This window comes from Staurois parvus, unplaced genomic scaffold (genome assembly GCF_062004578.1).
Source record: "Staurois parvus isolate SC_StPar_1 unplaced genomic scaffold, SC_StPar_1.0 ptg000287l, whole genome shotgun sequence".
Lineage (NCBI taxonomy): Eukaryota > Metazoa > Chordata > Amphibia > Anura > Ranidae > Staurois > Staurois parvus.
The window spans coordinates 3,233,184-3,299,531 of NW_028318083.1; the positions used below are offsets into that span (position 1 = coordinate 3,233,184).

At 41.5% G+C, this 66,348-nt stretch overlaps 2 protein-coding genes across 2 annotated transcripts in view; both read left to right on the plus strand.

The window, feature by feature from the left end:
- The first annotated feature begins 4,049 nt into the window (after positions 1–4,049).
- PAK1IP1 (PAK1 interacting protein 1) lies at positions 4,050–38,606 on the plus strand. Its single transcript, XM_089682182.1, has 10 exons — positions 4,050–4,199; positions 9,804–9,966; positions 12,519–12,639; positions 15,654–15,728; positions 20,265–20,317; positions 20,395–20,540; positions 29,598–29,695; positions 29,822–29,921; positions 34,189–34,309; positions 38,384–38,606. The coding sequence occupies exons 1-10, from the start codon at positions 4,122–4,124 to the stop codon at positions 38,521–38,523; spliced, it is 1,095 nt and encodes a 364-aa protein (XP_089538308.1). The 5' UTR covers positions 4,050–4,121; the 3' UTR covers positions 38,524–38,606.
- Positions 38,607–56,257: 17,651 nt separating this feature from the next.
- The window catches only part of TMEM14C (transmembrane protein 14C), a 12,801-nt gene continuing 2,710 nt past the window's right edge, over positions 56,258–66,348 (plus strand). Inside the window, exons 1-5 of the mRNA XM_089682183.1 lie at positions 56,258–56,393; positions 60,717–60,776; positions 63,682–63,758; positions 64,816–64,917; positions 65,692–65,779. Coding sequence (XP_089538309.1) covers positions 63,683–63,758; positions 64,816–64,917; positions 65,692–65,779 — 266 coding nt within the window. The 5' untranslated portion in view covers positions 56,258–56,393; positions 60,717–60,776; position 63,682. The remainder of the gene's footprint in view (positions 56,394–60,716; positions 60,777–63,681; positions 63,759–64,815; positions 64,918–65,691; positions 65,780–66,348) is intronic.

Sequence of the window (66,348 nt, forward strand, 5' to 3'; positions counted from 1 at the left end):
TCAGCCTAATGATGGCTTGCTTCACTGATAGTGACAGCTCTTTGGATCTCATCTTGAGAGTTGACAGCAACAGATTCCAAATGCAAATAGCACACTTGAAATGAACTCTGGACCTTTTATCTGCTCATTGTATTTGGGATAATGAGGAAATAACACACACCAGGCCATGGAACAGCTGAGAAGCCAATTGTCCCATTACTTTTGGTCCCTTAACAAGTGGGAGGTACATATGCAAACTGTTGTAATTCCTACACCGTTCACCTGATTTGGATGTAAATACCCTCAAATTAAAGCTGACAGTCTGCAATTAAAGCACATCTTGTTTGTTTCATTTCAAATCCATTGTGGTGGTGTATAGAGCCAAAAATGTTAGAATTGTGTCGATGTCCCAATATTTATGGACCTGACTGTATTTGTATCCATTTCGGATACAGATGTTTTTATTTGGAAACAAATAGATACAATGTTGCAGCCGCTAAAAATGTCAAAGAACTGTCAAAGAAATAGTGGAGCTCTCTGCAGGGACACTTTTTGCTGGACTGGAATTCTTCTTCTTCATCCTCTTCTTCTTCTTCTTCATCCTCTTCTTCTTCTTCATCCGCTTCTTCTTCTTCTTCATCCGCTTCTTCTTCCCCTTCTTCTTTTTCATCCTCTTCTTCTTCCCCTTCTTCTTCTTCTTGTCTTCCTCTTGCAGGTCACTGCTCATGCGCAGATTTTTTATCGGTAAAAAGATCGGCCGATTTGCCCATCATTGCCGCAAAAATCGGCCGATTTTTTTCAAACTTTAAGGATAAAAAAAATCTGCCAAAATACCGAAAAACGGCAGACCTATTAACCCACTAACGATCCGAAAATCGGCCGATTTTATTTTCGGCCGAAAAATCGGTCGACTTTCGACCCATCTATGCCCTGCATTACATAGGGGTGCTTTTACAGGCTGAAAAAACAAAACCGCTGAATGCCTGTATAAGCAGCATTTTTTAAGCTCCATGTTCCTGAGCCCATATGGTGCATGTGTGTAAAGAGTACATTACGGCTGTAGTTGTGGCACCTGGGAGCCACAGCTACATTATATTGTTGCCCATATGCATGCATTAGAAAAGACGCTGTACATGGCTATACAAGTGTAAACATCAGCACTCACATTTATATGCATGAGTAATGTATACTTTGCTCCAACAGGGCAAACAAAATCCTTCCTGATCCCCTAAGGCAATTATAATTCCTGGATCAACACTCTCTGGTGTTATTACCTATATAGGAAATGTTAATAGCCAGTTATATTCTGTGCAAGTAGGAATGCATCTAGCACTAAAAAAAGGGCTGTCTAGAACTAGTTCCTGAGGTTGTCTATTCAACATTTTTACAGCTTTTACTGTGAAAAAGCCTTTCCCTATGTAGAGGTTAAATCGCCCCCTTAGCCTTTGCAATGACCTTAAAATGGAAAAGGTTGCACCACGTTCCAATCACAGCCGTCATGTGATGTCGACAAAGCCGCCATTCAGTTGAACGGCTCTGCCTGTCCTCACACAGAGCCTGCTAGTGAGGAGAAGCAGAGCCGATCTGTGAGTTAAAATCACCCTGTCATAGTACCAGTGATCCACATCTGTCACAGTGCCAGTGATCCACATGTGTGATCCACATCTGTCACAGTGCCAGTGATCCACATGTGTGATCCACATCTGTCAGTGCCAGTGATCCACATCTGTGATCCACATCTGTCACAGTGCCCGTGATCCACATCTGTCACAGTGCCCGTGATCCACATCTGTCACAGTGCCAGGGGGGTATTTGTACTGTCCTGGCTTGTTAGTGTCTCAAGAAATATGATAGGCCGGCAGTACATCAGGTTTGATCAGGTGTGTTCAATTTTCAATGATTGGTACCACAGCTTGTAGGCTCTAAAAGTTTCACACAGACCAAATAATACACACCAATTGTGATTATTTTTACCAAAGCAATGTAGCAGTATACATTTTGGCCCAAATTTATGAAGAAAACGTACTTATTAGCAAAATTGTATAACAGAAATGAAGAAAAATGCGGGTTTTTTTTTTTTTTTCGGTCTTTTTTAATTTACAGAGCAAAAAATAAAAAACTCAGTGCTAATTAAATATCACCAAAAGAAAACGTTATTTGTGTGAAAAAAGGACATAAATTTCATTTGGGTACAGTGTTGCATGGTTGAGTAATTATCATTCAAAGTGTGAGCGCTGAGAGCTGAAAATTGGACTGGGCAGAAAGGGGGTAAAAGGGCCCGATATTGAGGTGGTTAGCTGCTTTGGTGTTAAAGAAAACAACAACAGGTACACTAGATGGGCAACAATGAGATGACCCCCAAAACAGGAATGGTTTTACATGTGGAGTCAACTGACATTTTTTCCCTACTCATCTTTTCTGTTTTTCACTAGTTTTGCATTTGGCTAGGGTCAGTGTCACTACTGGTAGCATGAGGCGATACCTGGGCCCGACACAGGTTGCACAGGCAGTCCAACTCCTCCAGGATGTTACATCAATACATGTCATTGCCAGAAGGTCTCAAAAGCATGGAGATTCCAGGAGACAGGCAGTTACTCTAGGAGAGCTGGACAGGGCCTTAGAAGGTCCTTAACCCATCAGCAGGACCGTTATCTGCTCTTTTGTGCAAGGAGGAACAGGATGAGCACTGCCAGAGCCCTACAAAATGACCTCCAGCAGGCCACTGGTGTGAATGTCTCTGACCAAACAATCAGAAACAGACTTTATGAGGGTGGTCTGAGAGCTCAACATCCTCTAGTGGGTCCCGTGCTCACTGCCCAGCACCATAGAGCTCAATTGGCATTTGCCATTGAACAGGAGAATTGGCAGGTCCGCCACTGGTGCCCTGTGCTTTTCACAGATGAGAGCAGGTTCACCCTGAGCACATGTGACAGATGTGAAAGGGTCTTTATACTGCCTGTAACATCATTCAGCATGACAATTCTGGTGGTGGGTCAGTGATGGTCTGGGGAGGCATATCCATGGAGGGACACACAGACCTCTACAGGCTAGACAATGGCACCCTGACTGCTATTAGGTTTTGGGATGAAATCCTTGGACCCATTATCAGACCCTACACTGGGTAATTTCAGTGGAAGCGGGTACCTGCCAAAACTAGGTACCCACTCCCCCCCCCCCAAAAAAAAAACCAAAACCTCCAATAATGTTAGGGGGGAGGCTTCTTAAAAACAGATCTTCACGTTTAGGGTGAAGTTCCCCTTTAAGTCTTGGTTTACACTTGCATGTACCCCACGGGCTGGTTGCGGGTGCAGGGATTGCACCTGTCCGCACCCACAACCACCTGCAATCAAACTGCGCTGCTCTTAGGAGACACATGGAGCTACCATTTGTTCTGGGTGGCATCCCCAGGCATTTCAGCCCGCAGCATGTTTGTGGGAACTGCATGGTCAAAAAGACTGTGTGGTTTCCTTGCGGACACGTTTTAAAAAAAGGTGCATGCACCTTCTTCCCACGGGAAACGTTAGATCGGCAGCCCATTCAAGTGAAAAGGATGCCGTGTCTGAGCAAACATAGATTGCAAAGGCCGCAATACTGTGAACTAGGCATACGCATGGTGAGGAGTCAGGAGTGTGCTCTCCTCACATCTCATGCACTTTCCTGCACCCTGCTCTCTGTAACCCAGCAGTCCTGCCTGAGGCGTTTCTCCATGAACTAGGCACACAAGCATAGCATTGCACCCCTCTTCATACAATCTGGGAAAGCCCTGAACTAGTCATTCCACTCTGCCATGTGACTGTTTCTATGCATTCTACCTCCCGCCCTTCTCTTGAACATCTCTATTCCAGCATCTACCTATTGCTTGTATTCTGTGCCATTGCCCTCTACTGTACAAATATTAGGAATAGCTGTCCTCATGATGCCTGCGCAACTTGTACACACAGCTACAAAGTACGGATCCGTTCTTCACTAAACCTGTCAGAAGTAATACTAGAAAAAAATGAAAAACAGGGCAGCGAATAAAGAAAGGACTACAACGCGAAGCCGAGCTGGCATCTTCTAAGGTCTCCTAACCTGCTATTGGAAGACCCCGGAAGTGCCCGGGCAGCTGTGTTTTGTCTACACGTGTTTCCGGTGTAGTCAGCATGGAGGATCGGCTGGAGATAGTATGCGGGTGTTATGAGCAGATATTGTTCGGTTATCAAGTCCAGCCAGAAGCAGAGGTATGCGGAGTGCATGGACCGGGGCTGGTCCTCTATACTCGGCACACGAGTCACTCTGGCATTGCTGCTGACATAGGCAGTGGTCTGCTAGAGCCAGGTGTACTCAGGTCATTGGCTTGTAAGCGTTCTGTTACCATGTAGTAATGACTAAGAGCAGGCTGCCGTGTTGTTTCCTCACCCAGGGCTGTCTATAGTGTAGATCCAGGCATCCTTGGAAACCCTCTCTGATATCTAGTGATAGGATTGGAAGCTTGTTCAGACAGGACCCTCCTTCTCCAGTGTCAGCTATTCTAAACATTGCTTAAAGGGTATATTTAACACCTTCATGCCTAATTGGCTCCTGTCTAAATAGGCCCTAGTATGTGTATGGATGTGAGTTAGGGACCTTAGATTGTACACCTCTTGAGGGTTAGGGACTGATGTGAATGTACAATATATATGTAAAGCGCTGCTTAAATTGACGGCGCTATATAAGTACCTGAAATAAATAATGCCTAGGCACAATTTTGCAACATTGACGTGTTAGTTACATAGTTAGTTTGGCTGAAAAAAAACAAAAGTTCAACCATAGGAAAAAAAAACGTACATATCATCACAACTACTTTGTACATCCAGGTGGATTATATCTTGTTTTTTTGAGGACAAATTGGGTTTCATTTGGTGGTAAATGGTAATGGATATCTCCTGATTTTTTTTTTTTCTATATCAAAGGAAAACTGGGCCAAAATAGTAAAACGTATTTTTTTTATTTAGCTGTGTGTTTCTTGTTACTACCATAACCTACCACCAAAGAACAACCCAAAATACATTTTATAGCTCTTGACGATCGCAGCGATACCATATATGTGTATGTTATTTGTACCCGTAGTACAGCCCAGAAGCAATAGTGCACATTTTGTTTACCTAAAACACACTGATACCAATTTTTTAAAAATCTTGACCTTTGACCCTGACCTTGACCCAACCACTTACCCTGGCACTGAACTAGATCAAACCTTGATCTAGGTATTTTTTAATATTTACCTTTTTTCCTTTACAAAATTTTTTTCCCTCTATGCCAGGAGTTAGAGAGATACAATGTATCTCTCTCCTCCATTCATAGCGAGAAAAAAAAAACCAAGGGGGCCAGGCTGTACAGTGACTGATCACAGTGATAGCCAATCAGAGGCTATCACAGCAATCGTGACCCAGAATCGGGAGTCCCTTGTCCCGATCGTTAGAATGACACCCCGGTCTTTGCTGGGAGCGTGCTGTGCGGCAAGGGACCCAGGGCTCTCAGTGACACCCTGGTCTTTGTGCTGCTGGGAGTGCGCTGTGCGGCATGCTCCCGGCAGAAAGACAGGCACACAAATATGCGGCCTCATGGAAAAAAGCCCGGTTCTGTGAGGCCGCATATTTGTATTATGTCGGCATCAATGGGTTGAACATCATTAGAGGAGAACTATGGTCACAGCATACACTTTCATTTTATTAAATCAGCATTTTAATAGTACAAACAATTGCTTTTTTTATCCACTGCCCTCAAGAGGATTTACCCCCCCCCCCCCCCTTCCTGACCAGGCCATGTTTTGTGATACGGCTCTGCGTTAATTTAACCGACAATTACGCGTTTTTGCATTACTGCACCCAAATGAAATTTGTCCTTTTTTCCCCCCCCCCACAAATAGAGCTTTCTTACGGTGGTATTTGATCACCTCAGCGTTTATTTTTTACACTATAAACCAAAAAGACTGCTAATTTTGAAAAAAAAGTTTTACTTTTTGCTGTAAAACATATCCAGTAAAATCTTAATTTCTTCATAAATTTAGGCCAAAATGTATTCTGCTACATGTCTTTCTTAAAAAAAAAAATCCAAAAACATGTAAATTAATTGGTTTGCGTGAAAGTTATAGCGTCTACAAATAGCGGTTATATATACTGGAATTTTTATTTATTTTTGTATACTAGTAATGGCGGCGATCAGCGACTTATAGCGGGACTGTAGCGGGCATTCTGACAGCGGGAGGGAACTAACTGACATTGACATCCCTAGCCGCCAATGGTGGTGCAGGCAGGGCAGCGCACGGACCCCCACCCCCTACCCGGAACTGCAAATCATATATATATATATATATGTGACTTTAGGCAGCCCTGTAGCAGTAATTCTGCTATAGGGCGAGGGGAAAGAGGTTAATGCAACATAAGCTTACCTGAAAATCTCTAATTGTGTTGTAAGGGCTGCCTATCTCTTCCCACAACTTCCTGGATTCCCTGCATGCCTTGTAACGTATCCTATGCTATTTAGATTCAGTTTTTAACCTCTTGGCGCTGGCCGCACGGAGCTATCACACTTGAAGGGACCACAAGCCTGCATACTGAACACAGCCTGTCAGCTTGTTAGTGCACAGTGGGGTGTTCCTGCAATTAACATCTTCACCCAGAGGTCTCAATGCCCTCTCATGCTTAGTGTGCCTTCCTAAATTACAGCTGTAGAACGTCACCAGTGCCCATGTCATGGGGGTGTGAGCAGAAAGTTAAGGAGAGCTGCATAGTGCTGCCATTTTAAAGATAAAAAAAAGTGCTAAGGCTGGATTCCAGGTTTTATTCGTATTGCATACTTACATTGGTCCAGCTTGGCACAGATACAGTGGATATACAAATTGTACAAATCCCTGTTAAAATGTCAGGTTTCTGTGATGTAAAAAAAAAGAGACAAAGATAAATCATGTCAGACCGTTTTCCACCTTTAATGTAATCCATGAACTGTACAAACTGAAATCTTTTAGGTGGAGGGAAGTAAAAATAACAAACTAAAATAATATGGTTGCATAAGTGTGCACACCCTTGAACTAATACTTTGTTGAAGCACCTTTTGATTTGATTCCAGCACTCAGTCTTTTTGGGTATGAGTCTATCAGCATGGCACATCTTGACTTGGCAATATTTGCCCACTCTCCCTTCCAAAAACACTCCAAATCTGTCAGATTGCCAGGGCATCTCCTGTGCACAGTTCTCTTCAGAGCACCCCACAGATTTTCAATCGGATTCAGTTCTGGGCTCTGGCTGGGCCATTGCAAAACTTTAATCTTCTGATAAAGCCATTCCTTTGATTTGGATGTATGCTTTGGGTCGTTGTCATGATGAAAAATGACGTTCCTCTTCATGTTCAGCTTCCTAGCAGAAGCCTGAAGGCTTTTGTGACAATATTGACTGGTATTTGGAACTGTTCATAATTCCCTCTACCTTGAGTAAGGCCCCAGTTCCAGCTGCGGTAAAAAGCCCCAAAGCATGATGCTGCCACCACCATGCTTCGTTGTGGATATGTTGTTCTTTGTGATGTGCAATGTTGTTTTTGCTCTAAACATATCTTTTGAAACTATGGTAAAAAAACCTTGGTTTCATCAGGCCATAACACATTTTCCCACATGCTTTTGGGAGACTTCAGATGTGTTTTTGCAAAATTTAGCCAGGCTTGGAGGTTTTTCTTCATAAGAAAAGGCTTCCGTCTTGCCACTGTACCCCATAGCCCAGCCTCTTGGCAGCCTTCCAAAACAGTTTTCTTCTGGTCTTTTCATCAATTTTGGAGGGACATCCAGTTCTTGGTAATGTCACTGTTGCGCCATATTTTCTCCACTTGATGATGACTGTCTTCACTGTGTTCCATGGTATATCTAATGCCTTGGAAATTCTTTTGTACCCTTTTCCTGACCGATACCTTTTAACAAAGAGATCCCTCTAATATTTTGAAAGCTCCCTGTGAACCATGGCTTTTGCTGTAGGATGTGACTAAGAAAATGTCAGGAAAGACCTACTAGAACATCTGGACTTTATTTGGGGTTCACCAGAGGCACTTTAAATGATGGCAGGTGTGTACTGACTCCTGTTTAACATGATTTTGAATGTGATTGCTTAATTCTGACCATCCCCAGTTATAAGAGGGTGAGCACACTTATGCAACCACGTTATTTTGTTCTTTTTATGTTTACTTCCCCCTAAAAGGTTTCAATTTATTTTTCAATTTCACATTAACCACTTGCCCTCCAGTGGATTTACCCCACTTCCTGACCAGGCCATTTTTCACTATACGGCGCTGCGTTACTTTAACTGACAATTGCACGGCCATGTAACTGCACCCAAATTAAATTTGTCCTTTTTTTCCCAAAAATGGAGCTTTCTTTCGATGGTATTTGATCTCCTGTTTTTTTTTTTTTTTTTGGGGTTTTTTTTTGCACCATAAACAAAAAAAGACCAACAGTTTTAAGAAAAAAACAATATTTTGGACTTTTTGCTATTAAACATGTCGAGTAAAAAAGTAGAAAAAAATCAAATTTGATCATAAATTTAGGCCAAAATATATTCTGCTACAAAATCCCAATACGTGTAAATGAATTGGTTTATGTGAAAGTTAGAATGTCTACAAATGGCGCTATATATACTAGAATTTTTTTTTTTTTTTTAATACCAGTAAGGGTGGCAATCAGCGCCTTATAGTGGGACTGCAGAGGGCATTCTGATACTGGGGGTGAAACTGACTGTCACTGACATCCCCAGTGACACTATTAAAGTGATCAGTGCTAATAAAAAGCACTGACACTGCACTAATGGCACTGGGCAGGAAATGGTTAACATCTGGGACGATCAAAGGGTTAACTGTGTGCTTTGTGTGCCTTTCCCTGTGTCCGCATATTTCTTTTTTATTGCTCTGCTATGCAGAGCAATACAAGGCAATGTGCAGGAGTTGACGGAAGAGATCTATATTGTTTACATACAGTGATACTCGGTGATCACAGGGTGCTGGTGGGGAATCACCGTCCGGGACCTGGTGATTGACAGCTGAGGCCGTCAATGGCAGCGCTGGTAGGGAGTGCGCACCCCCCTACCTGGAAATGCAAAATCATGTGTGTATATATACGTGATTTTGCGCAGCCTTGCCACCCTGTAGCAGTATTTCTGCTATATGGCGGTGGGAAAGCGATTAAAAGTGGAAAAAGTTCTGAAATGATTTATCTTTGTCTCATTTTTTTACATCACAGAAACCTGACATTTTAACAGGGGTGTATAAACATTTTATATCTACTGTACATTACTCATACAATAATATATATGCATTAGCAATACAATATGCATTACTCATACCTGATAGACTGCTGGGGAATCTGGAATTCAACTACAGTGGCAGGCATTATCTTCTGGGTTCTATGTAAGTGGCTTTTCCCTCTATGCACCGACAATACTTGCTTTGCACTTTCACCATTCATAAAATGCCCTGTATTTAGTTAGAAGGTGCTCTCTGATTGGACAAGATAGTGAAGAGGGACGGTGACACCACCCGCTCAGTTTGTCAGCACAGAGGCAGTTTGTAAGAGCTGCAGTGACATGTTAGAGATGTAGTGGCCTGGAGAGAGCAGCGGTAGATACTGACATCTATTAAAATGTCTGATTGGGCGGATTCTAGCTGTGGTTGTGACATCTTCTATAGTTTATTTAAATTTTAAGTTTTATTATTTCAAAGTTATATTTCAACAGCTGTGGTTTCATGGTACTAAAGCACTCTGACAAATTTTCTGTAGAATGGTGCCTTTGTCCATAAAATATTTGTTTACAATGTTCTTTTCTGTCTTTCAGCAATGGACGGCCACTGCTGACTTCACAAACCATGCTCACATTGCTTCCCTATCTGTGGTTGCTGTGAATAAAAGATTTGTTGCCTCTGGAAGCAAAGATGAAACCATTCAAATTTATGATATGAAAAAAAAGGTGGAACACGGAGCTTTGTTACATCACAATGGTATGTACCATGGGATAACGCCTGCAATAGACTGAATATAATGTGAACTGTGTAGCTTAAAGGACAACTTTCTTGCATATGTTTACAGTAAATATAGTGGTTACACGCATAAGTGGAAGACATACGTTATATTCCAGAACATATACAGCTTATTAAAAGCCATATACATGAGCATAACATGATTGCAACTCTCTAGAATTCCTCAGAGAAGCTGCCTAATAGGGTGAGAAGAGGTGCGTAATTAGTTGGGGGAGGATAACCAGTAACATTTAGAGACGAACAGAATGAAGTGTGATTTTATAGATTTGATGGAGGTACGCACAAGATGTAATACTTACCTTTGTGGATTCTAAGAAAGAGAATCTGCTTTAAAAAGGTGTGGTGATTACCCACCTAAACATCGCGTTAAGTGTGTGTTCAGTCAGACAAGCCCTTACACTAACTAGTTGGTAGTAGATGTAAAATATTGTTCAATCAGATTGTACTAAATATGGTCTGCTTCAGGACTACTAGCTGCATTAGTGCTTGAGACATGCACTTCGGTCCATATATATTTGGACACAGGCACAATTTTTGTATTTTTCAGGTATTTACCAAAACAGTCAAGGTATAGTTATATAATGGATATGGGCTAAAAGTGCACACTCTCAGGTTTACTTTGAATGTATGTACATCCAATTTGGAGGAAGGGTTTAGGAATTACAGCTCTTAAGAGTAGCCATCTCCCCCTTTTTTCAAGGGACCAAAAGTAATTGGACAATTGAATCCAAAGCTGTTTCAAGGCTACTCCTTCGTTATTTATTCATCAATTAAGCAGGTGAAAGGTCTGGAGTTGATTCTAATGCCGGCCATAGACGGTTCAAAAATCGGCCGATTTTTCGTCCGAAAGATCAATCGGACGATTTTCGCACTGTTAGTGGGTTAATTGGTCGGCCGGTTTTCGGGTTTTGTGCACTTTTGGATTATAGGTCACATTGAAAAATTTGTGGAAAACAACCGATTTTTGAGGCAATGATGGCCAAATCGTACGATCATTTTAACGAAAAAAAATATGCGCATGAGCCGTGACTTGGAAGGAACAGAAGTTTTGGCTGTTATATGGGGTGAACTTTATGACTTGGTCGGCCGATTTTTGTAACCGTTGGTGGTAACATCGGTTTAACGAACGACCGATTTATCGTTCGAAAAAACGCACGGTTTTCGAGCCATCTGTGGCCTGCGTAAGTGTGGCATTTGCATGTGGAATCTATTGCTGTGAACCTACATCATGCATCAAAGGAGCTGTCCATGCAAGTGAAACAGGCCATTGTAAGGCTTCAAAAACTAAACAAATCCATCAGAGAGATAGCAGCAACATTAGGAGTGGCCAAATCAACAGTTTGGTACATTCTGAGGAAAGAACAATGCATTGGTGAGCTCAGCAACATAAAAAGGCATGGACGTCCATGGAAGACAACAGTGGTGGATGATCGCAGGATCCGCTCTATAATAAAGAAAAACCCATTCACAACATCCAGACAAGTGAAGGACACTATTTTTTCCCTTTGTGCAGAATTGATGTTCTTTTTGCATGTATAATGTGTGCATATGGTTTCCCTCTGGAACATACATGTATGTTTTTGCAAGGTGGTGAACAAACACAATGAGCTCAACAGCATACAGGAAAATTGTTATACAGGATTTATAATGAAGAAAAGACATATTTGCAAGGATGGCCAATATCTGTACAAGAATTTAGCAAGAAGCTACAGAAAATATTTGATTTGACAGGCACACAGTTTGGAGCTATTTCAGTAATCACATCACATATGTTTGTATAAAGCACAGTATTGTTCACAATTTTGTTAATTGCTTTTGCACACAGCGTGAACACTCTGGCATACTTTGCTGCCCAGGGTCCCCTGGAGCTGTGTGCAGCCACTCGTAGACATGAATGGGTGTAGGCAGCTGTACACAAGTACGTGCCGCTACTTAAAGGGTGCATGGATACATACACTAAACACAGACTGCATATAATTTGAGAGATACAAGGATAACTACTCTTTAAATATTTTAAATTCTATCATGCTGCAGTCTTCTGTCACATGTTGCGTACTTGTCGGGCTGTTGATATCCATCACCACAGAGGTTGCCATTTGTGACTGCTGTAAGTGGCGGTTTTTTTTCCCCCATTACAGTAGTGCACACATTTGCGTGCCTATCCAAGATTTAGCACAACTTGATGAATTTGCATACTATCTGGACTTGCCCTTGACTAGTGAAGGAAGTTTATATAGTTTTGTGATTGCTTGGGTTAGTTGTAATGTTTCAGGGCCAAATGATGTAACCTCCGTTTTTTTTTTTTTGTTTTTTGTTTTTTTGCACTTGCCTTTTGTACCTTTTTTGTTATTCAGCTTTAAAAACCTTAATAGAAACCTTTGTAAAACAAAATTTAGCACAACTTACATGAGTTGGGCAATGGTTTCCTGCAGCACTAGGTAGGAACCATAGCTGTTTCAGGTAACAGCCACATTGACAGGTTCCCTTTAATCAGTTTTATTGTGCTTATTCAGGCACGGTTACATGTTTGGAGTTCTATGGCAATACACATCTGTTAAGTGGAGCTGAAGATGGATTGATCTGTGTGTGGAATACTAAGAAGTGGGAGTGTCAACAGACTTTCAAAGCACACAAGTAAGTGATCTGTTCAAGTTGTGTATTCCTGTCTGTCATCAGTCTTTCTTTGACACAGAATTGGGATGAATGGCATCAAATAAGATGTTAGTTTTTCAAATTCTGCCAATGTATGTATACATCGGTACAGCGAAAGGGTTAATCCTATCCTATTCAGGTTAAGATGGTCCTATGCTTGCCACCACAGGTTATTTGTTTTAGGGAGGCTTCTTTTATTATGCTCCATGTGTTGAGCTAAAATTTTCTGAGGATTTAATATTACTTTAAACCTCACAGCAAATGGAGAAAACACACAGTGTCAGGGCAAAGATGCACATATACACTTTTGAAGAACATTTCACTGATTTTTTTTTTTTTTTTTTTTTTTTTAATTAGGACTTTAACCACTTGCCTACAGGGCACTTATACCCCCTTCCTGCCCAGGCCAGTTTCAGCTTTCAGTGCTGTTGCACGTTGACAATTGCATGGTCATGCAACGCTGTGCTCATATGAAATTTTTATAATTTTTTTGAGACAGCGCTTTCTTTTAGTGGTATTTAGTCACCTCTGGGTTTTTAGTTTTTGCTATACAAACCAAAAACAACTGAAAATTTTGAAAAAAAAAAACGTTTTTTCTTAGTTTTTGTTATAAAATTTTGTAAATAAGTGATTTTTCTCCTTCACTGGTGTGCACTGATGGGCACTGATAGGTGGCACTGATGGGGTTTGGCAGGCATCACTGATGGGCACTGAAAGGCAGCACTCATATATGGCACTGATAGGCGGCACTGATAGGTGGCACTAATTGGTGGCACTGACTGGCATTGATAGGTGGCACTGATATGTGACACTGAAAGGCAGCTCAGGTGGGCTCTGATATGTGGCATTGATGTGCACTGGTAGGCACATAATAAATAAATATATATATATATTTATATTAGTGTGTGTGTTTTCTTTCGGGCCGCATTTGCGGCTACGGACGTCAATCACCAGGCCCTGGCCAGAGATTCCCCGCCAACACCCAGTTATCGCCGAGTAACACTGATGGGATAGACCTGTGTGTAAAAATCACAGGTCTCTCTCCTGCCAGCAAGAACATCCTGCTGTGTATTTCTCTGCTCAGTAAAGAAATACACAGCAGCATGTTTACACAGTAAAACACACACAGCACATTATGTATAACGGCACACAGTTAACTTTTGATCACCCCAGATGTTATCCCATTCCTGCCCAGTGTCGTTAGTGCAGTGTTGGTGCTTTTTATTAGCACTGATCACTGTATTGTGGTCAGTGGCAGTTAGTCAGTTCCCACTCAGTGTCAGAATGCTCGCAGCAGTCTCTGATTGCTGCCATTACTAGTATATAAAAAAAAAAATTCAGTATATATACTGCCATTTGTAGACGCTATTAATTTACATGTATTGGGATTTATTTTTAGTCAAGACATGTAGCAGAATACATTTTGGCACAAATTTATTAAGAAATTAAAATTTTTCTTAGTAGATGTGTTTTTATAGAAAAAAGTCAGATTTATTATTATTTTTTTTTTTTTTTCTAAATTGTCAGTCTTTTTTTTTTTATTATGCAAAAAAAAAAAAATGCAGAGGTGATCAAACACCCCAGAAAGAAAGCTCTGTTTGTGGGGGAGGAGAAAATAAATTTCATTTGGGTGCAGCATTGCATGACCGCACAATTTTCAGTTAAAATAAGGTAGCGCCGTATCTCAAAAATGTTCTTGTCAGGAAGGGGGGTAAATCCTCTGGATGGTATATGGTTAAAACGCACAGCAAATGGAGAGCACACACAATGTCAGGATCAACACGCATTAGAGGAGCATTGTAGTCACATGGAGAAACAAGTTACTTCTCTAAAGAGTGCACTGATATCCTGTATTTTTTATATGAAATAGTTTAATGCCCATGTGTTCCATGTTGTATTTTTTTGAGACTGGGATTTGGTGGACAAATACAAATCAGAGACATACAGGAGATTAGAATAACCTGCAGCATACATCCCTTGCATAGATGGGATATCATAAGTATGGATGCACAAATACCTTTTTTTTAAATTTTTTTTTTTTTTTTTTTTTTTGTCGAGTACAAGTACCGATAACTTCGGTCTAGTACTCGCCGAGTGCCAATACTTTGCAGTGCAATTTGAATCCATTCAAAATGAATGGGTGCAAATTACACTGCAAGGAATGGCATGTTATTTGAAGAGAAATGCAGTGCAATTCCTGTCCCCACTACTCCTGTTTGAACCTAGGCATTGCTTAATGATTTCAGCCTGGGTTCACACAGGAGCGGTGTGGTAAATGAGAGGAATCGCTCCACATTCCTGCTCAAATCGCATGCCACTCTTTGCAGTGCAATTTGCGCCCATTCATTTTTTATTGATGCAAATCGCACCGCAAAGAATCAGTTTCGGGTATCGGGAGCATTTTCACGAGTACTCTTGAAAATACTCGGTATGTGGACCGATACTGGTATCGGTTCATCTCTAATCATAAGATTTTAACAACATGGCAACATTTAGTCTTTGTAAACATGGGGGTGTTGGCACATACAACCCAGTGCCTTAACTGCATTCCAAGGACTACAGGAAGGGACTTTGAAAAATGTAGACACGATGCAACACAGTGGCACATACAACCAACTTCAAGGCCATGTACTGACCTGGCCGTATTGCTGTTGTATATACTGTGTGTTGCATTACAGAATAACGTGCTAACCTATTATGTTGTGCATGAGCTGATTTTGGCACGGCCATAATGCAATACTGTCACTCCACTATGTTTACTAAATTTTTACTAAAAACATTGTTTACTCTGAAGTATTCTAAAATGCTATGTAAGCTACAAAACTGATGGCATTAATAAAGCACATTCTAAATTAGTTTTTGTAAAGGGCACATTATTGTAGTGTGAAATAAATAACAAGGAGAGTGGGAAGTTCACAAAATGGTCATAGCAGGTGAGCAGACACAGGAACTCTTGTGCAAAGTCAAGTGAAAATTTTTGTGTGATCTTTCTACAGAGGTCAAGTCCTGTCTCTTTCAATCCATCCTTCGGGGAAATTGGCCTTATCCGTGGGGACAGACAAGACTTTAAGGTAAAGCTGTTAGTGTTATTTTTGTGTGAAAGAGCTATAATCTTACAAATTTTGTTTCTAATCACCAACATATTAAATTAATGTATTGTCTTTTTTGAGATAACTACTTCAAACAGATTGACTTAATAAAAACCATCTTCTAGTATGTGGTATTGTTCTTAAAAGTCTGTGGTTGCATCTTTGAAAATAATGCATTTCCTTTTTTTTTCTTTGCTATTATCTTTATATCCACAGGGTCTGCACTAAGCCATTGAGTGTTCCCTCTAGTTGCTAATGTATGCATATCTATAGGTAGTTAAATTAGTACGAGTTGTATCAAACTGCTTTAAGATGGTCCTATACCTGCTGCCCCAGGTTATTATTTTTTAGGGTGGCTTCTTTTATTATACTCAATGTGTTGATCTAAAATATGCTGAGGGTTTAATATTACTTTAAACCTAACAGCAAATGGAGAACACACACAGTGTCAGGGCAGCGATGCACACATACACATTAGAAAAATAAACATGCACCTGTGATCTGCTTATTGTGGGTGCAATGCTTTACAAGCTTAAAAAAATAAAAATAAATAAACTTACAATAGATACTTTTTTTTTTTTTTTTTTTTTTTTTTATCTGCAAAAAGTTGTGCATTTATATATTAATTAAAGGTTAACCTATCCTTTTAAATGCTTGTTTTCATCTAGGATACCAGTAAACATTAGGAAAGTTTGCTGCTGCATACACACTTATCCTTGATCACCAGATTTGTTAATTCTGTTGATCACATGATCTATCACAACTCAGACTGGTTACAGATCAGTTAGACTGGGTGTCCAGCTGGCCTGTGCAGTAGTCTTCTGGAGATCAAAGTGACTGCCAATGCCTGTAACTGACAGCCTCCTGGCACAGGTAACATGCTGGGAAGATGTTAATTTACAGCAATGATTCATTAAATGTACTGAGAAGCTAATGAGCCAATGTTGGCTTCTTTCTTCCAGTGTTAGCTGCCTGGCTGTATCTGGCTTTAGGTCTTTTTAGACACAGAACTGAAGCTCTTTACTATGCTAAGTAGCCTTAGTGGCCAGTGTGACGTGGGGTCAGGTACCAAGGCCCATTGCCCCAAGTAACTATGTTGCAACACTCTGTACCCAGGTGCAGACATTAAAGAAGGACCTTAGGTGGAGGCACCTGTGGTGTGCCAACTATGTTATATTAGGGTTGCTTTACATTTGAAGGTGAGTGTGACACCAAACACTGTTTGAGGGCACACCTGTCAAATTACGGCCAGTGGCTGTATTTGTACAGCTGCTGCTTCCTTGTAGAGTAACATAGGCTGCCTGCATACAGATTCAGCTGGCTGAAACCGCATAAACCATGCATTTGCACTGTATGGGCCACATCACCCATGTGAATGAGCCCCCACTACCTCATTCACACATAGTATTTCCTCACCTGGGAATCACATGTGGTTAATTACAGCCACAGGAAGCAGCCTGTACAAAGCAATGACAAACTGGCAGACACCACCAGATGGGATTGATGTGGAGGGGCTAATCAGGATTATCAGGTAGGAAGATGGGTTACTGTAATGAGAGGGAGTGGTAGGGGCTCACAGAAAAGGAAGGCTGGCCCTGGGTTTGTGCGCCCAAACAGATTTGCCAAGTTGGGTGAACATGTGGGGGTAGAAAGCTCAGGGTTGGCAGCCCTGGTTGTCGCTGCTATCCCTAACAGCTGGGAGGGGTGGTGAGGGTAGTGCAGGAAGGCCTAGACAGTTGGTGGTAGTAGGGGATTCTATAATCAGAAGGACTGATGGAATCACTTGTCGCCAGGATCTCCTCAACCGAATGATTTGCTGTCTCCCTGGTGCCAGGGTTCGGCATGTGGTGAACCGGGTTAATTTACTGGGAGGGGCTGGGCATGACCGGGCTGTCTTGATCCATGTTGGAACTAATGACAGAATACATGGAAGGTGGAGGCTCCTTAAGGGTCAATTTAAAGAACTAGACTGCAAGTTGAAGGGAATGACCTCCAAGGTGATATTCTCTGAAATATTACCTGTGCCGTGCGCAACTCGGGAAAAACGGGGAGATTAGAGAACTCAATGCATGGCTAAAGACCTGGTGTAAGAGGGAAGGATTTTGGGTTTCTAGATCACTGGGCTGACTTTTCATTGGGGTGCAACCTATATGCTAGGGATGGTTTGCACCTTAATGGCAGGGGGTCTACTGTGCTGGGGAAGAGGTTTATGGGAAGGCTGGAGGAGTTTTTAAACTAGGATCGAAGGGGGAGAGAGAAGTAGATTATAACAGGGTAAACAGATCAGACAGGGGTCCGTACATATTGGTGGGTGGAATGGGTGAAGATGGGGTGAGGACTATGGCAGATAAGAAGGTTCCCATGTTACAAAAAACCCATGGAATTGGTACCATTTGTATGAAAATAAAAAGTGTGCACAAGTTGTCAATGCATTAAAGTGTTTGTTCACCAATGCCAGAAGTCTGCCAATCAAAATAGGTGAGTTGGAAGCTTTGGTGCTTGAAGAGAACTATGATTTAATTGATATTACTGAATCTTGGCTTCATTCTTCACATGACTTGGGCCATTAATATGCCTGACTATGTCCTCTTTCGGAGAGGCAGGGGGTAAATAGGAAAGGTGGTGGTGTCTGTCTCTATGTGAGAAGTGATCTCAGAGCGAGTGTGAAAGAGGAACTAGTTGATGGAGAGTTTGATGAGTCTGGAGCATTATGGGTGGAACTGCACATGGGGGTGTGTACTACAAAGGTAATCATTGGAGTTTGTTACAGGCCTCCCAGTATTATTGAGGAGGTGGGGACTCGGCTCCTTGCACAGATCGAAAGGGCTGCAAGGGCTGAGACAGTGATAATAATGTGGAATTTTAACTACCCGGAAATTGACTGGAGTAATGCTACTGCAGGAACAGTTAAAAGAAAAAAATTTTGAAACCTACTATGGAAAAATTTTGTGGTACAGTTCATAGAGGCCCCAACTAGGATTGATGCTCTACTGAACCTGGTAATCTGAAACCATGCAGAGCTTATTATGAATGTCCATATAAAAGAACATCTGGGTAGCAGTGACCATAACATGATTTAATTTATTGTTCGCTGTAAACAGCAATCACATACGGGAAAAATAAAAACGCTCAATTTTAAGAGCGAATTTTCCAAGGCTGAGAGCTGCTGTCCAGGACTTCGACTGGGAGGGAATATTGGCATCAATGAACACAACACATGGGAGTTCTTCAAAAAGACTGTATGTGAACACACTGCAAAATATATTCCCATGGGCAACAAGTTTAAAAGGCTAAAAATCAAACTTATGTGGCTTACGGCCAAAGTAAAAAAAAACTGTAGGTAATAAGAGCTTTTATTAAATATAAACATGAAGGAATGCTATCATCATTTAAATATTACAAAGAATAGAACAGAATATGCAAAAAGGAAATAAGGGCCGAAAAAATTTAAAACAAACACATTGCAAAAGATAGCAGGAACAACCCCAAAAAATTCTTCAAATATATTAATAGTAAAAAGTTCCGGTCCGAGCATGCAGGCCCTTTTACATTGCTTTATAAAAAGCCTGGATTCTTTATTTGATACACAGAATATAACTGATTACTATTTATAGGTAAAGTTGATCCAGGGAATATCTGATTGCCTCTCGGGGGATCAGGAAGGAATTTTTTTCCCCTGCTTGAGCAGATTGGATCATGCTTTGCTTTGGGTTTTTTGCCTTCCTCTGGATCAACTGTGGGTGTAGGATTATAACTTTTTTTTTTTTTGTTGATGGTTGAACTGAATGGACTTTTGTTTTTTTCAGCCAGACTATGTAAACACAATTGTACACATATAGCCGCGCATCCTGGACACAAACTGGGCCACTCATACACCCCTATACACATGTAACTGCTCAGATTGAGTTTGCATGCATACAGCAATGGCTTCTGTCAGTCTTTCATTGAATTCCACAGGCTGCTGACCATGGCTGTATACAAAGAACCTGTGATTCCTGGGTTTAGAAATACGCTCCTCTTTGACATCGTGTGGCTTTTGTAACTGATGCCTAAATCTAAATGTTTATTTGAACTATTGTTTTTAATGAACATTTATGCAGCTATCGCGGAACCTACAAAATCAGAAGCACCAGTCTAAAAACTTTAAGTGAAAAATACCAAAAATAGTTTGGCCACGTTACCTTAGGTTTAAAGTGGAGTGCCGGGCCTAGCAATGAAAGGGTTAAAGTAAGCAACAGATGATCAACACTGTGGAATAGAGATGAACAAACTAATACATGAATTGCAGCACATTGTTTAATATTGATTACATAAGGCTGCTCTTCATTTAAGTAATATGAGCTGATTTGTTAATCGACTTGTTTGTATGCTGTGGACTAATTGGTTAGATCAATGGGCTTGCTGCCATATTTTTCTGTTCAGCATAGTGTCTGTCATTTTTATAAGTGACTTACACAGGTGCACTACATTATTATTAATCTTCTTTTTTCTTTTTTTTTTTTTCCATTTCTTTATTAGGACCTGGAACCTTGTTGAAGGTCGATCTGCATTTATAAAAAATATAAAGCAAAGTGAGTTGAACCTTTTGCCATTCTGCGCTATATTTTAGAAGATCCCATGATCAAACAATCTAATTTCTTGCTTACAGATGCACATATAGTTCAGTGGTCTCCGAATGGAGAAAAATATATAGTAGTTGTACAGAACAAAATGGATGTGTACAAACTTGAAACCGCTTCAGTTATCGGCACAATCGACAATCCCAGCAGGATCTCTTCTGTGCGTTTTATTACAGTAAGTAAAGCCCTAAATTGGTCGCCTATACTTATATATTCCTCCCATTTTTACCTGCTGTTCTTGTTTTTAATAATCTGTAAAGGCTGATTCCATCTACACTCAATATATCAGGGTTTAATTCCCCAAAAGATTCTTTCCCACTTGTAGATTAAAATAGTGTTTTACCCCAGTAGCTTTTGTCTCTGTCCTCTCCTTCAACATTATGGGGACATGATGAGCTCATTTGTTTTTTTTTTTTTAGTTTTTTCTATGGGCCATAGTAGTGTCTTGCAGTCAGAGGCCTGAGAGATATAAAAAGTCAGCAAATCCGTTTCAGGTGCCTTTGACCTTTTTTAAAAGCCCTATTCCACCCAAAACTTGTTCTTTGGTTTGAGACTGTGTGGGGAAGGGATAGAACTTTGGTCCATTTTTTTTTTAAATGTTTATTTTGTATATAAGGACATAAAACAGGCAATGTTTTGTAATATGCAAGCAGAGAGTCACAGTTATCAACTTGACAACTAAACCTCTGAATCACATCAAGTGTGCCTGTGAATGTATTGGATGACCTGACTTTGCTCTAATACACTGGACAATGTGATGGGTAGCCCTTTAACCGCTTGCCCCCGCCTATAGCAGAAATACTGCTACAGGGTGGCAGGGCTGCTCAAAGTCATGTATAAATATGTGATTTGCATTTCCAGGTTGGGGGCGCGCACCACTATGCCCGTGCCACGATTGGCGGCTACGGATGTCAATCACCGGGTCCCAGCCGGAGATTCCCCACTAGCACCCAGCAATTGCCGAGAAACGGTGACAGGGGAGAGACATGTGTGTAAACAAGGTTACACAGGTCTTTCTCCTGCCAGCAATAACATGTTGCTGTGTATTTCTCTGTATTAATGTCATTGAGAAGTCAGTGGCAGTTAGTCAGTTCCCACCCAGTGTCAGAATGCTCGCCACTGTCCCACTATAAGTCGCTGATCGCCACCATAACTAGTATATTTTTTTTTAAATTCCAGTATATATACTGCCATTTGTAGACTCCATAACTTTATCATAAACCAATTAATTTACACATATTGGGATGTTATTGATAACTTCACCAAAAGTGATATTTGGATAGAATCAGAGACTACACTTAGGGGTGTATTTATAAAAACAAATTGCATAGCTATTCGTGCAGTGAAACTGCTGCAGTTCTGTGTGAAATAACCAGCTGTTGAGAGAATGACAAATTCAGCTGTTCTTAGGCTATTTTCTTTTCTGGTTGAATGTTCTTCAAACGTTATGGGCATTAATAAAGATAGGTTCATTCATAACAAACAGAGTAAATTGGGAAAATACTGCATTATCGCTACTAGATGGAGTGGAGAATCATAGGAAATACATCTTTGCGAGAAGGGATACTAGATCAGTGGTGGTTGAATTGCAAACTTTAGAGGGTCTCAAGTCCGGTCCCCTACACGACACAAGAGCAGTGCATTGAGGTGCATTGCATCAAGTTAGGCAGCCTATTTAAAATGAATAGGCAATAACACATTTTTTGCAACATACCGCAATGCACACACTGAAGAGTTGGAGTATAATAACCCTCAGCATTAGTGTCTGTGACAGTAATAATAGTCCCCAGCATGGTGCCAGTGTTTGCAATAACCACTCTCCACATTGATATTGGTGGACACGTTACTACGAACAATGACGTAATTGGATGCATTAATAACCCCCAGAGTTGATGTCGGTGAGTGCAATAATAATCCACAATATTGGTGTCAGTTGACACAAAACCCCCAATATTGGTGTCAGTGGCCGCAATAATGGTCCCCTGAACCCCCCCAGCTCCCTATTGGTGTTAACCGATAGTGAAATTTGATTCCACCTGCGTTAGTGGTCTGTAGCAATGGTAGTTAACCTCCCCTTCCCTGCATTGGTAGTCATAGCTGTCAGTTAACCCTTCCCCCATGCTGGTTGTTATGGCAGTGAAAGTTTCAGTGCCTGGCATCCAGCTTTCACTCTGCCCAGTTGATGCCCAGTAGCTTGAGGATACTAGATATTGGTGAATGCTGGAGTGAAGTGGCCATTGTTACAAGATCTGTTTATTCGTTCCCTCCAGTGTTCTCTAAAGTTGTTACTTTGTACCTCTTCTTACTAAAGATGTATTTATTTCCTATGATGCTCTGCTCCATCTAGTGGCCATAATGTGGAAATTTCCCTATTCACTCTGTTCATTAGGAATGAACCTATATTCACGATTGATCATAATATTTGAAGAACAGTCAATCAGAAGAGAAAATAGCTTAAGAACATTCCATTTTTGCCCCTTTCTGGGGCAAACAACTGGTTAGCACAGAATGAATGAACATGCAGTTTCACTGTAGGAACAGCTATTCAGAATTTTTTTTTTTTTTTTCTTCAAATGCAGCCTTGGCCAAAAGTTTTGTAAATGACACAAATATTAATTTTCTCAAAGTTTGCTGCCTCATTTGTTATGGCAATTTGCATATACTCCAGAATGTTATGAAGAGTGATCAGATGAATTGCAATTAATTGCAAAGTTCCTCTTTGCCATGAGAATGAACTTAATCCAAGAGAAAAAAAAATTCCGCTGCATTTCAGCCCTGCCACAAAAGGAGTAGCTGACATCGTGTCTGTGATTCTTTTGTTGTTGATTTACTCTGTCATGCTAATTGAAACAGAATTGAAGCTTTAACAGGAGGGTGGTGCTTGAAATCATTCTTCTTCCTCTGTTAACCAGGGTTACCTGCAAGGAAACACTTGCAGTGCAATTACGTTTCATGGTACCTGTGCACATCTGCAAAGGGCATTGCTTTTCTTTGCTGTGCAGGAAAATGCATGCGTTTCTGCACCACAAATGGTGTGAATAAGTCCTAAGGGCCGGTTCACACTATAGAAACGCAGTCTAGATGTGTTCTGGATGCGTTTTTTAATGCTCATTTTTCACGCATTTTTAGCATGTTCCAGTGTGTTTGTGACTCATTCCAGTGCGTTCTTTATGCATTCCAGTTCATTCCCCCCCTTTTCTTCAATTTAATTAGGGACATGTACATTGTGGTGCGTTTTTGATGCGTTTTACCACATTACAGTACAGTTCTGTGCAGAAAAAATGCAGCATGGTTTTTCTGCAACCAGAACGCGCTGGAACTGCAAGCACTGATGTGAACTATGACATTGACAACCATATACTTTCTGTGTGTTTTGGATGCAGAAAAAAAGCGACTGAAATGCATGTTGTGTAAACTGGTCCTAAAGGTTATTCTAGGTAAGGGAACGGGACTGACCATGAATTATGAAAGCAATCAGATTAGTGGTGAGATTCAATTAGGAATCTTAGAATAATGCCAGATTTGAGCTGTAGGTGATAGGAAATGGGACACATTAACTAGATCAGTAAATAAATAGTTAAATAAAAAGACTTGAGCAGTGATATATAGATTTACAGAGGGAACAGGTAATGGCAGTGGGGGAGGGAGGCAAGTTGTATAAGTAAAGAGAGGTTTGTAGCAGTGAAGAGAAAGGGATCAGTAGTCTGGGGGAGAGGAGAGAAACAAAGGTGCAATCAACTATAAACAGAAGGAAACTTGAAAGTGTCAAATTTGTGGAGCAGAGCAGGAGCACAGCTAACATTCAAAACACTGAGCCAATGTGTGATAGAATGAGGCTAACAATGGAATTTAGCAGCTGCAGATGGGCTTGTCAACTGACCGGGCCCCCCTCTGCAGCTGATGGGGCCAGGCTCCCTACAGAAGAGCCGGGGGCAGCAGCCCTGTGCTGAGGACTGGGGTAAAGTAATTTTCTCTGATGAATCCCTCTTCCAATTGTTTGGGACATCCAGAAAAATTTTGCCTGTAGAAGAAAAGGTGAGTGCTACCATCAGTCCTGTGTCATGCCCACAGCAGGGGCGGACTGACCATTTAGGCACTCGGGCACTGCCCGAGGGCCCGGGGACAGTAGTGGGCCCCATAAGATACCCCTGGTACCTTTCGTAGGCTTTTTTTGGGTGTAGTTTGAGTGTGGGCGAGGACACAGGCCCCATGATTTCCTATTGCCTGGGGGCCCCATGAGTTGTCAGTCCGCCCCTGGCCCACAGTAAAGCATCCTGAGACCATTCATGTGTGGGGTTGCTTCTCAGCCAAGGGAGTGGGCTTACTCACAATTTTGCCTAAGAACACAGTCATGAAGAAAAAATGGTACAAAAACGTCCTCTGAGAGCAACTTCTCCCAACCATCCAAGAACAGTTTTTGGTGATGAACAATGCCTTTTCTAGCTTGATGAAGCACCTTGCCATAAGGCAAAAATGACAACTAAGTGACTTGGGGAACAAAACATCGACATTTCGTGTTCATGGCCAAAATCCAAAGACCTTAATCCCATTGAGAACTTGTGGTCAATCCGGGTGAACCCCCCCCCCCACACACAAGTTCTGTGAGACTCCAAGCATTGATTATGCAAGAATGGGCTGCCATCAGTCAGGTTGTGGCCCAGAAGTTAATTGACAGCATTCCAGGGTGAATTGCAGAGGTCTTGGGAATAAAAGGGTCAAACCTGCAAATATTGACTCTGCATAAACTTAATGTAATTATCAATAAAAGCCTTTCACACTTTTGAAATGCCTGTAATTATACCTCAGTATACCATAGTAACATCGGACAAAAAGATTAAAATCACAAGGAAACAGCAGACTTTGTGAAAATCAATATTTAAGTCATTCACAAAACTTTTGGCCAGGGCTGTATACCTCCTCTTAGATTACTTAGATGGGGGTTACATTTACATTAGTTGGATTGTTAACATTTTATATTAGTTAGGGATCTGTTTATACATTTATTTAACACAACTTTCACCCGGGTTTGCGTATCTTGTAGTTAGTGTTTATCTTTTTTATAATATAAAATGAATATATAGCTGCAGAGACATGCAGTGTTAAGAAAAATCTCATCTGGAATCGTTGAATGGAAATTTTTCTTTTTTAGCACAGCACATCCAAATACTTGTAAAACACAAACCGCATCAGGGGTTGTAAATATGCCCACCTTTTTAAACAACCAGATATCATTATGATGGATCCAAGTGCAGCTTTGGGTATTTTGCAGGTGGTGTAATTTAGATCAGAACACATGCTGGCAACCAGTCTTTGTGTTGCTGGCCCTGTAGTGTAGTTAGAAACACTGCTTTGTTATTATGTATTTGTCTTTTAACAGAGGTCTGACCTCTAAACAGCATGTCTTGTCCATGAACCTTTTAAAGGTAATGCTCAGTAAACGCATTGATTCATACAAAGGGGGTGATTTACTAAAACTGCTACAAAATCTGGTGCAGCTGTGCATGGTAGCCAATCAGCGTCTAACTTCAGCTTGTTCAAATGAGCTTTGACAAATAAACCTGAAAGCTGATTGGTTTCTATACAGAGCTGCACCAGATTTTGCACTCTCCAATTTTAGTAATTCAACCCCACAGAGTTCTGATTAGGAGCAGGTCATGCTGCAGATCTAGTCCTTGTTACAGACCAGAAATAAATTAAGAGGCTGACATTGCCAGGCTAGGTGTTTAAACATGTAAACCAGGTATAAATGAATACACATATGTACTGGGTGAAGGGTTTTCCAATGATTAAGAAGGAATAGTGTTGATTGGTGTAAAGCTTTTTTTTCCTATTGCTTGGGTATATGACCTTGAAACATATGAGAAAGCTCCTTCCTTGTTAAGTGTTAAGTCATTCACCTGGAGTCTTGAACTTTGGGCAGTTTTTCTATAAACAAAACCTGTTCCCTCTAAGCAGTTCAAATATACCCCGAGGGCAACACTTTAGATTGTGTTCATGCTCTATAGCAAAACAAGCATAAAATGTTGCTGTTGGAAAAATATAGTGTATGTATGTGTGCTGTTGTGTGTCTAAAGTAACTTTCATATTCCCAACCTAATTTCTCATTTATAAACTGTCAAGTGTTTTCAGCCTCTGTTCCAGAGACCACTAGTAGCTTTAGAGGCTTCTAGGGCTATATATTGTTAACCATATTACGTATAACTGTTTCGTGAGTCTTATGTGCAAGAGTAGAGTTTAGTTGCTGGGATAAGTTGGCCAAGAACCAAAGGATGTCATCACAGGGGTAGGTTGGTGGGGAGGGATGGATGACAGCTGGGCAACAGGTGAGAAACCTATGTTGGATTGGGGATTTTCAGTAGATGGGGTGTGAGAAGCCTTTGGATGGATGTAAACAGAGGAGGAGAGGGTGAGACCGTTAAAGTATCCAGCTGTTTGCAAATTAAATAGGTTTGGGGGGGGGGGGTGTAGGGAGCTGGGGATGGAGGCATGTCAATGGTGGGGAGGGAAGGTTGCTGGGCATTGATTGATGTCAGCATGTGTTGTAGACTGTCCTGCCCATGCTTCAAATGTCCTGCAGCCCCTCCAACTCAGTTTCTGGGGATGGGGTGGGAGGACCCAGGCACAGGCAGGATCTGGGAGCACAGAAATACGTTGGGGTAAAAAAAGCAAAGCAGATTGCCCTGCACATTCCTCGCTTCCCTGTACAGCTGTCCTGAACATTTGCCCAGCTCCCTTGTGCTGCTCTTGCTAGGCTTCCTGCTGTTAAAGTACTTGGCTCCATTTGTTCAGTGTCCGCTATTTGTGCAACAAGAAACCTAGGAGCAACAACACTGGGGTGCGTAGATAAGGGAGCCAAGAGTTGATTTGCTCTGTAGGGGAGCTAGACTTACTCTAGAAATCAAACTTGTGTATAGGGGTACTTGCTGTGAAGGTGAAGGAAACTTGACCCCTGATGGGGCCACCTCTGTCTAATGCTGATGGCGCTTTTTTTATTCACTGCATATTTTAAGTTGATTCAAATTAATACCTAAGTGGTACCCCGAAAAATATACCTTTTTGTCTGGAATTCTGTGTAGCACAGCTGAAGTCCATGGCTGTGCAATGTTTTTAAAATGCAAGGAGGTGAAAAGGATTTATGATCTCATTACAACACAATACACTCCATGTGGCCTAAAGCTGAACTTCAAGTATGTGACAAATATAACCCACCCCAAGGCAAAGCTCCAATGTTCCTTTAGCTTGCTGCATAGGCATTATTACTTGCGTGACTCCTCTCTCCAGCACTCTCCTTTCTCTGAAGCTCCAGCCTGTGAGTAGGGCTTTGCCATAATCACGTGCAGTGCAGAGCTATTAACTCTGTGTTTGTGTGGAGTAGGGACAAGCATGTGACTGCAGCCTGATGCACCTTAGAGAGAAGGCTGCAGGGTACTATTCCCATGGATAAAGGTAGGTATTTCTTATCTGTGCACCCCTAGGCTAAACAAGCCTTTAACTCTTGCAGTATGGTAAGCTCCACTGCAAGGTTTTTTTTTTTATCTCATTCCTGGAGTTCAGCTTTAAAAGAGAATTACGGGTAAATCTTTCTTTGGCTGTATTTCTCTTGTGGATCACAGAAATACACTTTTGTACTCCTGTGAACCAGAGTCAGCTGATAGTGGGATTTAGCTGTTCCAGGCTCTGGAAGGATTTTGACAATATTGTTGTGATCTATCTGACTGTGAGATTGACAGCTGGCTCTGCCTCTCAGGGTGTGGCTGAGACTCCTAGCCAGCTGTGTCCAGCACTCCAGTGAGTGGTGGAGGAGCAGAGTGGAGAGTGGGGACTGACAGTCACTGCTCTCTGCTCCAAGCAGACTGAGAGCTGAGTAGTCAGTGGTCATGTGAGCCTTTAAGTGATATTAAATCTTTGGGTTTTTTTTTTTTTTTTTCAAATAAAATGGCAAACCTGTCTATACTTACCTGCGCTGTACAATGCTTTTGCACAGAGCAGCCCCGATTCTCCACTTCTGGGGTCCCCCCGACGGAACTTCAGACCCCTCCTCTTTGATGGGTGCCCCCATAAAAAGCTGCTTTCCATGGGGGCACCCATGTGGGCTCAGTCCCGAGCTGTCCTGTCTGCGTCCATTGACAAAGAGCGGGTGGCTCGGCCCCACTCCCATGTCACCGCATTTGATGGACTGCCCAATGAGGATGGAGACATTGGCTAGAGCCGCTGCTCTGGTACACATCGCTGGATTGGATAGAGCTCAGGTAAGAAAAGGGGGGGGGGCTGCAGCACAGAAGGTTTTTCACCTTAATGCATAGAATACATTAAGATGAAAAACCTTAAGGCTTTAGAACCACTTTAAGTCTTAAAGCTGACATGGGCTGCAGCAAACCATATAGAGGTGAGTATGGATGCTTGTTTTTACATAAAACCAGGGGCGAACTGACCATTGGGGAACTCGGGCACTGCCCAAGGGCCCGGGGTCAGTAGGGGGCCCCATGAGATGTCCCTGGTACCTTTTTCATAGGCTTTTTTGGGTGTGATTTGAGTGTGGGCGAGGAAACAGGGGCCCCATGAGATGTCCCTGGTACCTGTCATAGGCTTTTTTGGGTGTGATTTGAGTGTGGGCGAGGACACGGGCCCCATGATCCCCTATTGCCCGGGAGCCCCATGAGTTGTCAGTCCACCCCTGCATAAAACCATTCTCTAATATGACATTCAAGTGCCTGAATGTTCCAGAACGCACACAGAGTGAGTTTGCAGACCTTCATGTCATATTGGGATACAGCAGCTGTGTTCATGCAGCCACATGTCCCAATAGACTATAAAGGGACGCTGGCACATGGATGCACGTAACACCTGCGCCTCCCTGTAAAAGACAGTACTGCATGAGGCATTCCAGATTGACTTCTCCAGTTTTGATTACATTCCCTCTTGTGTATTTTTGGGTGGGGGTTGTAGCTGAGTAGTAAAGAGAACAATTAACATTTTCAAAAAAAGGAAATGACTTCTAGGTGAATATTTTGGAAATGTTCCTAATTGCTTTGTTAGAAAATTCTCTTCCGCCATCAATTATAATTGTCAATCTGCAGCCAGCTTATTTGCAGTGTTTGGCATTCATTATTTTAGATTGCATAAATGTTCAGTTATAGGACTGTTGAAATGTTTTCTTTGATTTGAGGAGGCTTTCAGCACTGATATAGCAGTGTAATACAATTTATGCACGTCTTATATTGTAAATCAACAGGATGTTTTGCTGGCTGTAGCAGGAGATGAGGAACTTATTAGAATTTATGATGTGGAATCTCAGAAGTGTCTGTGTGAATTTAAAGCCCATGAGACAAGGTTAGTCTAATCTTTTAACCATTTTCCTATTCTGATTTTTTAGTTACAGTAGATTGTGTTTATTTCAAACTTTTACATTGGCGATTTTATGTGGTCTCTCATTTAACTGTCTGTCTTTTGAACCAGAGTAAAGAGTCTGTATTCTTTTGAACATGAAGACACCCATGTGCTTGCATCTTCTTCAAGTGATGGCTATGTTAAACTGTGGAAGCTAAATTTACATAAGGTGAGAAATAAGGACATTCAAGGTTTCTTCTACCTTGAATTGTAAATCCTTACTGGTTGAAACTACAAACTGTTTTGAATTGCTAAATTTCTTCTGTGGGTAGTGGTCATTGTAGGTTCACCTGCACTCTATGCTTCCTAATCCCAGAAAAAGCTATTAGGAGCAGTGAATTTCTTACCTGTCACATAGAACAGTCTCCTAGTGGACTTTCCATTGTATCCTCTTAGACAGAAGAAGTTAACCAGTGCTGTTGCCTCACACAGGCAACTAATCAGAGCCCTACCTTCCACAGAACATGCCCTGTTCTGTGGCGTAGAGCCAGGAATTGCTGCTTGCAACTGGAGCGCTCTTCAGGTAACAGGTAAGTACTTTGTTGTTCTTTTCTGAATAGATTTTTCAGGTAGGCTGCATTAATTGGTATCTAAAGTCAAAACTTGTTCTCTTAGCTTTAAAAAGAGTGTGAAAACGTTAGAAGCTCTTAGGTTTTTTGTATTGTTGTCTCTGTTTCCACTGAGTATTTTCACCATCTTTGTCTTAGTGACTACTGTCGCTTAACAAAATGTGATGGGGAATTCAAACTTTTATAGCTGACATTAGAACAAGAATAGAGGGGAAAGTAGGGATGCCTGTTCCAGTAATAGCAGACATTTATGACAAACTTTTTTTTTTTTTTTTTTTTTTCTGGACATGAAAATTGGCGGTCTTTATGTTTTTCTTTTTATAGCGCAAAAAATTAAAAAGGGGTTAACACCTGGGGAGATCAAAGGGTTAACTGTGTGCTGTTTTTAACGAAGTTCTGTGTTTGTGCTTGTGCCAGAGCTGACAGGGAGAACTGTTTTGCTTACTAACAGTTCTCCCCTTTTCGGAGATCTTCAGCAATCACTGGTCGCCAGCGAGTAATCACTGGCCGGGACCTGGTGATTGACAGCCGCGGCTGCAAATGGGGTGGAGTCAGGGGCGGAGTGACCATTTGGAAATATGGCACTGCCCAAGGGCCCGTGGTCAGTAGGGGGCCCTATGAGATGCCCCTGGTAGCTTTTTTTAGTTTGGGCAAGAACACAGGGGCCCCATGATACCCTATTGCCTGGGGGCCTCATGAGTTGTCAGTCCGCCCCTGGGCAGAGTTGAAGCTGTTAATTTTTATTCTGGAGGCTAGCTGATTTCATCTATTCCCTTCTGAACCCACCCTTCAGATGCAGAATACTATATGGTACAAAGTGAAATCTATGATGTGTTATGAAGAATACTCCAAATTTTTACTCATTTGGGATAACCTTAATTACTACAACTTTTAAAAAAAAAAAAATTAGAAGGGTTTAAACTGTGGTGCAAACCTGACATAAATTATATCTATCTTCTCTCAAAACCTTCATAAACTGTTCAACTTCCCAGGGCAGCGATTTTTAACAACATCTACAACTCCATGCGTTACACGCACAACCAAGTTTATGCTTTCTGAATAAAGTCAATACACCGATGCTAATGGCTGTTGTAACAGCTCCTAAAAACAGTGATTTTATTTTCAAGAATGTATCAGTCCCTGTTGCAGCAGGTGGTTGAGAGTTTCACATTAGGAGCTGGATGTGGCCATTTTATCTGATGCAGATTGAGTTATTTTATTCTTTGTCCCTAAAGTATCTCTCCCCGCTACCTAAAAATTACACAACTCTTTATCATACATAGGTCTTATTACACCCCACAGATATTACACTTATCGGGAAAAGGGACATAGCACTCTGAGCTAGATGCAAAGCAACACAGAGTACATTAAAAACACATATTCTGGTGGTGTCCAAAGCTTTTTGGTTATTGGAAGGATGTTGTTGACATCACTAACAATGTGTTCCAAAGAGCCTCGACTCCTGTCCCCATGTTATGGAATGGCGATCCCCCCCATTAGTCTTCCTCATCTAGGAAGCCTAAAATACACAATTACCAAACACCTATTTATGGCTTGAAAAGTGTTCAAAGGTGAATTTCCCCACTTGCACTCATACGTGATCACTGGAAAACACATGGCCAATAACATCCATCAAAGAGAAAAAAATGCACCAACACAGAGGATGCCCTAATAAGTTTGAGAAACACTGGGAAGGGGTGCTGGTAATACCAAGTTTGCCTCCTCTCTCTCCCCCCCCACCACCCAATTTTAAACAGATTGCTACACTAGCAATGCTCTTGGATCTCCTTACCCTTGGCTTGGTATTTATTCTGGAATTGCATTTGGTTTCTGAATCTTTAGGATATCAGAGACTTTAAAATGGCTACACCTTTATTTTGATAGTGGTGTTGCTCTTCTCTATGTAATAGATGTGAATTTGATTACTGGATGCCGTTTGCATTTTTGGAACCTTTTGTGTTCTTTCCCAAAGTGTTATAGAAATAGGATCAGCACAGCTATTTTGTATTCATGCATTGTATAGTTTGGTGAAACCATGTAATTTTTTTGTTTATCTATGTACACCAGGGGATGTATGTAGGATGGGTCAGTTGTACTGTGTTGTGCAAACTTATTTACGGAACCAGTAAAAATGTATTTAAAAAATACTCCTTGCATCTGTCATTGCTGGGTGCAAGGATACAGAAAGACAATACTCTAGGCCAGAAGCAGGCAGATGCCCAGTACTGCACAGCCCACTGGTGGGAAGGATAACTGAGATGCTGCTCAGTTCTATGCCGATGGCACAGGAGAAGCCTGCAAATGTTTGTTCTGTGTTTGAATGTACATGCCGTTTCATTGCACTAGGTGAAATGGGGAGCTTAAGGATGGTATAATGTAAATGTTATCCTATGGCTTGTGTAATTGGCCTCTTTCTCATTTTTGGTATTAAACATATTACAAATCATCTTGCTTACCTTGGCAAATCATCTTTTAGATTGTAAGCTCCAAGGAGCAGGGCCCTCTTAACCCTCTTGTATTGTTGCTGTATTGTCTCCCGGTATATTGTAAAGCACTGAGCAAACTGCTGGCGCTATATAAATCCTGTATAACAATTTAACTGGAGTCTTGAACTTAGATCATATAAAGCACAAAAAGAAGCTGCAATCCTCACAGTACTCAGCCTTGTAATGTGTTCTCACAGTGAGAGACACAGTTTGCGCTGTGCCAGAACCAAATGTAAATCTGCAGCATCACTAGCACTCCAAAGAGATGCATTTCATGTGCTTATTGTGAAGACAGCATCACAGAATGCATAAGAAACAAGACATTTTTGGGCCATTTCTATGTTACCTTGAGAAAAGGACTGTGCAAGGCCCCGAAAAGTTGGTTTCTTATGCTTTATTTGATGCTGTCATCACAAACACATGAAACACATCAATTTGGAGTGCTGGTGACTTTGCATTTTTGCAACTGAACTTCGACTGCTCTTCAGTGAACAAAACATTTTCCCTCCAAGCAGTTCATATATATCCTAAAGGCAGTGCCCAGGATTGCATTCATGCTCTTAAATAAAGGAAGCATAAATACAGAGTTGACAAAGCATAAGTAGTTTCTGTATTTACCACCTAATTGCTTTATTACAAACTAGTCATGTGTTTCTCCGTTTCAGTTCCAGAGACCACTAGCAGTGCCAGGATGTAATGGGTTTTTTTTTTTTTGTTTTTGTGTCGGGGAAATGAAGCCTGTGCTATACAATGTCCTCTTTTTATGAGTTGCCATAAAACGATCTGCAGGGTAAAGCCTGCTGATATTTTTCTGGACTGGAATTCAGTAATGAGGATAAGGGCCTTAGCATGCCATTGGTCCTTGGATGTTGTCTGGAACTGAAATAGGGACACTTTCATTAATAAAATAAATGTGGTAAATGTGGGGTTTTTTTTTTTTGTTTTTTTTTTTCAATTGGAATGTTTTGGGTTGGACTTGCCCTTCAAAACCCGATGCTTTCTTGCTTAACATTTGAAAATGCACGAACAACTGTTTTTTAAATTTATGATTGGCAAAAGCCATTGGTGAAGACAACTGCCTTTACAAAAAACAGGACAAATTTCTCTTCCTATAGAGGTGTACTATTGTGTAGGCGAGGGATGTGAGAGGTGGGGATTGCTTCATTTTCCTACACATATGGGCTGTAGAAAGCTAAAATCCCTTTTTAAAAAGAGAACAATGGAAATGCATGCCTGTCCAGTCACAGTTGTAGTGAGTATAAACCTGGGAAATGTTGTGCAAACATAGTTAACGTATTTCCATACAACCTACATTCATAGTGTTAAAAATGTTGTTAAACAGTGAAACATTTGTGACTAATTACCTACTTTTTGTTTTTAGTTAAAATCTGCACCAATGTTACTTTGTGAAGTTAGTACATCAGCCAGACTGACCTGCCTTTCTGTATGGCTTCCAGAACTTGTCGATAATAAAGAAAAACCAAGCACACATACCGCTGCTGGTGAGGATTTCTTTTCTCTTATGGGTTTAGCTTTTTTTTTTCTTTTTTTTTAGTCTCATTATTATTAATCTTTCTTTGTCTGTATTGTGCTGCATATTTGTTGGTTTTTAGAATGGGTTTGTTGATATATTTAAGTTTACAGATATTCTTTTTTTTAAATCCCCCACGCGGGATGATACATACATGGATGATGAATGTGCTGTAATCCTGTATGTTGGTGGCTGCTGTGTTCCTTTAAATCTCCCATCGTCTAAACCCTGGATACCCCACCCCTGCAGCTGTGATTTTCCAGTGCTATGTGGATTAAATCAGCAGCTTCACCAGTCACAGGTACTTGGCAAAATTGCTGACTATGCCTACCTTTTCCACCCACTGCACTGCTCCATTCATAAAAGCCATACTATTGTGTCCCACAATGAAAAGCACTCTATGAATGGAGGACGAGCAGTTAAATGAAAGCTCTGCCTCCTCCATTTATAGAGCGCAGGAAGGTGTTGCATCAGTGTCTATTTTTAATTTCATTAACACCAAAGCAGCTGAAACTGATTAACAACCCCCTCTCCTACTTAACTGACCAGATCAATATCCCAGGAGTTTAATTGACTTGATGCTATACTCTGATTAAAAAGTGTTCCTTTCGGGTTTATTTTTTTGGTGCTTGTGTGTGCGTGCATGTGTGTGTGAAATTATATACAGTGGATATCTCCATGTCTTCACAACCAGAATGTAATAGATCATAAATGAAAGCCACATTTCATGCTGAAAATCAGAGATTTTATATATACACAAATTTAGCAAATTGAAAAGCACATTTGTTTTAGTTTTTTTTGTTTTGCACAACCCACAGAGGGTAGCCCATTTCAATGGACTTCCCAACATGCAACAAACATGGCAAAGTAGTTCATGGAACATTTTTCCACTTTCCAGTTTACGTGTTTTTACTGAGCATTTTGCCACGTTTGTCATGTGTTTTTGCGCATAGCCAACGTGTTTGCTTCCGGTATTTGTGGTGCCATTAACAATAGGTGCCTCAATAGATCCCTTTAATAGTCATGTCATTTTTTTGTTTTCTTTTATGCATATTTATTTTAGCCGTTTTTTTTGTTCTCAAACTTTTAACTGCAAAACATATTGTTTGTCTTTTGCCCTGCTTGTTGTAACCAGTTAAAGGATAAAGACTTTGGATTCCTGAGGATTTTTCATTTGGTGCTCTTTGACCTAGTACACTTGGATTTCTCAACTCAGGTGATTGTCTTCTGGGGATCCCTGTTTTTGTGGTGAGCTGCCACATACAGGCCAGTTGGGCTCTTGTAATGGCTTTACCTGTCTTTGAAAACCCGTGTCCAGTGCTCCTCTACCACTACCTGTGGATACTTGTGACAGCTCCGGGTTAGTCATCTGGCACCAGCACTGTCATGTGGAAGAAAGGGAAGTGAGTCACATGCTCCCCATAATCAGATAGTGTCTGAGTGCTTCTTTTTTCTCCCTGCAGCTGAATGATACATTGGGGTGAGAAAAGGGAGGGTACAAACGTGAAAAATGAGCAAATACTACATGGAATTTAATGACTTTTACAACATATTTGAGCAAGCAAACATTAGATCGTTATTTAAACAGTGTCTACAGATAAAGATGATATACTTGAATATGAGAATGAAAAAATTTGCCTTTTTAATCTTTTACTCAACAAAAATATCAGATTTATACTGTGGAAAAACTAAGTACACCCTGGGCCTCAGAAACTGGTGTTGCCCTGTAGCAGAAATTACTTCTTGTAGGCATTTTGTATAACTGCCCGCCAGTCTCTGGCACTGACACTGCATGAAGAAGAGGCCAAACATTTCACTCAAAATTCTTTTAGTTTGAGTTTCCTTGAATAAACTGTTTCATAATTTCAATGGGAATCAAATGAAGACTTTGACTAAAGCAGTCTATAAATCTCTATTTTCAGCCATTCCTTGGTAAATTTGCTACTGTGCTTTGGATCATTATCGAGCTGAAAGACTTATTTCTGGTTTGACAGATGGCCTCACATTCTCATCAAGCACACTTTCATATCATATGCTGCTGACTGTATGACTGACTTGATGACTGCGAACTGCCTAGGCACTGAGGCCAGCAAAACACCACCTAGCCATAACATTTCCACCACCATGTTTCACAGTTATTATGAGGGTCTTCTGAAATACTCTTTTGGTTTGAAGCAAACGTCTATTACTGTGACCAAACAACTCTATCTACTCTGGTTAATCAGCCTTCAGTACATTGTTCCATAAAGCTTCATCTTTGCCTATGCACTGTATGTTCCATAGTAAACTGTAAACTTGCTTTAATGTTCTTTTTGGACAGTAAAGGGTTTTTCTTGACACACCTTTTTATGCAAGTTGAATTAGTACAATCTCTTTTGGATTGTAGATGCATACACTTTGACCCAATCTGTTTGGAAGAGTTGCCTGAACACCCGACAACGAAAATGTGGGGTTCTTGAAGACTTCTTTTAACATTAAATGGCAAGCAATTGTGTTGAATTTGCTGGGCTGGCCAGACCTGGATAAATTGGCAGTTGTCTGAAATCTAAGCCACTTGTAGATTATTTTACGTACAATGGAATAATTGATATCAAATAATTTTTTCTTTTCTTTTTTAAATCCCCTCCCAGACTCATAGGCAATCACAATTTCCTTCTTGGGCCTTGGAGAGCTCTTTTGAGCTTGGCATGGTGATACCAGATCCTAGACTTATGCAATTAAGACGACAGGTTCTACCTCCATACTACCTAAGGAGGTTCTAATCATTGGCACCCAATCTGAAACATCGGATTCCGGTTTCGGTAAATCTGGGGGTGTACTTTTTCCATATGACAAATCTGCACTTTTGGCAGCACGGTGGCTAAATGGTTAACACTTCCGCCTGGCAGTACTAGGGTCGCTGGTTTGAATCCCAACCCCAGCACGACCTGCCTGGAGTTTGCATGTTCTCCCTGTGACTGCGAGGGTTTCCTCCGGGTACTCCGGTTTCCTCCCACACTTCAAAGACATGCTGGTAGGTTAAATGGCTCCTGTCTAAAAATTGGCCCTAATATGTAAATGTATGAATGTGAGTTAGGGACCTTAGATCATACGCTCCTTGAGGGTTAGGGACTGATGTGAATGTACAATATATATGTAAAGCACTGCGTAAATTGACAGCGCTATATAAGTACCTAAAATAAATAAGTAAATAATAATTAAGATCATGAAAGTGAATGTACCATGTCAGTTGTATGTGTCATTTTATTATATCATCTTAATCTCTAGGCACTATTTGAAACAAGATGTAATGTTTGCCTCTGCAAATATGTAAAAAAAAAGGTAAACGGGACATACAGGACAGCACAGGTGAAAGATTTGGAGAGTCATTCAACTCACCTGTCCACCAGTCCATGCTGGCATCAGCTACTGCAGGGTTGCCATTTAAGTTTAACCCCTTGACGCCAATCGCACGCAAATATGCGGCCTCTCTGCGTTTGGGCCTTGATGCCGAACGGCCGCATATTAGCGTGCAATTAGAAAATACATATGTACTGAGAGCGTGCACTCTACGCGCTCCCAGCACATATGTCCGCTACTCCCGGAAAGGTCCCGATCTCCCCTTTCGATCGGGACCTTTTCCGATCATGTGACCACCATGATTCGCCGCCCGGCTTCTGAAACTCTTATAGGGCCGAGAGGCGCCAAGAGGTTAAAGTGTAATTCCAGTCAAACTTTAAGCTTAAATCTGCTTCCCACTGCAACTCTAAAACTACTCTGTCTGCCATGCTGAGTCCGATCACATGATCAGGTTTCAGTGTAGAGGATGGACTGGACCGGGGGGGCTTAAGAATAGGTAAGTATAGACATCTATCTTTTACAAGGTAGATAGAATAGTCCAAAAATGGGGGTGGCAGTAGATTTAGGCTTGGTAAGAATTTGACTGCGGTTCCACTTTAATTATATTCCAGAGATTGAAAGACGATGAACAGTACGTGTAGCTGGAATTTATTTCTGTAAAATATTCTGCTTTTGTTTAAATTTGCTATAAATATTTGATTTTCAGAGAAGGATGAATGTCCCAAAAAGAGAAGGAAAGTCCCTGAGGACAAAGATGAAAACGATGACGCAGAAGAAGCAGGAAAAGTACAGATAAACAAAAAGAGAAAACGTACGGATAAACAAAAAAAACAAAATACGGACTGAGCTCAACATTGAGCATATTGTATCCTACAAATTGGTGTAACATCCACTTTGCTGACCTGCACAGATTAAAGTTTTATTTTGTAGCTGGTGTCTCCTATTCACTTCATGTCTTTTAATTCCATTCTAATTTTGGAGAATAGCCCAGTGCAAGGTTTTGCTCAGACCAAGCCTTTTCGAAAATTTGTCAGGTCAGTTTTTTGGTTTTTTTTTTCTTCTAAAGTGATCACATGACCTCTGTTAGCCGCTGCATAAGGAACTGATTGAGCTGGGAGTGGAGACTGCAGGCGAGTTGATCGCAGGAGGCAAGGAGAAAACATTGATTTTCCCAGTGAAATTCTGTTCAGGGGTGTGTGTCAGCACAAGTCTTGGCCATTGGAAGACAAGTAGGCTGAGCTCCCAGCACAGCCAGAGAACTGACCCCGCTTGGATGGATGTATTCTCATGCCTAGCATGGTCAGTTTGAAATAGGAAAGCAGGAGGACTGGCAGGATCACCAGGTATCTCACACAAATGAAGCCATGCAAAGAAAATGTTTATAGTGCAAAAAATAATAAAACCAGTAGTGTGTAAATACCACCAAAAGAAAGCTCTATTTGTGTGAAGAAAATGATACCCATTTTATTCGGGTACAGCGTTGCATGACCGCGCAATTGTCATTCAAAGTGTGACAACACTGGAAGCTCAAAATTAGCCTGGGCAGGCAGGGGGTAAAAGTGCCCAGTAGGCAAGTGTTTAACATTGTTAGACAGGTTAATTTGGTTGTTGGCTAGCTGGATGGCAAGTTGAACTTTTTTTGATATGTGATGCCTGTCCATGTACCTTATTATAAAAGCCAGTTATAGACTGGGGCAGTGACCACCTTTTTGTATTGTTGCTTTGTTGGTGAGGTGGTGCACTGGACACCCTGGCCGCCATTGTGCTATGTGCTGGGTGTCCAGTGCGCTCATGTGCCTTTAAGAAGGGGTGGGCTCCCTCAGGTTTATCTGCCCTTGATCTATCCATCCATGCATGTGCCTCTACTATGAGGGCTCTCAAAATTTGTAGTTAGGACCACAGAATATTGGGGTGATGTGGCTCACCTATGTATTTGCAAATGTGTGCTAACTAAACCCCTGTTTTTATAAACGCACATTGTTAGGTTAATTTGGTTGTTGGCTAGCTGGCTGGCAAGTTGAACTGGGTATTTTCTTTCCTTTTTTTTTGAAATGCGATGCTTGTCCATGTTCCTTGTTATAAAAGCCAGTTATAGACTTGGGCAGTGACCACCTTTTTGAAGTGTTTAACTTTACAAGAGTGAGCAAAAAATAGTATGAGTGGGCTGTTCCTCAGTCAAACTATGTCAATAGGGTCTTCGCTATATGTGCTCTTGAACCAGAGTGACTTGTAGATTCTCCTCCATGTTGGATCTATAGTTAAAAGCTAAATTCACCCTAGGAAAAAATAATAAATGCATAGATTTTTGCAAGTTAAAAATAGTGCATTTATTATTTTTTTTCCCCCCCCCAGGAGCCTGCAAAGCATTGCACCCATGACCAGTGGATTTCAGCTGCAATGTCAGCTTCTTGCAGACAAGTCCTCCAGATTTCTGTTTGTACCTCTATGCTGTAGGACTTCTACGAGGGCACTGATTAGCGCACTTGCAGTCCATTGAGAACTACAAGTCATCTGTTACATAGTTTATTCATACACAGATCCCTGTGACTGATTTACATGGCTGTGTGAGTGGAGCCCAGTACAGCAGTGTGCAAAGTGGTAAGGGTGCCCTATCCTTACTCCTCAGCTGGAGAGATTCTGCACTTTTGCCAAGTGAACGAGTGATGCCATATTTCAGAGGTGAATGCTCCCTTTAGCAGCCCTGTGGTAGCCAGTAACATGGTCCTAAATACAGAGCTGTTTTTCCAACTTTTATAGTGCTGATTCAAAGCTGCAGTCCCTCCTTTGTGTACGATACAGAAACCAGGACAGGTAGGGCTAGTAGAGCAATGTAATTAGACAACCAGTCCAATTATAGCAAGAGAGCCCCAAAAGATTGATTAGCCATCTGCTAGCCCTCTCTCTTATTTAGGATATTCATTGCTATTTTTTGCAGAATGTAACTGAAAATAAATATAAAGGCATATGAAATAAAATAGAATTTCTGTACATGACATGTTTTTTTTATTTAAGATTCAATGCTTGAACATACTGGAGATTTACTAAAACTGAAGAGTGCAAAATCTGATGCAGCTGTACATGGTAGCCAATCAGCTTCTTCAATTATGCTTTGACAATAACACCCCGATCACATCGGGAGCGACTTGGCATGCGATTTCCAAATCCTTTGCCAAGTAGCACCCTGCTGTTCGCAATTAGAGCGGTCAAAGCGGTGCGGTTCTGACTTGGTCGGAGCCGCAATGATTTCTATAGTAGTACATGTACTACTTTTGGTGCGATTTGCATAGACATCTGCATCAGGTGTCTTGCAAATCGCACCTGAAATCTCTCCTAGATTGTAAGCTCGAAAGAGCAGGGCCCTTGACCCCCTCGTGTTTTGTTTTGTTACTGTATTGTCTCATGTTCTGTCCCCCACTATAAAGTACAGCGCTTTAGCGCTATATAAATACTGTATAATAATAATCTCGTCTGACTTCGAAATCGTGTGACTTCACTGTAAATTACACGATTTCGAAGTCGGGCTTGATGTGACCGGGGGGTAAAACCTGGAAGTTGATTGGTTTCTGTGCACAGCTGTGCCAGATTTTGCACTCTCCAATTTTAGTAGATCAACCCCAATGTATTTATTTCAGGTACTTATATAGCGCCGTCAATTTACGCTGCACTTTACATATATATTGTACATTCACATCAGTCCCTAACCCTTAAGGGGTGTACAATCTAAGGTCCCTAACTCACATTCATACATACACATATTAGGGCCAATTTAGACAGGAGCCAGTTTACCTACCAGCATGTCTTTGGCAAGTGGGAGGAAACCCACGCAGGCACAGGACATGCAAACTCCAGGCAGGTGGTGTCATGGTTGAGATTCGAACCAAGGAACCTAGTACTGCCAGGCAGAAGTTCTAACCACTTAGCTACTGTGCAATGTATACCTTCAATTGATCATATAATTTTGTAGAACCATGCTTATAGAGCATTTTCAAGTTAGATGCAGAACTCTGGGTTGGCTTGCCTTGTACAGCATACAGACAATTTATCTTCACATAGTCACTCCCTCGTAGGTTTTATCAATGGACCTCACAAAGAGGAACGGATGATAAAACGTTGCAGCTGCTTTACAGTCTGTCTTAACAAAAATGACAGCAGTGTGGGTGTGGGGTAAATGCACCCTTTTATGTTTGGTTTACTTGTAAACAGCAGGCCAAATTCAGAGAATGCAGAACTTATCAGGCTGTGAACACCACATCTTATCTGAATTATCAGAGAACTATAGAGTTGTAAAGGACTTCAGTTCTGTAACAACTGATGTTCTTGTTGTCTAATCATCCACACAACGCAAAGGGAGAAAAAAATTAAAATTTCTTTTGTATTTTACACACATCACAAAGTTTGTGTTCGTTTTCACTATGCTATAGACGTAATCTTCAATGGTTTAGGGGCACATTTATTTTCTTTTAAAAAATTTTTTTTTTAACTTTTTATTACTATCAAAATTAATGTGTGTTTGCAGGATAGTTGAATGTGATAGAAAAGAATAAATAACACTGGGTATAAATGTTAATAAAAAAAAGGTTTTTGGTCCACAGGACATCAAATAGGACAAGGTGGTTGCAACATGGTTAAAGCCCAGTGCAAGTCTTTTAAATATGGCATTTTAAAAGATATTTATCATGGAGCGGAACTGAAGGCAGAGATACTCCCAATGGTCTCTCCAGCATTGGCATATTTTACTGTCTACTGTATCTTCAATGGCCGGTGTGGGATGGCGTCACTCTTGTGCAGGAGCTAGTCACCCCGATTCACAATATCAGGACAGCTGCTGTAAGCTGAGCTGCACATATACAGCTCAGCTTACATTCCAGGGATCGCTGTGATCAGGCAGGTAGGTGTAGTTTAGACAAGACAGTAAGTTATGTTCTATGCTAGCCGCATGGTAGAGACCAAACCGCTGCTCTCCTAGAGAGTGTTGTGGTTTGACAAACCTCTTGCAAATTATTTCATGTGTGGTCCCTGCGCAGTATTCCTGAATGAAACACTCTGCAGTCCCTGAGCAGTATTCTTGAATGAAACACTGCAGGGGATGTTAGACTGCTAGAGACACGACCTATTTTTAATACCCTCTCATTAATAGCTCTTTTAGGATAAACAGAGTATTAGAAGGACTTATACGGTAAGTTCACCTCTTCACAAAAACAAAAAGATGAACTAACTTCAAAAATCTTGGCCACTCCTCCGGACGCTGCTGTACGTAGTGACTGTGATTCCCTGTGCTGCCAGTGTAGTCGTCTGTACACTGTACTGCAGTACGCAGCCCTGGAGTGAGTACCCATCATAATGCAGGCAATGGCAAGTACTCATTGGTCAGCACAGCCACGGGAGCATGCTGACCAATGACAAGAGATTCTGAGGTTCTTCTTATAGTGTCCCAGGAGAAAGAAGGGCTGCTCATTGGTCATGTGGACATGAAGACCAATGAGCGCTTGCCAATGCAAGCACATTTTGATGGCTTTGGACCTGTACAGCGGCAGCATAAGGCATCATGGCCACTATGTGCAGAGGGTTGCTGGAAAATGGCCAAGAGCTGGTTTACCTTTTTAGTTAAAAACTTTCCTTGTGGAAAGTGCTACTTTGTGCTCTTTACAGCTCTGGGGACATATCTGGGCATATGGTGATGTGATTTCTGCTGAATGGGAAGATTATACAACCTGAAATCTGGTCCACCCCTTTAACATAGATCACAATTATGCACAGATATACAGTTATAAACCTCTACCTACTTGATCCCTCTTCTGCTAATCCCTAAACTCTGCCTTCCCATAGAACATTGCCCTTGAAGTTTTAAACTGCAGCTCCTAAATTCCTAGATGTGGTGGCTGTTAGTTTATTTTAGGCTGTTTGCCTTTATCTTCATCTGGTGATGCGGGCGGTGTTATTTTTTTAATTTCCTTTAACTATTTCCCGTCCAGCCCATGTATATAAAGGTCTGGACGGGAGCATTGCAGGCGTGGCTGGCCGTTTACAAACGTCCTCCCCCCTTCCCTGCCTGTGCGCGCTCCCCAAGAGCACGCAGCACTGCAATCTGGTGCCCACTGTGTCTGGACGACACAGCGGAACATCGATCTCTGCATGGGACCTCTGTGTGAGGTTCTGATCATGTGATCACTGATTGGCCAATCAGTGATCACATGAATAGTAGTAAGCAAGATGTCACTTCTGACATCATTGCTTACTACTAGTGAAATCTGTGAATGATCACAGAGGTCACATGGTACAAGGCTATTCACAACAGCCTTGTACCATGTGACCAATCACAGCTCACACAGTATTTTTCAATGGCTGCAAGAATGCAGCCAGAGTGAAGGATAAATTAAGCAATCGGTGTAAAAAAAATAAAAAATCATCACCCTCCACAAGTAGTACAGTGTCACTATGGTGACACTGTACTGCAAGGGTGAAAGTATATATATCCAACCGAGAAAATGGCGACCGGACTATTCGCGCATGCGCAGTGGGACACGCGGCGGCCATCTTTATGGTTTCCAAACCACAGGAAAATGGCGCCCGCGCATGCGCAGTAGCGCCGATCGTCAGCGAGGCGGCGCTACTGCGGTTTGGCGCAATTTTTGAATCATTTAAAGAGGCAAACAGAAGTCAGGCATGCATGGCATCACCCCTACGGTAGACGTGTATTGACACGAAACGCGTCTAGGAGGAGCCTTCGCACACCTTGACGTTACGCCGCCGGGTCAGGAGGTCCGGCGGCCCACCTTTGGTATTCACTGGTCAGTGTATAGAATCTTTTTTTCAAGCTGCTTATACTGGCTACAGGCTGCAGGCATGCGTTTTATAACTTTTATGGCTTACGTTATTGGATTTAATAAATAATTTTAAAACATACTACACTATGAGTATTTTTACTCCTTACATCTGGCACTGAGTTCCCATACCTCAGCCCCAGCATTTTCAGGTTCTCTGCGTGGATCCAAGGAGCAGTGTGATCCGACCAGGCCAGCATCGTCTTACCACCGACGGACCATCTGGGTACTATAAAGCAGCGCCTACATGGGACCCCGGCTACATATAACCTGTACATGCGTATTAATATTGCGCTTCTGGTAAGCAGGCAATTTATCTATTCCTGGGATTGGATTGCACCTATACTCCCTGAGAGTCCCCCATCACTGAACTGTTTATCATCTTCAATATTCCTATATTTGATGACCGCATATATAATTGTCACTTGGATATTATTTTTGTAGCGCTGCACTTTATTGTTTCTATTCTGGTTGGAAGGGCTTGTAGTTCCTTTTGTGCATTTGCCGCTCACTGAAGTGCGCTCACTTTTCTTTATTTTATAAAGGGTGAAAGTATGTTTAAAAAAAAAAATAAAATCTAAAAAAATAAAATGTCAAACTTTTGAAAAATTATAATTTTTGGTTATAAACTAATTTGGGTGATTATATTTTTCTACTAAAAAGATAGATGAATACATTTTGGTCAAGATTTATGAAGAAAGATTATTTATTTGCAAAATTGTATAAAACATTTTTATTTTCAAAAAGTTTGGACTTTTTCATTTATATAGCAAAAAAAATAAAAATCCCAGTGGTGAATAAATACCACAAAAATAAAGTTTTATCTGTCTCAAAAAAAATGCAAAAAAATTCATATAGGTACAGTGTTGCATGACCGCACAATTGTCATTCAAAGTGATAGCACTGAAAATTGGCCTGGACAGGAAGGGGGTGAAAGTGTCCGGACTTGAAGTGGTTAACAGATAAAGCAATTAAGACAAACCATTTACCACCAACGGGTGCTTTCAATGGTCAACGTTTATTTGTTTAGGTAAAACCTTTATCCCAAAAGGACAAAAGCTGCTTGCTGTAACTGCTTATAAAATGTTAGCTGGAGTTCAACTTAAATTTACAGTATTATTCAAATCCAAAATCTACGAGTCTAACACTGCTCTCTCAGCAGACTGACAATGCTGCTGTCCCAAGGTGTCTGCTTTATGACTTCATCCAGACTGCACACACCCTAAGACAGGAAGTGTGTTACTGTCAGGATCACCAGGTGAAAAGAAAAATGCAGCCACCATATTGCAGGATTGATAAGCTGCACTTTATTATTACATTTTTGTTTTGGGGTTTAAAGCAGAACTTAACTCCCTCAATCAACACTGACTATTCTGAACCCCTGTGCTGCCAGTATTAGTAAACAGGAAGGTAGATAATATTTACTTGTTTTTAACTTATTTTTCGATTACTTCCTGGTTTCCATGCCTAGGCAAGTGATGCCAGACATCCCAGGACTCTTCAGGATGGGAGGAGGGGCTTTCTTAGTTAAGCATGCCTTCCTGCCTTTGCTAAGGGCAGATGGATTCCAGGAAGTAAATAATGCATAAATCATCTGCCCTTACAAAAGATGGCCACTGTCAGAAATGCACTGGTGTAATTTTCAAGGTGATTTCTCAGCAAAATAAAGCATGAAGACATGGATAGATGGGTGAGTTTGTTTTGAATATTGAAAATACATTAAAAAGCATTTTTGGTGCTCGGATGTACTGTAGTTCCGCTTTAATGTCAGTTTAAGTTGCCTTGGGGAATGTTCTTTTTCAGCCCCCTGCCATGTCACCAGGGTAATGCTGGAACACACCTGGTTGTCTTACAATACTTTCAAGCTTTTGAGGTGAGAAGTGTTACCGTTGTCCACTTGCATGTCATCCCAGGGTTAAGACTCTTCACTTCACAGACCCAGGAAAGGAATCTTAACCTTTACCCGCCCGGCCTATGGCCAGATGGCGGCCGGCAAAATTCCTCAGCATTCCGGGTGACGCCATATGGTGTCCTCCTGGGCATGCGCAGTTTGCGCGCCTGCAGAGCCACGCAGCTGCACGATCTGTCACCGGCCATGTACCTCAGACACAGCCGATGACAGATCTGAGTTCCGGCCCCGTTGCCAGTACCATGTGACCTGCTGTGACCAATCACAGCAGGTCACATGACAGTTGTATACAATGGATGGCTTCATTCATGCCATCCATTGTATAATAGTGTGCCTAGCTGTGAATGGTCACAGCGATCACATGCACAAGCTGGGCCAATCACAGCCCAGCTGTGTCATGTGATTAGCCGTGGCCAAATCACAGCTAAGCACAAAAAAAAGAAAAAAAAAAAGCCCTGAATGAATTGATGTCATTCAGGTAAATGCTTGCCTTTAGCAACGTAATTCTTTGCTATAAGCAAATTGTGTAATAAAAAAAAAATACTGATCACTTCCCCAAAGTAGTACAATGTTACTATGGTAACATTGTACTACTTTGGTCATAGTGAAATATGAAAAAAAAAAATCTTAAAAAAAGAAAAAAAATTTAACAAAAAATTAAAAACAATAAAAATATTTTTTTTAAATTATTTTTTATTTTTTTTCACCAGTCAGTGTCCCTGATCACCGCCATGCCAGTAATATGATGACACTGTACTGCACTGGTGACAGTATATAAAAAAAAAAATGAAAATTTTTTTAATTTTTTCATTTTCCAAAAAATTGACAAAAAAATACAACTTCAAAAAACTCGCCATGCCTCTTATGAAGTACGTCGGACTGTCTACTTTGCAAAAAGGGGTCATTTGGGGGATATCTGTACTGTTCTGACATTCTTGGACCTCAAGAAATTAGATTGGCCGTCAGTACTTCAGGATTCATCAATTTTCAGATATATCCCATAGTTTGTGAACTCTATAACTTTCCTACAAACTAAAAAATACATCCTAATTTGGGTTATTTTCACCAAAGACATGTAGCAGAATAAATCTTGGCCTAAATTTATGAAAAACAATTATTTATTTGCAAACTTTTATAACAGAAACAAAGAAACGTGTTTTTTTTTTTCTTCTAAATGTTCAGTCTTTTTTTGTAATTTACCAAAAAATAAAAACCCCAGTGGTGATTAAATACCACCAAAAGAAAGCTCTAGTTGTGTGAAGAAATTATAAAATTTTAGTTTTGGGTACAATGTTGTATGACCGCGCAATTGTCATTCAAAATGTGAGACCGCTGAGACCTGAAAAATGGCCTGGGCAGGAAGGGGGTAAAAGTGCCCGGTATGGAAATGGTTAATAAGTGACAGCACAATTCCCTATTCATGCTTATCTGTGTGGCCTGGCTCTATCTTGATGGGTCAACCCTGCTGTATCTCCCAATGACCATGGCACCTCAAAAAGAATTTTTAAGTCTTAGTCCTCCCAGTCAGTAAAGGGCAACACATCACTAGAAAGCTTAGTAATAAAAACATTAAGGTGCTCTAGTGCACAAATCTTAGGTTACTGTTAACTTGTTCTTGCAGGCTACATTGACAAAATCTCTGCAAAAAGCACCCTCCAACCCCCCTAAAATTTCCCTGAGCTCCTTTGCTCCTCTACAGTTGTAGAAAGTGCCCAGTACTTCTACGTATGGGAAACCACATGATCTGTGGCCAGGCACTGCATCTAATTTCTAGCCTGAGTCACATGATTAGGGAAGTTAAAGTGGAACTGCTGCTCAACACGAACTATGCTTAACCTCTTCACGCTGGCCGAACGCAAATGTGCGGACTCCTGGCGTCTGGGCCTAGAGGCCGAGCGGCCGTACATTTGCTTTATATTAAAAAAGAACATATGCACGCTCCCAGCACACATGTCCAGTACTCGCAGAAAGGTCCCAATCTCCTCTTTTGATTGGGACCTTTCCCAATCATGTGACGGAGTGTCACGGCGGTCACATGACCCTAAACCCCGCCCCCCAGCTTCTGGAACCCTTAAAGGGCCAGGAGGCGCCGCCACCAAGGGGTTAAAAATGTTCCCCTCCCTCACCCTCCTGCTACAACTCCTCCCTACCCTGTGTACAAAAAAGATGTGTATATTTACCTTCTTTTAGTTCACTCTCAAAATGTCATGCAACACTGTACCCATATTAATTTTTTTGCATTTTTTTGAGACAGATAAAACTTTATTTTGGTGGTATTTATTCACCACTGGGATTTTTATTTTTTTGCTATATAAATGAAAAAGTCTGGTCACATCATCTCACAGCTCTGGCTCACCTGTATCATTTGAACAGTGGCTGTAGAGGATAGGGGGAGTGCTGACAATGATTAGGCTATGGGAGCCTATAGGTGACGACATGGCTCCCAGAACTCGGAGGCATTGTTGAGCATTCCCTTACACAGGCGAACCAGAACTGTGGGATCATGTGACTGCACCAGAGTGGACTAAAAGAAGGTAAGTACACAGATCTTTATACAGGGTAATCACAATAGTTAGCAGGATGGGACATTTTAGGGAGAATTTGTGTTAGGGAGGAATTCCATTTTAAGTGATGTCACTGCTTGTATTGCCAAGACAGCTGAGTTTAATGTTGAATGTGGAGAAGCAAGGAGTTGCAGGTAAGGGGGGGCAGGTGGCCCTTCCTAGACAACACTTTGTCCTGTACAGACAAGGTGACAATGTTTTGTTTTAAGTGAATCTGTGCAAGGGTAAGTAACAGGTATACGTAAAGCAAAAATAATTGCCTATCCCTCAACAGTTCAGCATCTCCCGCCGGCATCTTCTACCCAGCTTCTTTTTTTCGAAATTGTCAGCCTTTTTGTTTATAGCGCAAAATATAAAAGAATGCAGAGGTGATCAAATACCACCGAAAAAAAGCTCTATTTGTGGGGAAAAAAAGGACATAAATTTAATTTATGTACAGTGTTGCATGAATGCGTAATTGTCAGTTAAAGTAACGCAGCTTCATATTGCAAAAAATGGACTGGTCAGGAAGGGGGGTAAATTCTCTGGAGGGCAAGTGGTTAAATACCACATAAAAAAAAGTCCTATTTCTGTGAAAAAACTGATAAAAATTTGATATGCGTACAGTGTTGCATGACCATGCAATTGTCATTCAAAGTGCGACAGCGCTGAAAGCTGGCCTGGGCAGGAAGATGGTAAAAGTGCCCGGTAGGCAAGTGGTTAAAAGCGTGCCTCACTCAGCTATTAACGCTGTATGCGCGTTTGTTAAGCGTCAGTATTTTCAGCAAATCTGAACAAGGCATAATAGCAGCCTGCGTCCTTTCCTGGCTGCTTATACTTGCCTTGCATTTACCAGCATGAAAGGTCTAGTTTAAACAAGTTTTAAAATCTACTAACAATTTGAACTGTCATTATGAATTTTCTCTAACCAACAGAATTACCTCCTGAACTTAAAAGAAGCCCCTGTGAGTACACATATCAAAAACTGGAATAACTAGAAGGATATAAAGGTGTCTGTAGGTCTCCATTGTGATCATTATTTAAAAACAATCCCATTTTGTTTTTGATTTTGTTTTTTTCACACAATCCTATTTTGTTTTGTTTTTTTCCACACAATCCCATTGTTTTGTTTTTTTTACACAATCCCATTTTGAATAAACATAATCAAAACATAATATATACAAACCTACACAAGTATATAATATGGATTTTGCTTATTAAGTTTATAAAACTGACATGGTGCGTAGGTAGCGCCCTCTACTGATACATGATTGCATGCAACAATAATACTGTATGAACTTTCCAGACAAAACAAAACACTTTTCCACAACTCATATCACAGTGCCGTTCAGTTTGAATGCCATCCCAACTCTGTGAAAACAAAAACAATTTCAATTTACAAACAATGTGGCAAAAACATCTTGAAAAGATTCCTAGGGATGTCTACTTTCCAAAATTTCGGGAGTGTTTTTACTGTCCTGGCATTTTATGGCCTTAAAATTGTGATAGGCAGTGAAAACTTCTGGGTTTTTAAATTTCCTATATAAACCATAGTTTGTGGACTCTATAACCCTGATGCCCACCAATGCAGGAAAGGGGGGTAGGGCATTAACTTTTTCTGCCATGACCTCCAATACAGGGGAAAGATGGGGAGTTAACTTTCTCTGTCTTGCCTACCAATGCGTTGGGGGAGGGGGGTTTCACTGCTGCTGTACACCAATGCAGGTAATGGGGAGTTAAAGTTCACTGCCTGTGACTGCCAATGTGTGCTCATGGGGGGGGGGTTAATAGTGATGACACTAGTGTTGGGGGCTTTTATTGTAGTCACTGACACGAAGGACCCCCTCAGAAGAGTAGTACTGTGGTACGTTGTGCATGCTGCATCAAGTGATGGGTGTGGCCAAACTGCATTAACAGTGGGAGGGTCTCAAAGGGTTCAGGTGTGTGCTATGTACAGACTGAAGGATCCATGGGTGTGTTATGTACAGAGTTCAGGAGTGTGCTACGTACAGAGTGCAGGGTTCTGGAGTGCATTATGTACAGGATTCAGGGGAGTGTGCTATATACAAGGTGCAGGATTTAGGAGTGTGCGCTATGTATGGAGTGCAGAGTCCAGGAGTGCTCTACATATAGGGGGGCAGGGTTCAGGAGTGCACTATGTACACGGTTTAGGAGTGTGCTATGTACAGAGTACAGGGATTCGGAGTGTGCTATGTACAGAGTGCAGGGTTCAGGAGAGTGTGCTATGTACAGAGTGCAGGGTTCAGGAGAGTGTGCTATGTACAGAGTGCAGGGTTCAGGAGAGTGTGCTATGTACAGAGTGCAGGGTTCAGGAGAGTGTGCTATGTACAGAGTGCAGGGTTCAGGAGAGTGTGCTATGTAGAGTTCAGAAGTGCGCTACATACAGAGTGTAGAATTCAGGAGTGTGCTATGTGCAAAGTGCAGGGTTCTGGAGTGCATACCTGACAGGCTTGTTTACAACCAAAACAATATATCCCCGCCCCCTCCTATACGGTCATAGAGATATGCAGGGCAGGGAAGGTTTTGTGTGAGCCGCTGGAAGAGGTGTATTGTCACTTGTAAACAAAGCGGTGAGACAGGGCCAGCGCTAGAGGTGGTGGAAGTCCATTCCGCCACGTTCTAGCTGAAAAAGTCCTGCTGACATCAATGTTGGATATTATTATTATGAACCTGACACCAATGTTGGAGGTTATTATTGTGCCCACTGATTCCAATTTTGGGGATTATTATTGCATACACTGACACCAGTGCTGGAAATTATTACTGCATCCACTGATTCCAGTCTTGGGGGTTATTATTGCATCCACTGACACCAATGTTGGGGTTCTTATTTCATTCACTGACACCAGTGTTGAGCTTTATTATTGAGTCCACTGACACCAATTTTGAGGATTATTATTGCATTCATAGACACCAGTGTTGGGGGTTATTATTGCATTCATTGACACCAGCATTATTGCATTCATTAACACCTTTGTGGGTTTTATTTTTGAGTTCATTGCTAACAATACCTGGGGTTACTATTAATGCCACCAATGCTGTGCGTTATTAGCATTGCTTCTGAAACCAGTGCTGGGGTATTGTACTCCAAGTACTTCAGTGTGCATTCCAATATGCTGCCAAAAAGTAGCATGACTTCAGGTTGAGGTGTGAAAATGCGCTGCTGTGGCCCTCTAGAACTTTCACATAGACTAAGTGCCGGTTCGCACAGGAATGTGGAGTACAATATTCATTTGGCTGAAATTGCACTGGATCACACCAAAAGTAGTGCCTATACTACTTTTAAAAATGCACTGTAACCAGATTGCATGGTACAGCGGTACAAAAAATGGCCACTGCCCCAGTCTATAACTGGCCTTCACAGCAAGGAGCACATGGAAGGGCGACACATGTCAAGTAACAAAAAAGAATAATTCCCAGCTCTAACTTGCCTGCCTGCAAACAAACCTAATGCAGGCCATAAACGGGGAGAAAACTGTCCGGAAAAAAAAAAAAATCGGCTGATTTTCGGATTGTTATAGGTGTAATTGGTCGGCCGTTTTTCATGATTTGACACTTTTTTTTTGTTGGTCAAGTTGGAAAAAAAATCGGCCAATTTTGTCGTTCAGCCGATTTTCGCAGCAATGATGGACAAATCGGCCAATCTTTTTACCGATTTTAAAAAATGCGCATAAGCAGTGACCTGCAAGAAGAAGGAAAAGAAAAAGAAGAAATAGAATATGAAGAAGAAAAAGAAGAAATAGAATATGAAGAAATAGAATATGAAGAAGTAAGAATATGAAGAAGAAAAAGAAATAGAATATGAATATGAATAAGCAGAAGAAAAAAAAAAGAATTTCAGTCCAATATTATATTTGACATTTAAAAGTATAGCAACATTGTATCTATTTGTATCCGAATAGAAACATCTATCTGAAATGGATACAAATAGATACAATGTTGCAACTTTTTCCTCTTATTATTCATATTCTATTTCTCCTTCATATTCTATTTCTTCTTCTTATTCATATTCTATTTCTTTTTTATTTCTTCTTCTTATTCATATTCTATTTCTTCTTTTGCTTCTTCATATTCTATTACTTCTGTCAAATATAATAGCGGAGCTCTCTACAGGGACAGCGCTATTATATTTGCCGGCCGTAGACGGGACGAAAATCAGCCGACATTTCTTTACCAATGGTGGTAACATCGGCCGATTGAACGACCGATTTTTCATTTTTCTAAAAAAAAAAACGGCCGGTTTTCTCGCCGTCTATGGCCTGCATAACAGTATGCATTAAAAACGGGTTTAGTTAGCACACATTTGCAAAATAAATGCATAAATGTGTGCTAACTAAACCCGTTTTTAATGCATACTGTTAGGTTAATTCGGTTTGTATACAGGCTGGCTGGCAAGTTAGAGCTGGGAATTTATTTTTTGTTGTTTGACATGCGTCGCCCTTCCATGTGCTCCTTGCTATGAAGGCCAGTTATAGACTGGGGCAGTGGCCATTTTTTGTACTGTTGAATTGTTGATTGAGGGAGTGCACTGGACACCTTAGCTGCCATTGTGCTACATGCTGGGTGTCCAGTGCGCTCCTGTACCTTTAAGTTGGGGTGGGCTCCCTCAGTTTCACCTGCCCTTGGTCTATCCATTAAATACATGTGCCTCTACTATGGGGGCTCTCAAAATTGGAGAGTTAGGAACTACAGAATACTGGGGTGCCGTGACGAGGCTCTTTAGCTTATGCATGTATTTGAAAATGTGTGCTACCTAAACCCGTTTTTAACGTATACGGTTAGGTTAATTTGGTTTGTTTGTAGGATGGCAGCAAGTTAGAGCTTCGAATTTTTCTTTTTTGTTGTTTGGTATGGTACTGCGGTACCATGTAATCCTTGCAGGCAAATGCCGTGTTTGCAATCTGCGTTTGGTTTGTCGTTAGAATTTCATTGACACCAGCAGATCACACGTACATTTTGAACACAGTGCAGGAAGGTCAAACAGAACTTAGGATTCCCACACCATGTTTTAGTGTGAACAGACCCTAAATTATATTTTTTTTTCTACCAAAGAAATGTAGCAGAATGCATTTTAGTCTAAATCTATAAAGAAAGATTATGTTTCATATGTTTTATAGGGAAACATTTTTTTTTAATCTTTGGTCTTTCTCCCTTTATATAGTAAAAGCCACACTGGTTATTAAATATCAACAAAAGAAAGCGGTCTCAAAAAATTTGTAAAATGAATTTGGGTATACTAGTAATTATTCGTCAAAACTATCACATCACTGAAAATGGCCTAGGAAGGAAGGGGTGAGGCATGCTGTTATTGGGGTGGTCAATGAGACGTCTGGGGTGTCCCCTTTGTGTTGATGAAAGAGATTGAGGACACAAAGTCCTCAATCTCCTCATGCTGTGGGACCCACCGCTACACAGAACTTGTTAGAAGTGCTTATGCCTGAAAACTTCAGAGTTCAGTTTCCTGCTGCAGGAGACTGGTGAACATGGGAGGCAAGTTTACCAATCTTCTCTCTCTCCATTCTGATTTAAAACAACAGGAATAAGACTTGCAAGAAGAGAGAATGCTGGTCACATTGCTTGTATCGTAATCAAAGCGGCAGTAGTGGGGCGGTGAAGCATGGTACACTTTGATTGTCCTGATAGCTACATATTACATCCTATGGGCAGTCCTGGCACCAGCTGGCTAGAAGTGTATGGTCGCTCAACTGACCAGAAACCTACATCCTGTCGGTTTATGTAGTTAAAGTTTAATAAAAAAGGGTTTGAAAAAATGTGGCACCATCTTGTTCCCCCGTACTATACACACTATATATAAAAAACAAGCTATATGAGTGCTGGGTTGCGGTATAAGTGGAGAGCTGCCAGCATAAAGAGGGAAACCTCAAAATCCTCCAATGAAAATATATAAACAAGTGAAAATATGCAGCGCTGTATATTTTCACTTGTTTATATATACACGTCATATGCTCACTCAGGGCCGCAGATAGGAGGGTACCATCATTCCTCCTGTACGGAGCTTGGGAACTAGGGGGAATCAGATGTTCTTCTCTTGGCCTCTCCTCCTCTACCTATTGCTGGGTACAGCTGCTGCAGGGGGAGCCACATGGGGATCGGTTCCTGCAATTTCTCCCCTGCCTTACCTGTCCCCCTCCCTGCCCACATTTAATTCCCTCTGCCTTCTGGGACCCCCCCGGGTACCCTCCATCCCCTCAACATGCAGTGCTACCGCCAGCTCTCTGGCTGGCTGCTGTGGGGCACAGGGGGCTTTTTTTTTTTAGAATGGGAGGGCAGTAAATATGTCCCCTTCCTTTCCTGAATGAACACAGTGAGTGATCGCACTGATCACCCACTGTGTTAATTCATAACTGAGGCATAGTAAACTGTGTTTTCTATGCTTCAGCTTGTGAATGAATAGGAGCTTCTGTACAGAACGCTTTCTGTTCATTCACTGTCCAGTGCAGCTGGGGCTGCAGAGAAGGGAATGAGGAATTTGTCCTGTTTAGATCCTGGTGGTCCACAATTTTGTCTCTGGTGTCTTTTGACAGCTCTTGCCCATGGTAGTAGTTGGCGTCTGACTGACTGTGGGGTGGACAGGTGTCTTTAAAGAGCTCAGACAGGTGCTACTAAGATTAATAAGTGGAGTAGAGGTGGACTTTTTAAAGGCACAGTAACAGGTCTTTGAGAGCCAGAATTCTTGCTGTTTCTCAGGTGTTCAAATACTTATGTTCAGCAGCGCAAGACAAATAAATTCTTAAAAATTCATACAATGTGATTTCCTGCATTTTGTTTTAAATTCTGTCTCTCAGAGTGGGAATGCACCTACAACGTGAATTTCAGACCCCTCCATGATTTCTAAGTGGGAGAACTTGCAAAATCGCAGAGTGTTCAAATACTTCTGTTCCTCACTGTGTACTCTGTGCTGTTCTTTCCCCCATAAAAAACATTGCAACAGTTCACCTGCTACCTAAATGTGCACAATAAATCTTCGTGTGTTCCCTGTGACCTCACCTGCCCCCAATGTAAACCCCTTATGCTGTCCTGCCCTCCTCTCTGAATTGCCCATCCCCAAATGTACACTGCGCCTTATACTCCCCCAAGCTCTTCCCCCCCCCCCCCATACACACACCTGTAATGCCCAGTGTACCTCCTGTGTTCCCCGTGCACTCTCCTCATATCCCTCATGCTACACCCCATGTACTCTTTCCCAGCGCACAGTCCGCCGTCTGTCTTCCTCACGTTCATACATCTCACAGGACACCATGGTACAGCCTGCATTTCTTAATCCGTAGTGGCTCCACCTTGCCATGTGACCGGTCACATGACTCCTGACACTCCGCCCCATTGTAGTCTGTAGTGAGTATAGCGGACGCTGTGACCCCTCGCAGTCGCTGTGGTGTAGCGCGTTTCTGACCGTCTCCTGAGGTGAGCTCCCTCCATGCAGTGTATCTGTACACCTGTGGTGTGCTCCGAGTCACGTGGTCAGCACATGACCCGGCTGGCAGGGAGGTCCGGGTAACTTGCTGTGTCTGGTGTCACACATGAGCCGTGAGGTGCCTGCACTCGCTCTGCTCTATGGAGGTTCCCGGTCAGTGAGAGGGAAGAGCACGGCGGAGTCAGCACTAGCAGCCCTGCGGCTTATCTCCTGAGGACCAGGCCTGCTGTGTGGAGGATAAGACATGGGAGGGTCGGCATGGAACCCACCGGCAGGGATGGAACCTTCTGCTGACACGTTTTTGTTGGTGTTTTTCATGTGACAGGGAAATGCCAAAGTTCTGTAAAAACTAAATGGGTTTTAGGGCACAAAAAGCAACACATTCCCCGATTGCTGGTAAAATATAATAGATTGGGCTGAGCCGAGTAAACGGCCAACATGTCAAATCTTCACATTGCTTGTGCCTGTGAAAGGGCGACCAACACCAGGACTCTGCCAGGACTCTGCTCCATCGGTGACACTGCTACAGGTCATCAGGCTAAAGGTCCCCATGAATATAGGCCTCACTCTGGTGTGTGCGGTGATGTGTAGGTGCCCACAATGCATGCATTAGGTTTGTATGTGGGGGGGTCTCAATTTTTTTTTATTTTTTTTTTTGGGGGGGGGGGGCGGAAGTTTTAAGTGCTTGAGTGCAACTTCAATTTTCTTTTTTTAGCTATCGTACAAGGGAAACAAATCCCCTATGTCAGGCATCAGTAAATGGTTGTCCGGATGCAGACCAAGTCACTGTCCCATCCTGACCCATGCGGTGCCACCATTTTGGAGCCTGTTCTTTCCCCAGCTGTCTCCCAGTCATCTTCACAGAGCTGACAGTGGGAGGCAGGACAGTTCTGGATGGAGGGTGGGAGCTGCACCAGGTTAACAAGCAGGGGATTGGTTGCTAGGATGAAGGCCGGTCCTAGCCATCAATCGCTGTCTGTGTAAAGTAGGAGGGAGGGGGGGAGTTAAAGGGGCTAAGGACATTAGTGTGAAGGGGGGCTGATTTGAAAAGGAGATGAAGACTGAATTTGGGGGGGGGGGGGACGTGAGGACAGTAGTGGTGGGGGGGGGGGGTTTGAGGACATTAAAGTTAAAGTGGAGGATTTGAGGCCTGAAATGTGAGGGTGTAGAGGCTGTGATGTGGGGGCTGAGAGCATTAAAGTGGGGGGGTGCTGAGGACAGTCATGTGGGGGCCTAAGGAATGTGGTGTGGGGGGCTGAGAACTGTAATGTGGGGGGCTGAGAACAGCAACGTTGGGGGACTGAAGACAGTAATGGGGGGGCTGTGGACAGTAATGTGAGGGCTGAGGACAGTAATGTGGTGGAGGCTGAGGACAGTATTGTGGGGAGATGATGTAAGAAGTGGAAGAGTACTTTGCAGTGTAGGGGAGAGTACTGTTGGGGGGGGTTGATGTCAATTGATTGAGGTGGAGCTGAGGACCCTCATCAAAAGGGGACCTTGCTGTGAGTGAGGAGGGGTCTGTGATGTGCAGTGGGGATTGAGGACACTGATGTAAGAATAGGCTGTGATCTGTACATGTGTATTTTGCGCACACATTGTGGGTAGGTCAGCCCATTCATTTTAATGGGCTGCTCTACCCACAAGAAACATGAAGTCCCTGACCCTTTTTTTTTTTCACAATCGCACCGCAGCACACACGAATATGCACCGCAAGTGCCTACATGAGATTTGGACCTCTGATGCATGGAAATTTTACTGCCCAGACCTCAGTGAATTGTAATTCAATACCCCTGCCCTTTGTGATTATTGTTGGTGACAGGCTCTCTTTAATGAGACTTCTGGGGTCAAAAGGACCCCCGATGTCTCACCTGTTATGTAGTGAGGCTGATGGAATGCAGATTGCACTCCCATCAGCTTCTTCTCTGGCCGTACTGGTTGGGAAAAGTGACACAAGGACCTGGAAGTGCCATTCTATTCACTAGGCTCCCTCTACTCTACCTGGCGGCACATGCCATACTGGTGCTGGGTGTGCTGAGCCTGGAATACATGGATGGGGGGGGGGGGGAGAGAAACAGGGGTGTGGAAGCCACCCGATTGTGTGTAAACCCCCCTGTACGACGTATGTTGGTGGCAGTGAAAGGGTTAAAGTGACTATCAGCACAGGGCCAGAATCACAAACTGGAAGTTTTCTGGTCTGCTTGCTTGTTTCAGGTCAGAAATGAATAATTCCAGTGAATAATATGACAACCATGCAATTAGAATTTTGCTCACGTATTTCTTTTAACCTGTCACCGTTGCATAACACATGTGCAGTGACAAAAGGGTAGGCTTTAAAGTGGCAGTAAAGTCCGACTGGCTGCTTTTAACTACAGGTAAGCTTTTTATTATTATACAGGATTTATATAGCGCCAACAGTTTGCGCATCGCTTTACAATGTGAGGACAAACAGTACAGTTACAATACAATTGAGGAATCCGAGGGCCTTGCTCGTTAGAGCTTACATTCTAAAATAAGGCTTACCTGTAGGTAAAATGAAGATCTTCCAAACGTGCATTGTGTTCTGGAGATATTCTACTAAGTAGCAGCTGGTGACCTCATCAGTGCACTGCGCTCTCAATGGATGGCATACTCAAGCATGCCGTCCACTGAGAGTGCTGTGCCATGACTGTAGTGCATGTGTGGGAGTGATGTCATCGCAGCTCAGCCATTCAAACGGCCAGAGCCCACAAACCTGGAAGGAAGGTGGAGATGGAAGCCCTGTTAGCAGTGACATCACTCCTCTGGAGGACTTCATTTTAGTATACGATGCATACTGGCACTATAGGATAGTCCATTGCAGCGGGGCTGGAAGGTTTTTTACTTTCTTTAGGATTTACTACCGCTTTAATGCTCATGCAATGTACATATGCGTCCCTGAGCAGATATGACATCAGTGCTGGTGCGTATCTTTGAACTCACCCTGGGTGTGTGCTGGGCTGTACACTCGCACCCGCATGGAGATCACAGTGGGACACAGAGGCTGTGTGCATGGAGCCGGTTGTCCCAATAGATATCTATGGGACTGCTGGCATGGGGATGCACCAGGGTGGATAAAAATCAATGATTTTTTTTAAGAAATCAGATTTTTTTGATTTAAATCCGATTTTTTTTTTTTATTTAAATCGGATTTTTGTAAATAAAATGCTTTTTGAGGAAAATATATAATCCAAAGGTAATTCCATCATAAAATAAAGATTCGTTTTTTAATTATGTAGAATAAGGCTGTATATGTTTAATTTTTTTGGGAAATAAATTCCATGAATCCATTCACAATGTCATGCTCTTCCAGAGGTTTTGTAAGATTATTGGGCAGTTTCTTTGCCTACAAGATATTATCACAGATGTTTGGTTTACTTTTGCAGTTCTCAAAACTGAATTTGACTCAGCGGAGATCACATGCCTCTTCTTCACAGCAAAAATGTTATAAGATGAACAGAGTTAAGAAAAAGACCTTAATCCTAACTTCTACAAACCTATGAATACGGAATCAACCCCTTCAGTGCTAAATTTCAAGAAGTTCAGTGAATAGAATAGAAACAATATTTTTCTGATTGTTTGGAGTGGAATAGATCTGCACAAGAAGAAAGTGAAACTAAGTGTGAGGAGGAAGGGGCTGACAGTCTAAGTTTCTTAAAATATATATATTTTGTTTAGGCAAATTAGTTACCAAACATGGATGTTTGTTTAAGCAAATAACATATGCTGGAATGTTATTGTTTCAGTTGAATAAATCTATTTAAATTGTTATTATTAAGGTAATGATTATTTTTCTCCTTCCTAAGTACAACAGAAAAGTTGTCCAAATATGAATGATTAACCTATTAAACTGGGGATAAAAAAACGAATATGAAAAGTTGTTATTCTAAAAATCTTCATCTACTTGCATATTAAAGTTATACCAGCAAGAATTAGTCTTTATGTAGAAAACTAGGATTTAAATCAAGCCTTACTGACTAGTGATTTAAATTGTGATTTAAATCAGTTTGATTTAAATCAAATCCACCCTGGGATGCACACAACACATGTGCACCCTTGTACTGGAAAAACACAGTCCTGCATGCCGTACACAAGTAATCAGTCATGTGAACGAGACCTTACTGTTGGGGCACGGAAGGTTTTGGAAGAAAATGACAAGGCCCTGATCTCACAAAGGTTGAGTACCGCCAGACTCTAGATCACTTTTTTCATTTCAGCCATGTACCTATTACTATAATTTTGTTATTATATAGGAAAAGTAATACACATTTTATTTTTTTTTTTGTTTTATTTTGCAGAACAAACAAGGTTATTCTTTTCCATTGGCACACTTGACTTGCAATCAACAGACCGAAAAGGTAACAAAACATTTCTATGTGTACTAGTTTGGTCAGTGCTATTTTTAAAACTACTGCATTAGTTTTACTATACTATACATTTAAAAAAAAAAAAATACTTTTGAGGAGAAGAGGAGGAACAAATGAATTAGGGTTAACTATGGGGTTAAGTAATTTCTTAATTGTATTTAAAAAATAAGCATTTTGCTTTTACTTGTGAGATTGATTTAACTGACAGTTTGCAGATCAATGGATTCTAGGGTATATAAATAAAGCAGTTTGCTTGGTGAATGACAGATTCATTACTTCATACATTTAGCCCTGATCTACACATTAAATAATCACAAACTATCAAACTGTAAATGTATTGTAACAAAAATACTGTTACATTGAATATATCAATGACACCTGCAGACACTGTTTGCAGACTATATGAACGGGACCCAGCTGTTAAAAGGGCAAGTCAGAGCTCTCCAAATTTAATGGCAGAACAGCTGAGGTGGAGCAGATCCCCTGCTGATCAGGGCAGAGCTGGACGAATGTCACAGCTTCGCTGTCCATTTAGGACTTCTTCTTCTTCTTCCTCCTCCTCCTCCTCCCTCCTCCCTCCTCCCCCCTCCCTCCTCCCTTCTGATCAGGTCCTCCTGACAAACTGACAGGTATACCTGATAAGAACGGCCATGTGATAGGGGCTTTAGAAATTGTAAAGTTTTTAATAGAGAAGTGTGGGTTCTTAAAGGATAAGTTCACCTTTTAGACTGGCCCCCAATCCTCTCTTTGACAGCCAGCAGAGGATCTTCTTCTCCCTCGCTAGCTGTCAAGTTTAAAAAAAAAAACATGGCCGTGCAGGACTCACCCCACATGACCATGTCACTCATTCACCATCTTCTGTGAATGGGACTTCGTTTTTTAGTCTGCTGTTGGCTGACGTCACTCAGCTGGTCCAGGCTGGGAACGATCACGACCATATGGTCGGGATCCACCCAGGAGCCATGACCAGCAACTGGTTTAGCCTGTTAGTGAGCCACTGAGGAGCCTGAGTCAGTCTCTCCCGCACCCTTCACAGGCCAGCACTCCAGTGAGAACTGAGTGATCTGGGGACAGATGCTGCATCCACCTAGGTAAGAATGATTTAAAAAAAAAAAAAAAATCTTTTAGTGTGTGTGATGATCTAGCAGCTAAAGAGGGATTTTGTTTTATTATTAAGTTATATTTACATAGTTGTTTTTGTTACTATTGTTTGCCTTATTAGGTCGATCTAACTCAGCTTTTTGTAAGGTGCCTGCACTAGTATAGACTTAATTCCTTAAAAATTTGTACTTTTTTGGAGAGTTAAAACAAAGTAATTCAACTGATATGTGCATGAGAGAGAAAAAGTATACAGTCATATGAATGTATGAACACTGTTAATGCTAACACTACTGTATTTAAAGTGGTTCTAAAGCATTATTTTTTTGTTTGTTTGTTTTTTTTTTATATTTTAATGCATTCTATGCATTAAGGCAGGGGTCTCCAAACTTTCTAAACAAAGGGCCAGGTTACTGTCCCCCAGACCTTAGTGGGGCCAGTGGGAGTAGATAATGCCTCAGACTTGATGGTGAGCGGGAGTAACAAAGTTACATAGCACCCCTGTGGTTAGGAGGAATAGTGTCTTATCATTGGTATTAGTGGGAGGAATAGTTTCCCCATTGCATTAGTGTCAATGGGGAGGATAGTGCCCTATCAATGGGTGTCAGAAGAAGAATTTATGCTTCATTATTGGTGTCAGCGGGAGGAATAATACCCCATTATTGGTGTCCTAGAGAAGAATATTGCTTTGTATCAGTAGGAGAAATAGTGTCCCAAGGGCCGGATCGAGGCAAGTGAGGGGCTGCAGTTTGAAGACCACTGCTGTTATAGAGGATTCCCCCTCACCCCTTTTTTTACTCACCTGAGCCTGATCTTGATTCAGCACCCTGCTAAAATCTCCCCAGTGAGGAGGGACAGAGCCGGGAGAGCCGCAGCTCTCATGCACTCACCTGAGCTTGATCTTGATCCCGCACCCTGCTAAAAAATCTCCCCAGTGAGGAGGGACAAAGCTGGGGGAGCCGCAGCTCTCATGCACATGAGAGCTGAGGCTCTCCTGGCTCTGTCCCTCCTCACTGGGGAGATTTTTAGCAGCAGGAGCTATTGTTTCCCTCTGCTGCCAATCAACTCCTATGTTCAGGTACTGGGGGCAGGGCTGACACCTGTTATCTGTGTCAATAGACGCAGACAGGCTCGGGAGCGAGCCTGCATGAGTGCCCCATAGCAGCTTTCTATGGGGGCACTGTGCAGGTGGGAGGGGACAGGAAAGCCAATGGGGGGCCCGAGAAGAGGAGGATCGGGGGTGCTCTGTGAAAAACCATTACACAGACCAGGGAAGTATAACCTGTTTGTTATTTTAATTAAAAAAACAAACAAACCTTTATCACATTAAGTAATATTTTACCATGCTGTAAAGCATAAATCATATAGTTCATGCAAAAGAAGATGCCAGATGATTCAGCCTTGCAGTTCATAGGAAACCAGAGGAGCACATTCTAAAATATCAAAGCACAAGAGTCCATTGGCACGGCGTAACAAGTCATCTTTAGTAGTAACACACTCCTAATGGTTCCTCTTTGCCTGCTTTGATAACTTGTAGGAAAGTGCATGACTACCTTGTCCAGCTGTTTCCACTTTGTTTCCTTCAGCTGGGATAAGAAATCTGCTTTAATGAGGACTTTATGAATTACTGATACCAGTGTAATATGAATCTGTTCATCTAGTACAGTAGCTAGTGTGCCATTTTATCACATGGGTTGTATTGTTTTTCATGAACCTTCGATTCTTACCGATGTCAGAAATGGTTGGGCCATGGCTCATTTAGTTGCATATTTACTGCAATGATGCTTTTTCTTTTTAGTATGGGTGTGGAATGGTTTGGTTTCGGATATGCGGCTCTAGTCGCCACTGGAGGAGTTATGGGCTATGTAAAAGCAGGTATGTTTCTAAAACCTAGAGCTTTGGTAATAGTATGAGTACTGTATATGGACATTCATTAAACTCCCTCACTGTTACTGTCATTTTTGGCTTTGAGCTGTATGTGATGCTTTGTATTTTCCATTTTGCTCAGGTAGTAGAAATGTAAGAGCAATGATTATAAACTCAAGCCGGCAGTCCAGTAAGGATCCTTGTATTCTTCATTGCATCAAATGTCTTCCAAACCTGTACAGTGGCACGTTTTAGCCTCGCCAGGCCTTATAGCTATATAACGAGCAAGTACCTATTGATCACTTTTTTTTTTTTTTCTTTAGCCATTTGATGTAATTAAGCATGCCAAAAATCTTTACTGGAGTGCCAGCTTGTGTTTTATAGTAACTGTTACTGGAGTGGCTTACATAGTCTAAGCACTGGGGTTCCCCGATGAATGGAAGTGGGTGGGGTGATTGAGCACAGTTTTCTTTCTGTGCATAAAGAGCAATGACAGATACTGTTCTCTATATTAGTAACCTGATATTACTAAATTTGGAAACCCAAAGTAAGTCTGGTATGGTAACTTACAATGCCAATAACTCGGTGTCAAAAACTATATATATTGTATGTGAACAGACATGTCACGGATTTTTAACCCAAACTGTCTACACTTCAATGCTAACCTGTCCAGCACCAACTGTTTGTCTATGAAAGAAGTATTCTACATATCATGGTAATTTTAAAGGCTTAAAACATCTCCCCTGGTGTAGATTGATCCATATTTGATAAACATCTTGTCTTCATGCATACTTGGTCAGATTCAATAAGAACTCTGTGGTCTCCTTGGCTGCTTAGTTTTGATATTGTACAGTTGGAAAATGATTGTTCTCATGCTCTGTTGCATTTTGGGACTATAATGTGTCTTGTGTTCAAAAATTTATTTCAAATGCGTAATATTTAAATTCTGTTGTGTTTTGCACAAGCTATGGGAATGGTAACATTTTCCTACTTAAATCTGTCAATGACTGCAATTTAGATGGTTGTGTAAAGATACGACTTTTGTTCTATGTCACATTTTTTCTAGGTAGTGTTCCATCTCTCGCTGCTGGTCTGCTCTTTGGAAGTCTGGCTGGTGTAGGGGCCTATCAGATGTCTCAAGATTCCAAAAATATTTTACTTTCATTGAGTAAGTTACTTTCGTTTTACTTTTGCATGGAGTGGGCTTAGTACATCTGTCAGATTTTTAGTTGAACATGAGTGCTTTTTACAAAGACCTGTTGCTTCAGTATATTGAGGCTTCTATTCACCACATTAGGGATATATTCCCCCCCCCCCCCCCCCCCCAAAAAAAAAATAAAGAACAAAGCCTGCCCTTTTAAAAGTTTCATGCCAGCAATTCTTTCAGTAAACCTCCAAGATCTGCCCTAGAATGATAAATCTTCCTCTTCCTGTGGATGTTCACATGTCAACACACAGGGCACCTGCACATACAGCTTGGCAGTGCACTGTGAGGCATGCCACCTAGAGACTCGTACTTCCTCTGTACTGCTCCCAGCTGCATTCATTGATGGTTGCTCCCAGAGGGACCAACTAATACATCACAGCTAGGAAAAGCATAAGGCGTGATAGGGCATGTATTCTAAGCTTGCCTGGCCACATCATAACAAAAAGGATGTGTATTCTAGACCTAAATTATATTTATTTTTTTTAATTATTATTATACAGGATTTATATAGTGCCAACAGTTTGCTCAGTGCTTTACAATATAACGGGAGACAATACAGCAACAATACAGTTCAATACAAGAGGGTTAGCAGGGCCCTGCTCCTTGGAGCTTACAATCGAAGATGAAAAATATGTATTGTGTGGAGCAGCCCAAATAGAAGAAAAGAGTATTGTTTACTATTTCATGAGTACAAATTGCAGACTTGTAACATACAGCACATTCTCTGTATTCCAGTTGCATCAGGAACATTAGCTGGCGTTATGGGTTACAGGTTTTACAACTCTGGAAAACTCATGCCAGCTGGAATTATTGCTGGTGCCAGGTAGGTACATGTAATTTGACTCTTTATACTTCTCAGGTAGCTTGGTGTCGAGAAGTGAAACTGGCATTTAAATTTTTTCATTTGGTTGTACACTGGAGGAGAAACTGCTGGGAATGAGAAGCTTGCTTTAACTCTTGGGGAACGAAGAAATTATTTTGGCGATCTTCACCGTGCAGCCCTGCCCAGTCTTTCCCACAACAGTCCTATTTATTCCTATGGATGGATGAGCTGTTTTCAAGACATCTAGTTGCATATGGTTCACCCATGGAAATACATGGGACCTCTACGTGCGAGTGCACTATGAAGACAAGCTTTCACTAGACAGGCTGTACGAGCAGGGCCATACAGTGAAGATCACTAGATCAGGGAGCACTCTCTGTAAGCATTGGCTGTTTTTAATCCTTATGCTACTAGAATTAGAAAATGGATAGGAAATTATATTATATTTACTAGTTTTAAACTTTTTTTTTTTTTTACATTTCCTCGGTTACTTCCTGGTTTTCATACCTTGGCTAATGGCATCATACATCCCAGAAATCTTCAGGAAGGAAGAAAAAGGGGTTTCCTAG

Bases quoted from the DNA above. Each gene is read 5' to 3' on its own strand.
- PAK1IP1 (XM_089682182.1), top strand. From the start codon at position 4,122: ATGGAGGATCGGCTGGAGATAGTATGCGGGTGTTATGAGCAGATATTG. The intron at 4,200-9,803 runs GTATGCGGAGTG...TCTGTCTTTCAG, and splicing joins AAGTCCAGCCAGAAGCAGAG to CAATGGACGGCCACTGCTGA. The intron at 29,696-29,821 runs GTTAGTCTAATC...CTTTTGAACCAG, and splicing joins TTTAAAGCCCATGAGACAAG to AGTAAAGAGTCTGTATTCTT.